Source organism: Suncus etruscus, chromosome 4 (assembly GCF_024139225.1).
Source record: "Suncus etruscus isolate mSunEtr1 chromosome 4, mSunEtr1.pri.cur, whole genome shotgun sequence".
Lineage (NCBI taxonomy): Eukaryota > Metazoa > Chordata > Mammalia > Eulipotyphla > Soricidae > Suncus > Suncus etruscus.
In genome coordinates this window covers 39,299,762-39,362,501 of record NC_064851.1, presented here as the reverse complement: position 1 = coordinate 39,362,501, position 62,740 = coordinate 39,299,762, and the positions used below count along the sequence as shown (strand labels likewise).

At 35.7% G+C, this 62,740-nt stretch overlaps 1 protein-coding gene across 1 annotated transcript; it reads right to left on the bottom strand.

Moving 5' to 3' along the window:
* Positions 1-19,402: 19,402 nt before the first annotated feature.
* On the bottom strand, positions 19,403-57,896 carry LOC126007034 (calcium-activated chloride channel regulator 4-like). Its single transcript, XM_049772553.1, is given in 15 exon segments — positions 19,403-19,818; positions 20,164-20,422; positions 21,534-21,559; positions 21,562-21,683; positions 24,356-24,624; positions 25,459-25,674; positions 26,851-26,957; positions 29,520-29,697; positions 34,832-35,059; positions 39,363-39,581; positions 39,890-40,067; positions 42,625-42,733; positions 54,161-54,308; positions 56,005-56,145; positions 57,738-57,896. Coding segments are annotated over 15 exon segments (2,775 nt in total).
* Between the last annotated feature and the right edge of the window lie 4,844 nt (positions 57,897-62,740).

Here is a 62,740-nt window from a genome sequence, read left to right as displayed (position 1 = left end):
GCAGGGCTAATAATGGAGCTGGCTTGAAAGGTTATGATAGGCCAAATATGTTGGCCAGGGCCCAAATAAAGCTGATGTCTTCTGAAACCTGACTGCTGTGGATCATTTTCTCGCTGCAATCCTGAACCCTCAGACCTGCTGGCTGGAGAGAGTTGGAGGAGCATGGCCGAGGCTGGCAGAGAAAGGCCTCTCTCCATCCATCTCACTATCATCCACTTCCATCCAGCACTCCATAATTAATATGATTTACTGCACTCCTCTTCCTCTTTTCATACTTCTTCCAACTCCTCTTATTATTCTCTGGATCTTGATCTCTGGAACTCCAAAGATTGCTATATTGTTTCTGTTGAATTTATCAAAGACTTCTATTTTCATCTGTTCACATTTTTTGAGTAGTTTATTCATTGTCTGATCATTTGCTTTAAGGTTCTTTTCCAATCTCTTCTGCTGTGTGGAGTTGTTCTACATCTCATTCTCTGGCTCTCTAACCCCAACCTCAGCTGCTGTTACTCCATTGGAGAAGCGTTTCATTGAGATTTTAATTTCATCTACTGAGTTTTTCACACCTGTTATTTCAGTTTGGAGTTATCTGAGTTCTATCACTCTGGTCTGTTCAGCTCAATCTATGCTTTCTTTGAGTTTTTTGAGCATCCTCCATATTAATACTCTAAACTCCTTATTTGAGAGGCTAATTAGGTGGTTGGTACGTTAGAGATCATCTTCATTCTCTATGCATGATGTTGTCATGCATTGTTTCCCCATTGCCACACTTGTAGATTGGATTTTACTATGTGCTGTGCTGGGGTTCGTGGGTTAGAAGATGTGCACGGCTGCAGAGCAAAGTGCTCTTCTGGCTCCACCTTATTGGATGGGGCCCTTATCTGTTTTGGGCCTGAGAGATTATGTTCGATGGCGTCTACTTGGCTGCTTTGTGCAGAAAAACAGACAAGGGAGCAAGGCAGCAGTCCTTTATAATGGCTCTCTTGTGCCCAAACACACAGCAGCAATCAGCACTCACCTTGTTGGGTGGGGTCAGTTTACCAGATTTGGGTCCTGGAGACTGTTCGATGGCATCTTCTTGGCTGTCTTGTGCAGAAAAGCCAGGATTCCAATTATTCTTATGTTTTTCTGTTGAGTTTATCAAAGACTTACGTATTTGTTTGCTCACATTTCTTGAGGATTTTTTCCGTTGTCTGATTCTTTGTTTTAAGGCACTTTTCCAACCTCTTCTGTTGTATAGAGTTGTTATGCATCTCATCTTCCAGCTCACTAATTTTGTCTTCAGCCACTGTTAGTCTGTTGGATAGGCTTTCCAGTGATGTTTTTATTTCACCTACCAAGTTTTTCAACCCTGTTATTTCAGTTTGAAGTTTTCTTATTTCTATTCTCAGATCCTCTTGATTCTTATTTGTGGCACATTTATTTTGTTACATGCTTTTTTTGAGTTCTATGAACACCCTCCATATTTATTCTCTAAAGTCGGTAACTGAGAGGCTAAATAGGTGGATGCTACTTTTAGGGCCATTGGAGCTATCATCTTCATTTTCTAAGACTGGTGGGGTCCTGATTGTTTCCCCATGTTACAGTTTAGTGTGATGTTTTCTATGCCCCAGGTTCATGTTTCACTGGCTCTTCTTGGATTCTGTTGCTCACACTGCTGATGTGGTTTCTGTATCCCAAAGCAGCAGGTTTTGCTGCTGCAGCTTCTGTTCTCTTTGATGTGGGTTCTGCAGCTCTGAGTCCCTGCCACAGATTCTGTTCCTCATCTCACTTCCTATTAACTTAATTTTTGTTTTGGACTATATCCTGCTATGCTTAGGGGTTACTCCTGACAATCAGGATAATTCCTAGTAGAGTTTGGGGGATAATATGAGATGCTAGGAATTGAAGTTGTGTTGGCCTCATGCAAGGCAAATGCCCAACCTCTGTATTATTGCCCCATACCTAATTACTGAGAATTTATTGTGTTTAATGTCCAGTTCATGAAGTAAAGAGACTGAACAGATCAATGTGTTCATGAAACTATATTCCACTATGGAAGATAAATAACAAACTCTATAGGCTTTTATTAAAATTTAGAATATATAGTTTTCTAAAAAATTATAAATGGAATTTTTAAATATATTTTATTTAAACACCTTGATTACATACATTATTGTGTTTGGGTTTCAGTCATGTAAAGAACACCACCCATCACCAGTGCAACATTCCCATCACCAATGTCCTAAATCTCCCTCCTCCCTACCCAACCCCCGCCTGTACTCTAGACAGTCTTTCTATTTCCCTCATACATTCTCATTATTAGGATAGTTCAAAATGTAGTTATTTCTCTAACTAAACTCATCCCTGTTTGTGGTGAGCTTTATGAGGTGAGCTGTAACTTTCAGCCCTTCTCTCTTTTGTGTCTTAAAATTATTATTGCAAGAATGTCTTTCATTTTTCTTAAAACCCACAGATGAGTGAGACCATTCTGTGTTTTTTTTCTCTCTCTCTGACTTATTTCACTCAGCATAATAGATTCCATGTATATACATGTATAGGAAAATTTCACGACTTCATCTCTCCTGACAGCTGCATAATATTCCATTGTGTATATGTACCACAGTTTCTTTAGCCATTTGTCTGTTGAAGGGCATCTGGGTTGTTTCCAGAGTCTTGCTATGGTAAATAGTGCTGCAATGAATATAGGTGTAAGGAAGGGATTTTTGTATTGTATTTTTGTGTTCCTAGGATATATTCCTAGGAGTGGTATAGCTGGATCGTATGGGAGCTCGATTTCCAGTTTTTGGAGGAATCTCCATATAGCTTTCCATAAAGTTTGAACTAGATGGCATTCCCACCAGCAGTGGGTAAGAGCTCCTTTTTCTCCACATTCCCGCCAACTCTGCTTGTTCTCATTCTTTGTGATGTGTGCCAATCTCTGTGGTGTGAGGTGGTACCTTATAGTTGTTTTGATTTGCATCTCCCTGATGATTAGTGATGTGGAGCATTTTTTCATGTGTCTTTTGGCCATTTGTATTTCTTCTTTATCAAAGTGTCTGTCCATTTCTTCTCCCCATTTTTGATGGGATTAGGTGTAGATTCTACCAAAAAGCTTCCAGAAACAATAGACTCATATAGCAAGGTGGCAGGCTACAAAATTAACACACAAAAATAAATGGCCTTTCTATACACCAATAGTAATAAGGAAGAAATGGACATTAAAACAACCCCATTCACAATAGTGCCACACAAACTCAAATATCTTGGAATCAACTTGACTAAAATTTTGAAGGACCTAAACAAAGTAAACTATAAAACTCTGCTCCAAGAAATAAGAGTGGACACGCAGAAATGGAAACACATACCCTGCTCATGGATTGGCAGGAATAACATCATAAAATGGCAATACTCCCCAAAGCATTGTACAGATTTAATGCGATCCCTCTAAAGATACCCGTGACATTCTTCAAAGAAGTGGATCAAGCACTTTTAAAATTCATTTGGAACAATAAAGACTCTAGAATACCTAACACACTCCTAAGAAAAGGAATATGGGGGGAATTACTTTCCCCAACTTTAAACTTTACTATGATACAATAGTTGTCAAAACAGCACGGTATTGGAATATAGACAGGCCCTCAGGAATAGGTTTGAATACTCAGAGAATGTTCTCCAGACATACAATCACCTAATTTTTGATAAAGGAGCAAGAAATCCTAAATGGAGCAAAGAAAGCCTCTTCAACAAGTGGTGTTGGCACAACTGGCTAGCCACTTGCAAAAAATTGAACTTTGACCCCCAGTTAACATCTTGTACAAAGGTAAAATCCAAATGGATTAAAGACCTCAATATCATACCCGAAACCATAAGATATATAGAACAACTCGTAGGCAAAACACTCCAGGATATTGAGAATACTGGCATCTTCAAGGAGGAAACTGTACTCTCCAACCAAGTGAAAGCAGAGATTAACAGATGGGAATATATTAAACTGAGAAGCTTCTGCACCTCAAAGGAAATAGCACCCAGGATACAAAAGCCACCCACTGAGTGGGAGAAACTATTCACCCAATACCCATTAGATAAGGGGCTAATTTCCAAAAAAAGCTATACATGGAATTTTATAAAATTTTTATTTTATTTCTTTTAAAATTCTTTTTTAAATTATTTATTTATTTTAATTATGAGAACAATGATGCAAAGAAAGAGGACAAGGTAAAGTTACCATGAAAGGACAATCACCAATAAACAGAGTTCTCAGAAGAAATCCCCTTGCTGACACCTTAATCTTGAACATAAAGTCAAGGATCATTAAGAAGAAATAAAACAAAACCATGTACAATTACTTTGTCCCTCAAGTCTCCAGATATACATTATTACATTTCTTAGTGGTACACAAAGCAATTTAAAGCCATGATATTTGTGTAACTCCTGAAACATTGAAGGCATAGTATTTTTTACATTTCCATGCATATGCATATTAGTTTATGTTAATCTCAAAAGCTTAAGTATTTTTTTTTAATTTAAGGTTTAGAGTCAAAGGAGCAAAGTAAAAACAGTGTTAGAGTGGCAATTATTGTTTGCATAGGCCCACCAAAATATGGGTGACATGGAAAGGAAAAGCCTTGGCATAAATACAAGGAGACCCTACCCCTGAAGTTTTCTGGTATAAAACCAGCTCTAGGTTCCGGCAGAATAGTTTGTCTAATCCAAGTCCTTGTCTGTAGTGCCAATACAGTTTTATTTTTCAAACAGTCTCTGTTGTTGGCAAAAGATCCTGGAATCTGCATATCCTACATTGAAGTCAGGCTGGTGTCGAGCATCCTCTAGTTTCACCTCACAATTAAAGGGCAATGCAGAGAGCCCTTTCCAGTAAGCAAGACATTATTGTTGTTAAGTCTTCTCAGTGTTAAGGGAAGTCTCTTTTGAGTAGGTCGACGTCAGAGCAGCAGTAGGGTCTTCCCTGGTAGAGGATTGCTTCCAGGTGATGTTATAGACAATGTTGGATGTTTCATAGGTGGCTTCCCTAGTTCAGGGGTGAATGGACAATGCCCATTCTTCTGAGGCCTGTGCCAGGTCATTATGTCAATGTTCAGGGTGTAAGGTCCAATTGCACTACAAGTTTTGTGTGTTCCCATCTCTATTAGATAAGAACTTATTTGTATGTATAGAATGTCACCATTTTAATGTGCTTATGCAAACAAGGAATAATGCCATGTGGCATTATTGGTACATATAGGGGCTGTAAGAACAAGTCCTACAATCCCTGTGACTTGCTTCATACATAAGCGATAAACTGAGGGAATCTTCCACCAAATTCCTTATTGATCAGTTCACAAAGAGAAGAAAAGATAAAAAATAGGGTAAATCATCACTATATAAGAGAATATTAAGAGATATAGCTGTCAAAGAAAATAGATATAAAAATTCAAAGGGCATATTTACTGTTTTATGCTTTTGAAATAGTTGGGTGGGTGTTAAATCCAGTGCACCATGTTAGTCTGTGATTTTGGATGGTGCAGTGCTGAAGTTAAAAAGGGTAAATGTGGAGTAATGATAGTTTGGGGTGAGAGAGTTAAAGAGTAAAAATGAGTTTTGTAGGGGTGTGATAAAGAGCAGAAAACAAAATGGACATTCTGCATACATAAAAACATATCTTAAGGATATGGAGTACTATTAATATATATTGTGCATGTAGACTGGTATGAAATTACCAGTGACTGCCTGAGTACAGCCGAGCAACTATCTGCCACCCCCAGTTAAGCTCCTCCACGTGTAAAAAAGGCTGAAACCCATGCTGGCCGAGACTTCCGGCTCCCAGGAAGGAAGGAGATTCTTCCCGAGCCGGAAGGCTGAAGTTCAAAGCCTGCACCCTAAGCTACCCTCTGGAGCCGGCTTGGGAGTGGGGAAAACCTAGGGTACCCCATTAGCTCCTCCCAGGAACCCACCTTACTGGCTTGACCAGGCATATGGCTCAGGGAAAGCCCTGGAGCTCTGGAGGAAAGAGATAGAGGGGTGCTGGGTGAAATTTTATAAATTTTAAAGAGAGTTACAATGGTCACTGAATTTCTGTTACCCACTTTAAAAAGGAGACCCACTTAAAGAGATATTTAAATGGAAATATAAAAAGAGTCAGAAATTATTAATTGCATAGAGGAACAACATCTTAGGACACACATGACTTAAGGCTTTGAATTCAGCTGGGTAGATTAGTGTTGCTGCTTATTGTGGACTATAAAAAATGTACACGATAACAATAAAATAAAGCAGGGCTTCATTTCTCAAATGTGAAATGTTTTTTGTTACGTTTGAATGAACCTGGCCATTATATATTTGAAACTGCTTTAAAGGACAAAAGTAACATTCTGAGTCAGTAAAAACAAAGTGATAGAAAGAACTGAGATTAGAAGAATATGATAAAGGTCAGGAGAGATAGTACAGTGGGTAAGGTGCTTGCTTTGCACATGTCTCAGGTTTGAACCCTGGCACTGCATTACTGATCTCTGAACCCTTCCAGGAATATTTACTGGGAACAAACTGGTGTATCTTAAACCATGCCCCTGCCAAGATTAAGCTACTGGTTGGAGAGATAGAACATTAAGCTGTGTATATTCATGTTGGAGGCTTTTGTTGTGTTACATCCCTGGTACAACATGGTACTCTGAACCATTTTAGGAGAGCCCCCAAGCACAACTTGATGTGGCTCAAATAAAATGAATTAATAAAATAAATAAAAAAGAATTTCATGAATAAATAAATGAATATAAAATCTGAAGCAACCTAAATAAGTGTTTTAGGCTAGTTGAGAAGTTAACTAAGAGGAAGTATTAAGTTACAATTTGTTATTACAATAACAATAAGATAATTTAAGGTATCTTTCTTCATTCTATTTCCTTATTCCATTCAGACAGTCTTTCTGTAAGTTAAGTGCATGCAATAAGTTTATTACCTTTATTTATGGTGTTTTTACTTCTGGAATTGATTGATTATAGCTGATAATCTGGGGAAGACAGAGTTCATGCTTTCATTTAACAATCATTTATTTATTGAGGATGGTGATAAGCATTGGATATAAAATGATCAAAAGAGATTGTTTCCTGGCCTAAAAAAATGGCTTACATGGAGGAAAATTGTGATAAGTTTATCAAACACAAAAGGTTAAGTTATTCAAGAGTAAGAATGAGGTGGGTATAGAATGAGATGATGTGAGAGTAACAATCTTCAAGTGTAGATAACTATTCTGAGATCCACGGATCCATGTGACAGCAGATTTGGAAGACGAAAGGTGTCACAAAGGTTTACTGGAGAGTGAAAAGCACCTCACAGCCTGGGAATAACTGGAAAAATTGAAGGACTGTGAATGGAGCCCAGAATATGTAGCATATGAGAAGATGTGAAAGCTGAGATATCTGGGAATGTCAGAACATGAAAGGTATTATCAATCTTACCATGATGTTTTTACTTTACACTGAGTACAAAGGAGAGTCAAGGATTTAAATAGGATAGTTACGAGATCATATTTGTACTTCAGAAGAAATACCAGCTACAGGCTAAAGAATGGTTGGAAGTGGTGCTGTATTGCTAGCACTCACGTATGACTTGTATGAATTGCAAAAACAACTTGTGGCTGAGAACACTCAGCAGACAAGTAATCAGAAGGTGTCCTTTAGTTATGATTTGGTGTGAATTTAGACTATTTTTCTCCTTTACTTCCCTTAGATGATTGAGAGCTTTTGGGTGGATACAATTTGCACAATACTTCACAAAAGCTCTGTTTAGGAAAGGATTATGTAGGAATTCAGGTGAGAGCAATGCTGAGGACATGAACTTATGACAGAGACCGATGTAGCATTTTTTAATGTATTCAGAGTTGGAAAAAACTTGGTTATTTACTAGATATAGAGTAGAAAAGAGAATGGAGTTTTTGTATTTGAATACAAAATGAAGGAAAGAAAAGTTAAAGAGGTGTTGAACTTATTGACTACTTGACTATAAAGGATGAGGTATTTGAAAATCAAGGGATAGCCCCTTAGTTTCTCATTTGAATAACTGGCTGGTCTTGTCTACACTTCTTTTTTTTTTTTTTGTCTACACTTCTTAAGTTAGTTCAACTTGTGTATAAATGCATGTGTGAACATGTGAATGAAATATTTATGTGATGGAGTGGGGAGTGGAGGTAGCATAGATACTCAATAGTCATATTTTCTCAAATAGTGTTTGTCTCTGGCATTAGACTAGAATACGAGAGCTCTGATTGCATATAGGAATGAAATATAATTAAGATTTTAATACATTGAGTGATTGTGCCTGGAGAAAAGTGGAGGATTTTGACAGAATTTTCTAAGTCTAGTCAGATCTTCAATTTATAAAGTAAGTGATTGGGCTCCCACTTTTAAATATTTTCTATATATTCCTACTCAATTTCATGTAAAATACACTTATTTGTGAAAAACCATGTGATAACAGATAGCAGAACACGTAACTGTAGTATTTTGCTTTTTTATTGTCCTCATAATTTACATCCATAAAGAAGGAAGACCTAGGGAAATGGAGCCAACCTAGCAAAGAAGCTATTCTGGGATACTGGACACAGAGAATGATGATAGGAGGGACAAGAATGGAGATAACTGGACTTAAGCTGGAAAGAGAGAATGAATGAAAGATGGGGAAGTGAACAAAAGTATTCTCTACAGAGGGAAGGAAATATAAGGAAAATGGGAGTTTGGTGTTTAGGGAGTAGACCTGTTTGAATGGGCTTGGCATCATATATTTATGCAGTGGTAGTGTTACATGTGACTGCTATAAAATTTATTTATTCAGTACCATTAACTAATTGTGATAAAGGTATAAAATTTACAGAAGCTTTAGTGAACTAAGTTCTATGAAATTTTCCTGTTTTTGTTTTTAGATAGTATTTTTTATTACTGTTGTAAAATTTGGGTATGAAAACTATTTTGGTTTAATTGAGAAGGCTCATCATATTCATTTTAAATTTTATGTTTTTCACTTAAGCTGAAATACTCCCTTTACTGGTAGTTTTAGTTTAAATAGTGAGAAAGAGAAATAGTGAAGATCTTTGTTTCCTAAGTCTCTTTTGCTGTGGCATGGTTTCAAATATCATGTGAGTAGCAAGTATTCAAAAATTAGGTGTTTTTTTTTTATATATAGGTTCTAGGATTGGTTTCTGAGGGTTCACCCCTGAAATTTTTTGGGGGGTTGGCCCCACCTGGTGACACTCAGGTGTGTTACTCCTGGCTTGCATTCCAAAATTTCTGGGGGACTATATGCAACGTCAGAGATTGAACCCAGGTTGTCCTGGGTCAGCTGCGTGTAAGGCAAACACCCTACTGCTGTGCTATTGCTCTGGTCCCTCTTCAGTGTCTTGAAATGAATGTAATTAATTTGCCTTTTACAGTCATTCAGAAAGAAACTGAACACTGCATAATTTCTCAAACACACAGAAAATCTTAGCATCTGAAGATTAATCCACAGGAAAATCTATTTTTCATACCTTCTATTTCCTGCCCATTTTTTCAGTCTCAGCAGCATCAAGATCTCTGTTCATCCAATGGTTCAATTATGTTGGTATGAGAGTTATTCTCCCAATTTTGTCATTTTCAAAGTTTAATTTATTTGGAAAGGTACTTTTAGAACATTGCACCACATGTTCAAGCCTACTGTTTTCTTCTGTTCATTTTCTAATATTAATAGGTAGTTAGGGTCATAGGATTGGTGGATGGTAGCAGAACAGCTTTGATTGACGTCCCATTTATAGTATGGGGATGCAACTGGCAGTATTCTAAGCTTGGAAAGCTGGACTACATAGTGTCTTTGTTCTCAGATTTTGGACTTCACAATTTATTTTGGAAAAGATGGAATCCTGAAGTACTAAATTTTGTTTTGTATCAATAGCAAAGTCCCCAGGTTGAAGGTAAAATTGTATCTTTCTGGGAATTCTGACTGGAAAGTCGTTGTGTATATACAATGATGATTCTCATTCAGTAATAAAGACCACTTAAAATTGTGATTATGCATATTTATGATTAGCTCAATACTTGTATATTCTGCTAGATCATGAACTACATGAGGATTGAGAATGTTATTTTTTTTATTTAAACACATTGATTACATACATGATTGTGTTTGGGTTTCAGTCATGTAAAGAACACCACCCATCACCAGTGCAACATTCCCATCACCAATGTCCCAAGTCTCCCTCCTCCCCACCCGACCCCCGCCTGTACTCTAAACAGGCTCTCCATTTCCCTTATACATTCTCATTATTAGGAAAGTTCAAAATGTAGTTATTTCTCTAATTAAACTCATCACTCTTTGTGGTGAGCTTCCTGTGGTGAGCTGGAACTTCCAGCTCTTTTCTCTTTTGTGTCTGAAAATTATTATTGCAAGAATGTCTTTCATTTTTCTTAAAACCCATAGATGAGTGAGACCATTCTGCGTTTTTTCTCTCTCTCTCTGGCTTATTTCACTCAGTATAATAGATTCCATGTACATCCATGTATAGGAAAATTTCATGACTTCATCTCTCCTGACAGCTGCATAATATTCCATTGTGTATATGTACCACAGTTTCTTTAGCCATTCATCTGTTGAAGGGCATCTTGGTTGTTTCCAGAGTCTTGCTATGGTAAATAGTGCTGCAATGAATATAGGTGTAAGGAAGGGGTTTTTGTACTGTATTTTTGTGTTCCTAGGGTATATTCCTAGGAGTGGTATAGCTGGATCATATGGGAGCTCGATTTCAAGTTTTTGGAGGAATCTCCATATCGCTTTCCATAAAGGTTGAACTAGACGGCATTCCCACCAGCAGTGGGTAAGAGAATGTTATTTTAATTCACTGCTTTTTTTTTTTTTTTTTTTTGCTTTGTTTTGTTTTCATTTTGAGTCACACTCAGCCATGCTCAGGGATGATTTCTGATTCAGCACTCAGAAATCACTCCTGATGGGCTCATGGCATTCTGGGGCTCTCATGGAATTCTAGGACTCTCATGGGATTCTGAGGCTCAAACTTGGGTCAGCCTTTTGATGGTAAGTTCCCTACCTGTTGCATTGTTTTATTTCTCTGATAATTAATTTTTTTTACAGGTCCTAATTACAAAGTGATGGAAAACAGTAGGAGATAAATTAATTCCCTGGTTGACTGTGGTCCCTAACTGCCTGATCTGGTAGTCTCTAATATTAAAGTCCTTGAATTCAGTACAAATCTGCTGCCTTATTTTTGGAAGGGGTTGGAGTCTCTCTTGGGTACTTGGGAAATCCTGAGATGCCAGGAGTCATACCCAGGCTTCCTGAATGCAAAATTTTAAATGGTGTAATGAGCTATCTCTACAGTTCAGAAGCAGAAAAATATTTTATTTGAGATTAACCATAAATTGAATAATATATGTAGGAATTGGACTACTAAATTGCTGTTATCTATTGGTATATGATTTTTAGAGGCAGGCAGTGTTTTTACAGAGAAATTTAATGCTGTCATTCAATTGGTACCAAAGTCTATCTCCTGATACTTAAAGAAAATAACAGAATGTAAAAAAAAAAGGAAAGAAAATTAAAGGGTCTGAAAAAACATTACCAGGTGTTTGTTTCTATGGCGGCTACCAAGCATCTCTGGTACCTCTAGTGTTCTGAGATTCATTGAGCTTCAGAACTACATCATAAGACCAAACATTAATCTCTCTTGGCCAGTTGACTGCATATTGCCTTAAGTGTCCTAGGGCCTGGTGAATTTATATAATCTATGTGGATCAGTTTTATATCCATAGATTAAAATATTTATCATTTCAATGGCACAGTAAGGCTTAGTTTCTTGTTTCACAAATCAGAAGCTCCCTAACCACAGTTAGCAATTTTCAGTGCCTACTCTATTTGTTCTCTATAATCAAATATGCCAGTGCAGTTCAATGTATATGTATATATCCTCTATTTTATCACATTCCTTTCTTTGTCATAATTACTATTATCAAGGTCATTAGTAATTCTGTATTGTATTAAATTACCACCTCTAAGCTGTTGCGTTTTATATTCAGAGCTGCCAATGTAAGTCACAGGAGCATATTGCTTTCTTCTCGCTGTCTTTTAGACTTATTTATATGGAGCTTTAGAGAGTACAGGGAAAGAGCACCGTTTATGCATGTGACCAACCTGGGTTCAACCAGCAGTACCATATATTGTTTCTCAAGCACTGCCAGGGGTGATCCCTGACCACAAAACCAGAAAAAACCTTGAGCATCTCTGGATGTGGTCCACAGAACCCTCAAACTCACCCAGAATTATTTTTTATTAAAATTTGATGTATAATTATTATTTTAAGTACTTTAGTAGTAATTTTATTTATCTATGGAGTACTAATAATATATCATAGTAGTATATATAGTAATATATGTCTATATAAAGTTAATTTTTATGCATAATTTTTACCCCCCCCATAATTTCCAGTATAAACTAGCTTTAATGAGTCTGCTTGGAGGAACTAGAATTACATCTCTAAAAACTGAATATGGGTTAGTATTGATCAGAAAAGACTTTTTGTTGATATATGGAAGGGCTGAGGTGAGATGATAGGAAGCTGAAGAACTGATATGGCTTAGCATCATAGATTTTTTCCTACATATCCAGCTCTTTTTCCTGAACACTGTCATTTCTGACATATTGTGTTCTCAGACATATAAATATGCACAAAAACAACTTCACAAAGAAAATGTTTAGTTTATTTAGAGATGACAGACTTCTCTGACCTCTACAGTCAATCATAGTCCCACTTAGTTTCCAACTTCCAGCACCCAATATCCATATTATTACTTCTGGTCAGAGTGCTAGTTATTTTCATGTTTCTTTTGATTTTAGCCTCTAATTCTTTGTTTCAGAAGTTTTCTTCTTAGTTTTACTTTCTATAATAAAATTCCTACTTTATTATTTTATCTTCATACATTTACTAATATTTTTCAACTTCCATGAAATCTATTTCAGTGATGGAAATGATAGAACAATTATGTTTCCCTGTGGATTCATAACCTATACAATGATTGTCTTAATTATAAATACCTTAAAATTTAGTGGCTCACACCCACTAAGTGGGACAAATTATTCACCCATCAGATAAGAGGCTAATATCCAAAATATACAAGGCACTGGCAGAACTTTACAAGATAAAAACATCTAATTCCATCAAAAAATGCGAAGAAGAAATAAACAGACACTTCGACAAAGAAGAAATACAAATGACGAAAAGGCACATAAAAAAGACTCCATATCTCTAATCATCAGAGAGTTGCAAATCAAAACAACTATGAGGTATCATCTCACACCACAGAGATTGGTGCACATCACAAAGAATGAGAACAAGCGGTGCTGGCAGGGATGTGGAGAGAAAGTAACTCTTATCAACTGCTGGCGGGAATGCCATCTAGTCTAACCTCTATGGAAAGCGATATGGAGATTCGTCCAAAAACTGGAAATTGAGTTTCCATACAATCCAGCTGTATTACTCCTAGGGTACATCCTAGGAACACAAAAATACAATACAAAAATTCCTTTCTCACACCTATATTCATTGCAGTGCTATTTACAATAGCCAGATTCTGGAAACAACCAAGATGCCCTTAAACAGATAAATGGCTAAAGAAACTGTGGTACATATACGCAATGAAATATTATGCAGCAGTCAGGAAAGATGAAGTCATGAAATTTTCCTATACATGATGTACATGAAATCTGTTATGCTGAGTGAAATAAGTCAGAAGGATATAGATAGACACAGAATATTCTCCTTCATTTATGGGTTTTAAGAAAAATAAAAGACATTCTTGCAATAATTTTCAGAGACAAAAGAGAGGAGGGCTAGAAGTTTCAGCCCACTACATGAGTAGTACAAAGAGTGGTGAGTGCAGTTAGAGAAATAGCTACATTGAGAACTATCATAACAATGTGAATGATGAAGAAAGTAGAAAGCCTGTCTAGAGCACAGACAGGGGTGGAGTGGAGACGGGGGTGGTGTGGGTACAGGGGAGATTTGGGACATTGGTGATAGGAATGTTGCACTGGTCTGAAGGGGTTGTTCGTTACATGACTGAAACTCAACCACAATCATGTTTGTAATCAAGTTATTTAAATAAAGCTATTAAAAAATTTAGTGGCTCAAAAGCAAGTTCATTATTTCATGACTTATTTTGAGTTTATGGGCAAAGCTAGGCAGTTCTTTGTCAATCTTACTGGAAGTCTGTTGACTTTAATTGGAAACATAAATATTGATGTGGAATCAAATAGTTTCTTCCTTTTAAATTTTTTTAATTATTTATTTTTTTTAAAGAAAATATTGTTTTAATATCTAGTTTAGCTGAGAAGATTTCTGAAAAACTATAAAAAATGATAGATTTAAAAGCAATAATGAGGGGGGGGCATCATTTTTAGTACAGCAGTAAAGCATTTGCCATGAACACAGCTGAACCAGGACAGATGGTGGTTTCTTTCCTTTTTTTTTTTTTTTTCATGACTATTTATTTTATCTTAGCAGCATCAAGAACTCTGCACGTCCAGTTGCGCAGCAGTGGTGGCACAATTCTGACGTGGTTTTCTGAAATTTACACTTTGCTTGGTTACCATTGGCTACCCTTTTCAGAACAGTGCACTTAACCGGAAAGCAAATTCCATTTTTCTTTGTACATTCCTGATATTGTGAGATGACAAGGTAGTAGGATTAGTAGGTGATTGTGATAAGTTTTTGACTGACCCAGTACTTCTCACTTATGTTAAGGAGAGATGTGATTGTCAATATTCTAAGCTTAGAATCTGTGGTGCATGATACCTTTTTATTCTCTGCTGTTGATTTAAAAAAAAAAAAGTTACCGTATTTGCCAGTGTATAAGACGACTTTTGAAACAAAAAATGTCAACCGAAAATTGTGGATCATCTTATACACCGAGTATATCCCGAAAAATGTTTCAATATTCCGCTAAACAAAACAAAAAAAAATCAGGCCGCAGAGTTTCCAAATCTCTTTCTTGTAGGCTCCCAAACAGTACTCAGGAGATCTGGGGGCCACTTCTGGTAAAACCCAGCTAACCGTGTTGGTGGTTTAGTGCTAGGGTCCGAGGATGGGGTGTTGTTTGGTTCATGTAGTGGGGGAGATTAACTGACGCCACCAGGGAATTGCCAGAAAAGGTGCCTATAAGGGACCAATCACTGCAAGACTGCTCAGACTGCCTCTCTAACTCAGCCAATCCAAGCAGGTTTTTTATGCATGCAAATTAGACAATGTTCTGGATCCGAATCTACACTGTCAAAAGTCTGCTCAGATTGGCCAGAGTCAGAGAGGAAGTCTATTATAGACAGTATAACCTTTGAACCTTTGCTTGTTGTGATTGGCTCACTGTGGTATATACGGTTGCAGCACAGGAACGTTCTGTCTGATACAGCGAATATAGGCCTAAACCTATGTTTTAACTGCAAAAATTAGGGGGTCGTCTTATACGCCGGCAAATACGGTATGCATGTGAGTACTATATACTATTTTTTGTTTCTTAGCAAGACTCATATTCAGAGTAAAAGTTGTACTCTTGCTAATATGAATAGAAGGCCAATGGTTTATGAAGAGGTGAATATTTTATTTGTATATTTACTTGAAAATGTTATGAAAGATACAATAACAAAATGAAATAAGATTGCTTGAAAACATTTATTTATATGTAATTATTCTACATTTTACGAACATACTGCTTTGCATTTTGAGTTAATAATTTATAATACTACATCTAAGAATACAGTTTTAAAAATACTATCTTAAGAAAAGTTTCACACTTCTTTAAATATATGTTCCCAGAGCACTTCTACTATGAATACAACAGTAACCTTTCACAAGAAACCCTGAATTCCCTCCTCTAAAGTTGATACTGTTACCCTTCCCCCTGCTGTAACCTTCCTTCTGTGACAACAAGTCAAAATATCTTTTTGGTTTGGTTTTATAAGCTTATTTTATTTTTTAAAAAATTAATTTTTGTGCCAAACCTGTAAGTGCTTGAGGGTTACTTCTAGTGCAGTACTTAGGGATCATTCTTTGTAAACGCTTCTAGGACCACATGTGGTGCCAGAGATACATTCAACCTGAGCCCCGAGCATGCAGCAGATCTGTTTCAGTCCTTTGATTCTATTCCCTGCTCTTTAATTTTAAATAAAAGTTGTATAACATGTATAAATGTAATGAGTAATATTTCTCTTCCTTCTGAATTATTTAGATAAATATGACCTCCCTGTGTTCTATTCTTTTTGCAAATAGAAAGATTTCCCCTTTTTTCTCTAATAGTAAATGGTATTACATTGTGCACATAAAACACATTTTGATTAACCACTCTTGTTGTTAGACACTTGGGTTATTTCTTTATTTTGGTTAAATAAAAATAATTTAAAAAATGAATGTTTTGAAGAACAAAGTAGCCATATTTGTAAACTGATAATTTTTTTTACTCACTCCCACGAATAGAAATTCGTTGGCACCATAGTAGATCATAGTTACACACCCTGTGTTCCATTTTAGTGGTAAATTTGGGCTCCTTGTCAGACCTGGTCTGACCTATAATGTGAATCTACTATTTACAAAATTACATACTTTAATTAAGTCATCTTATTTATTACTAGGGCTGAAAAGCTATGCCTGTTAGTGTTAATTATTGTTTGAATGTTTTTATTTTTCTTTATCTAAAAGGTTTTCATTAAATATGTTTGGTAATGGAATAAAAAGCACACGGAGGAATGGATGTGTGTGTGTGCTTATACCCATGATATTTGAGGTAAGGACCACATATAGGTCGATCAGTTGTTAAGCTTGGTAGGTTGAGGGAAACATTTCATGCAGCTTATGGTACTGAGCGTCTCACATATGTAGGCATTTCTCTACCACTTGAACTATATTCCCACCCTATTAGGACATTTGCTTTATTTTGTTTTGGGGAAACACCTAGTTATGCTTAGGACTTACTCCTGACTCTGCATTCAGAAATAACTTCTGGCAGGGTACCATATGGGAAACCAGGAATCAAAGGCAGGTCAGCCATGTGCAAAACAAACACATTACTTTGTACTATTACTGGCTGGACTTTGTAAGGGAAACATATACATCATATGCTCTTATCTACATATTATAGTGAACTAAAATAAGCACAAACTATGTCTGTCATATGTTAACTGATTTTTTGTACCTTCCATTATACATATTGTAGTACACATTACACTATTTGTCATACATGTGGTATATAAGAAAAATTGGGTGATAATAGTAACATAAATTATGTTCTAGTTTACTAATACCAAACTTAACCTTTTTCTCAAATATTTGTTTTTGTATTTTGACTATTCAAATAAACATTTTTTCCAAGTAAAAAATTTTAACTTCTTCATGACAATTGAATTAGAATCATAATGCTTTTGATACAAAATGCTTTTGTATCATATTATAAAAATGAAAAACCAAATTGCTATTTACAGAAGATGACCTTGACAAATAAGAACTGGACAGAACCTAGCAAGGGACCAATGAGGAAGTTCGTTGACGAAGCCTCAGCTTTGGATTCGCACAAAAACCATGATCTCTAATCCTAGAGGTCTGACTTTGACAACAGCAACTGAGCAAAACATCTGGAACCATGCTGAAAGGCCTCGGCTCTGAACCTAAGATCTGAGCAAAAACCAAGTCCATTAGCTACAGAAAACTTACTACAACAATAGTGATGAAACAGAAATCCTAGAGCTTTAAAAAAAAGTACAAACAAGGGAACAAAGAAAGAAACAAACAAAAAAGCCTCTCTTCTAGCTTTTGCTCTATGGCCTACGCAAATAACAAGATCTTCAGCTACAGAGGTGGGATGTCATCGTCTACACCTGAGTGGAAAGTCTTCTGGCAACATCAGAAGATCTTGTGTGTAAAAGAATGCGTAAAAAGAGTGTAAAAGAGTGAGTACGGAGCCTGGAGTTGTTCCCATGGCAGTATTCTTCAAGGGCGGAGAAATCCAATATGTCTCAGGCCAAGGAAATTCCTGTTCTAATTTCCCCAATGTTTACTGTGCCTATGCAAAAAAAAACCCCAAACACCAAAAAACCCAACACACACACACACACACACACACACACACACACACACACACACACACACACACACACACACACACACACACACACACACACACCCCACAACCCTTTTTTAAGAAGTTGCTGGTTCGGGGTTTTTTCCCCCATCTTTTCTTATTTTTGCTCTCGTTTTGGCTTTGATTTTTTTTTTTTTGATGTTTCTTCATAGCAGATGATTTTGGTGTTTGATTTACTCTTTTTTTTTTCTTAATCTTTTTGTACTTTTTTTTTTGTTACTCCTTATTGCTTTTTTTGTTTCGTTTTGGTTTGTTTTTTGCCTTGCCTCATTTTATTTTGTTTCTTTTTTTCTTCTTTCCTCTTTCTTCTTCCAAAGGGATACTTACAGCACCTCAAAGATTCATCCTGTATCCCTTCTTATATCTCAAATAGAGCCACATTGCTGGAATCACCTTGATCAGTGTCATATTTGGTGGGAGAAAAATGAATGGTACCAAGACCAGACAGTAGTATGTCCATTTGGTGGAAATAAAAAATGTCAAACTTGAACACAAAACCCAAAGTCAACGACAACAGAAATGATACCCAATCAACATCAAGCTGTTACATGGGGGGGAAACAGCTGCACTAGCATTATGGGGGTTAGAGGAAGGGGAAGAAGGATGTATGCTGTGAACAGGAGGGGAGGGAGGACCACACGGGTGGTGGGAATGTCCCTTATTCATTACTACTATGTGCCTTAAATATTACCGTGAAAGATCTATAATTCACTTTGCCCACAATAAAAAAAAAGTTGAAAATAAAATGAGGTATCAGTATGAAAGTCATTCTTTATTCATCATTTAAACATTTTTTAAATAGCATTGTTTTACATTATTATAGACTTTCCAGGATTTGACTTGTATCTTTCTCTGTTTTTATATCAATAACTTTTTATGGTAAGTAATGAGTGTATACAATTTTAAAACTTTAATATTAATTTATAATTTTTCAAATGACTTAGATATTTTAATTTAATTAAAGTATCCTTTTATGAGGAGTTAGGTAACTATTTTATGAATACAAGTTCACACAAGATGAATTCAACAATTCATAAATGTCTTTTACTTTTATAAATGTATATTTTTTTGTTTTGTTTTTTGTTTCTTTTGGGCCACACCCATTTTGATGCTCAGGGGGTTACTCCTGGCTAAGCACTCAGAAATTGCCCCTGGCTTGGGGGGACCATATGGGACACTGGGGATAGAACCGTGGTCCTGATCCTTGGCTAGTGCTTGCAAGGCAGACACCTTACCTCTAGCGCACCTCTCGCCCGGCCCCAATAAAATATTTTTTAAAACCCTGTACTAGGTCTATTTGAACTTCTTTTCCTGCTTACGACACACACAGTAGTACTTACAATAATACTAACAATTGCCACAGATCCAACCACCATCATCACCACAGTAAAAGTATTAATTCTAAAACCAGAATGATTTTTCTCTGGCACATCGTCAGCTTGAGGAGTAAACAAAGCTACTTGTACAATGTTGGATATTTCAGATGACAGATTGCTATCATCAACACTTTGAATGGCAAAGAATAGGTAGGTTGCATTTTCTTCTGTTACATTTTCTTGTTCAAATACAAATATTTCCTTAGAGTTTGCCACTTTTGGTATCAGATTCTTAGTGCTAACTTCTTCAGCACCATCAAAATTGTCTTTTAGATCCAGGATATTTTCACTTTTTCTTATGATATACTGTTGAGCTAAAAAAATAAATTACATATAATTTAGAAAGCAGAGCATATAATACTAAATTAACTTTATCCATTCTCCTGAAGATACGCACTTAAGCAAAGCTTATTCTCCAAAGACTGATTTTTTTTGATAAAAGATGAATTTGATTTTCAATCTTTACTAGATGCTAATTCTTTATATAAAAAAATTGGGAACAGTTTAAAATGTCTTGTGTTTGAATGATTCAAACATGAGGTCATACAGTAAGTACTTAAGAAGCTACCAATTAAGAACAGTTTTTGTCTCACTCACTCTTGCACTTGTTTTTTTGATGAATATCTTCCACTTAAGCTCACATAATACTTTATCCTTACCTTTTCCAACATCAAAATCATCTCCTGGTGCTGTCCATGTTAAAGTGAAAGTATTCCCATCACGTGTGGCCTCAAGATCTGTAATTTGACTTGGTGGGAAATAGTCACTAGAGGAGGAATCAAAATATTTTGGAATATTTGAAAATACAAATGCACCTCCAGATGCTGTTCTGCTGAAATCTTCCAAGTTTGCTTTTGTATACTGATCAATTTCAGGTCTTGGTGGGTTCACTTGAATTTCTCCTGGAATAAAATGTTTCTAACATTTAATGGCCAAAATATAAGTGTATTTTCAAAACTCAACTGAATTTCTTATTAATAGCACTTTTCTTTATTCTTCAAATATACACAAATAGCTAATTTTATAGTCTGGATACAAAATCCTAAATATCTATCTATTGGTGGGAGAATCTTTAGTATCCTGGATCAGGATATTGTAGAATAAAATGAGATAATGATTTTTAAAATTATTATTGCATTAATTTAATTTAGTCTATGTTTATATTTTGTGTGTATGTTTTCTTATTATTTTATTTGGGAAAGTTGCAGCCTTTGTTTTTTCTTAGAATCACTTGTGCCAGGTTCTTCTTTCCCTCCCTGTTGCAAGTGCTAAGGAATAATACTTGGAATTTTATTCTATTGTCCTCAGAAATCCTCTAAAGCCAAAACATAAGGAACAAGAAAAAATAAAGCTATAACTGAGACTGTATTTATAATCTTTGTCAGACTTTATTTAATAGTTTTTTGTCTCTTGATTTAAAGCGCTCAAATAAATTTTTTATTTCTATATATTTATAACATAAAACTGAAGGATAAATTCTGCCACTGACTTATACTTGGGCACATATTAGCCTATTTCATTAATCTTGAACTGAAAATTAAGGAAGCTTTTGGTAATACATTGTAGTATTCTTTTTTTTTTTTCTGTTCCATGTCATATTTCTTTTTTTTTTTAAAGATTTTTTTCTTTGATTTTTGGGTCACACCTGGCAGCGCTCAGGGGTTACTCCTGGCTCCAGGCTCAGTAATCGCTCCTGGCAGGCTCAGGGGACCATATGGGATGCTGGGATTCGAACCAATGACCTTCTGCATGAAAGGCAAAAGCCTTACCTCCACGCTATCTCTCCAATCCCCCATGTCATATTCTTAAAAGTAATATAATAATGATAATGTTTATTTATTGGTTACAAGATACCGTAAATTGTACCAAAGCTTGGAAGCAAATCCCTGTATGCCCTGAAAACTTCATTCCAGGAATTGAATAAGAAATGCAATTTAACTTATAAAAAGTTTAAAGCCTTTATTAATATCAAGTTACAATTATTTAAACCAGCATAAGTTTTGAATTATTATATTACTCACCATTATACTACCCAGCCTGGTATAAAAGCAGCTGTAGTGGAAAAATGTTTTTAAGCTTCTAATTGCAAGCTGCACCTCTGTCAGCCTGTACTTTTAAATTGTATCGGCCATTTAGTGTATAGTCTGTAAAGTATCTGGAGTAGACCCCATCATCCTTGGTGAGAATCAGCACCTTGATTTTAAAAAGATGGAATAAATTACTTTAATAAAGAAAAGAAAATTTTGCATTTGAAGTTGGAGCACTTGTTTTTACATGTTTTCCCAGGCCTTTGAATGGGTTCTGAATGTGAATATATAATAGTATGTATTTAATAACATTTATTATAAAACATATACCTCTAATAATTTGTATTACATCGCAATATATGTCAGTCTTTGTCGTTCTAAATGCCTTTACTTATGGAATTATAAGATTATCATAGAAAATTTTACCATTTCTTAACCAAATGATTGGTTTGCAAACTTACTTTATTTAAATGCATAGTATTGTCTTTTCAAATTTAAAGAATCCTCACTAAAGAAGTATTTTTTGCACAGCATTTGATTACCTCTTTAGTCATCAACAGTTTATTACTTTGATTAATGCTTGACCACTAAAAAAACTTCACCTGAATCTCTGATTCATTAGCTTCCTAGTCTGACAATGCAAAACACCATCTTCTTTTATTTAGTTTGTTTGATTTTTGGGCCACACCCGGTGATGCTCAGGGGTTACTCCTGGATATGCGCTCAGAAATTTCATCTGACTCTGGGAACCATAAGGTATGCCAGGGATTGAGCCATGTGCAAAGGCAAAACGCCTTATCGCTGTGCTATTGCTCCGGCTCCAACACCATCTTCTTTAGAACCAACATTTGGGATGTCAGAACAGTATATCATTAGTATATTTCTTTGTTGTTTGCTTGTTTGTTTTGGGGACCAGACCTAGCAGTGCTCAAGGATGATGTCTGGCTTTGCACTCAGGAATCACTCCTGTCAGCACTCAAAGGAATTTATGGGGATGCTGGGGGATTTAAACCTGGATGGCTCACATGCAAGGCAAGTGCTTCTCCCTCTGTATTATTGCTCAGGCCCCCATATTATATTTCTTAAAAGTTTGATTCATTTGTTAGGTGGAAAACACATTTCACAAGATGTTGACAATAAAGACAGAGGTTTCTTAGAATGAGGTTTTTAGATATACAAATTAGAGAACTATATATCTGAAATTCAACTCTGAAGGACTTGTAGATCACATTAGTTTTGCAAAATAAATAAAGGGAGTTTTAGGGGCTAAAGCGATGGTGCACCCGGCTGAACCAGGACAGAAAGCGGTTTAATCCCCCAGCGTCCCATATGGTCCCCCAAGCCAGGAGCAATTTCTGAGCACATAGCCCAGGAGTAACCCCTAAGCGTCACTGGGCGTGGCCCCCCCCAAAAAAACCAAAAAGGGAGGGGTGAGTTTAGATCAGCAATCTTTGTGTCATGTTCTGGGTCATATATGGAATGCAAATTTCTCACACTTCTCAAGGAAGGGCCCTATAACTGAAGTCTCAAATAATTTCAGATGATTGACTTGTGTGAAAAAGTTTGAAAAGCCTTCCTCTACCATTATCGATCACTAATACCTCATAGGTAAAGCAATTCCATTTAACTTAATTGTCATTTGTTAAAAGTGCTATGAAACAAAACAAGACATAAGTAAGGTCAGCATCAGCTTGGGCCCCTTGATGCTGCCTGTCAGCTTTTCTTTTGACCTGGTTGGTCCTATTGAGTTCTAGTGGACGACAGTGCAAAAGAAAGGACCATAGATAATTTTGGAAATTAGTTTATCAATGTCAGTTTTTGGCCTCTTATAAGAAAGTAATTTTTGAAAGTAATTCAGTCTTGTAGAAGAAGTATTTAAACACTGTATATTCGTACAAAGCAGGAAACAGGATGACTGTCAACTTAGTTTTTTTTTTTTTTTTTTTTTGGTTTTTGGGCCACACCCGTTTGACGCTCAGGGGTTACTCCTGGCTATGTGCTCAGAAATCGCCCCTGGCTTGGGTGGACCATATGGGACGCCAGGGGATCGAACCGCGGTCCTTCCTTGGCTAGCGCTTGCAAGGCAGACACCTTACCTCCAGCGCCACCTACCCGGCCCCTCAACTTAGTTTTGTTTCCTGCCAGTCAGACCTGGTATCTGATGCATGAGGACACTTGAAGCAGTTCTGTTGTCCTTGGGCCTCAGCTTCCAGGATGATATTTGTAATTTGTTCCAACTGTTGAGAATCACTTTTGCTGTCCCTATCTGCTAAAAACCCAAACTTTACCTCTTAATTTCATACTACTACTTGTGCTTTATTCTTCTGGGTAGTCTTTCATAATGATACTTGAGACACTAAGAAACACTTGTTCAAAATCTTGATGCTGTCTGTCCTCAAGATCCTCAATAAGAAGAAATCTCATTAACTTGTAAGAGTTGTGTAGGTGTGTAGCTGACAAACTATGATAATTATTATGACATAAACAACATTTACTGCATGCTTACCATGAGTCAGCTCTTTGATAATCACATAAATATTTTACCTAGATTAAATTTTCTTTTGGTTTCAATATTCACCTAATACTATTTATCAGTTTTTCTGGTCCATGTCCTACTGTTCCTTAACATGAAAATATATTTTTATTCAAGAACTCATAAATTAGGAGGTGGTGGTATAGGATGCACTCTAGGTTCATTGGTGAAGGGAGATTGACACTGGTGATGGGAAAGCCCTTACTTGCTGTATATCTGAAGTTCAACTATGAAGGACTCTCTAGATCACAACTGTTTCAATACAATAAAATTAAAAATAAAAGGAAACATAAATTACCTGCACCATTATCCAAAAGTTCCAAAATTGTACTTCCAGAATTTGACTCAATGATAGCTATCACGTTGGCTCCAAGAATGGGTGTGAACCCTTGTAGAACTTCTGCATAAACAATTGTTTTGGGATAGCTGTTGCTTTCAATATTCACTTTAGCACTTACTGTGATTGGAGGCACAAAAGGATGTGCTGCTCTAGAATTTACTGTAATAGTTAGTGTTTCCTGGTTTTCTCTTGATTGAAGACTGTAAGTCCAAATGCCAGCCTAAAAATACAATGGAAATATTATAAGTATCCAAGATCAAACTCTTTTATGTATCTCTATTATCTACCTCCAAACTACACCTTACAGAGAATGAACAGGTAGTTGAGCATTTCAAGGGTTTTGCGGATAAAATAAGATGAGAAAAAACAATTTGGACTGGTTTGTTATGGGTTGTTGGATTTTTGACTGTTGTGATATATATTAAAACCTTATGGAATCTTAAGAAGATAAGAATGTTTTGAAAATGTACATTGTATTTGGCCTCAAATCCTAGTTTATAATTATGATAGTGTTTATAAATTAATTCTGGGGCTGGAAAGATAGTACAGAAATTAAGGCATTGGCCTCGCATTTGGCCAACCTTGATGTAGTCCCTAGAACCAGGTGGAGCCCTAACTATAGAGCCTAGAGAAGTCCTGAAAACCATCAAATATAGCTCAAAGCTTCCTACTTCCTCAAATAATGCATATAAAAATAATTCTGTTGTAATTCTCTTTCTATATCTTGTATTCTAAATTTTCTTAGAATATTATCTTTTTTTCATTTATAAAACTGTTACCTGTATCTAATGAGGTAATACATATTAAATTCTTTTTTTTAAAAACCCTTCACCAGTGCAGCATTCTCATCTTTTTGTTACTTGTAACATATTAGTTTTTTCTTCCATTCCTGCCACCACAATTTTCAGGACCATGTGTGTATAGAAAAATACATTTATTTATCTTAGTTTTCTTAATAAGCAATAAGTATTGACACCTATAATTATATTAATACATTATTTTCCAGCTTTTAACAAACTTCTTTTGCAAGAAAGTTTAAAAACAGAATGTGTACCTTTGCAATTCCTGGTATACGGAGGTAGTTCATTTTAGAATCTTTATCTTCGTTGAAAGCTCCCATCTCTGTTCCACTGGGATCCCGGAGAAAAATTAAGGGAGAACGTCGCTTCCATGTGACAACAAAGAATGTGTCCTTTCCCACGCTTCTATCAATGACTACAGTGTCATTTATCCAATCATTTCTGTTGAGAGTTTTCCCCCTACTTTCAAGCTATTTAAATAAAAATTTAAATTAGAGACTAGAGTAGAGATTACTTTCATTCATTTTTAAAGACTTCCCATCAGAAAACTATAAAATTGTTAGAAAATTTTGGCTGCATGGTAACAGTATGCAAAAATAACTGATTGAAAAGTGGGGTCCCATGAACTAAGATTATTGTAACATACTCCTTTTCAATCACAAACTTCTTCTAAGACCTACCCATTATTTACAGGAGTTCATAATTTTCTTTCCACTACTTATAATGGAAATATAATATAAATATAATATAAATGGAAAATGCTTTTTATTAAATGTTCTTATTAAAACAGGGTGTAAAAAGAGTTTAGTTCAGAAAATGAAAGAAGTGAAAAGTCAATGAAAAATATGAAAAAGTAAGAGAAAATTTAGGCATAAATATGTATTTAGATATAGAGATATACATATATAATGATATTTTTAGTCATTTTGCTTCAAACATAAATTTATTCCATTTCACCATTTTATTCATTTAAGAATATATTTCATAATAGTTTAGCATGGGGAAATGTTGGGAAAATGAGGTATTTTTTATACATTAATGGAAATAGTGTTATATTTTTAGACAAATTCCATTTTTTCCCTACTCTTTTTATGCTTGGTTTACACTTGGTGCTCAGTGGTTACTCCTGTCTCTTCACATATAAGACAAGCATCCTACCTTTTATTCTATCTTTTTAGCCCCCAAAGTTCAAATTTGTTTTAAAAACTTAACATGCCATTCTTTCTTTTTTCCTTTTTTTGGGTGTGAGGTCACACCCAGCAGCGCTCGAGGTTCCTCTGGGCTCTGAGCTCAGAAATCGCTCCTGGCAGGCTCATGGGACCATATGGGATGCCGGAATTCGAACCACCATCCTTCTGTATGCAAGGCAAACGCCCTACCTCCATGCTATCTCTCTGGCCCCTGTGCCATTATTTCTTAACGAGGCCCTATGGGAAAGGTGAAATAAACTATACACCTGCTGTTTCATTACTTAATTATGTACTTTTAGAGAACCTATGCACAATAATGTTGGGCTAAAGATTTAACTTCAAGTAAAATTTTATTTTGTCAAAATTAGCTAAAAAATGTAGCTCAAAACATACAACAATCAATTTTTTTTCTTGTTTAAGACTATTACCAAAGTATCAAGGCATGAGAACTCTGACCTGAAGAGATTTTTCAGAGAGAAGTGTATTTTCTGATGTAAGGACTGAGAAAGCTGCAATGAGGCCATTGTTCTCAAGAACATCTGTAGAAAAAATATGCTTTCCTCCTGTAATATAAACACAAGTTATAATGATTTCTAGAAGATATGAAACTATGAATTACATTTTAATGAGTAATAATTTAGCAAGCAAATACACTCTAATTTATTTTAATATGTGTGACTAGACCCAAATCAGTATGGGAAAAGATTAATCTGAAACATTAACTCAAAGAATTCATGACTGGGAAGTGTGAATTACTTTTGTTTTTCTCTTATAGAAGTCATTGCTGACTGAAATATACTCAATAATCATAGACTACAAGAGACTGTGCTGTAATAAAAGCTCCTAGATTTGATCCTGCCATTGTGGGAATTATTTACTTTTACTTAAGGTATAGTTCTGAAAAAAGTAGTCTTCCTGATTTTCTAGTCATTGTAGATCCAAATTAAAAACAAGGAAGGCTAAGGAGAACCTATATAAAGGTATTCTGACAGTTGCTGGGAATGAGAAGAGAAAAGTGGAAGGATGGAGACAAATTTAAAAACTACTTGATAATGGGTGTGGTAGGAGAGGATGCTTTGGAAAAAAATAACAATGACTTTGAAATGAAGGGAGTATGCACAACCAAGTATTAAAAATCAAGTATGTATTTGATATAGAAAAAAAACTTAATGTAGTAATTGACATTAATGAACAATATTTTGTACTGTGTTTGATGAACTGAAAACCTATCTATTGCACTGCATGTCTGTAGCTAATATAACAATTATCAGAAACTTATTTAGATCTATTCATTCATTTCTTCTTAAAATAAAAATTTCCCAGCCCTACCCTGAAGCACATGCCTTCATCTGGTGATTTCTCATAATGTCATTTAATATCATTGTTATTGTCATTATTATTATTATTGTTATTGCCATATTAATATCATTTTTTCTTATGCCCTGATTTGTTTTCTTTCATTACATTTTCTTCCGGCTTAGAAGTTGTTCATGACTCATCTTAGAAGTTGCATCATACCCATCAGATAAGGGGCTAATATCCAAAATATACAAGATACTGACAGAACTTTACAAGATAAAAACATCTAATCCCATCAAAAAATTCGAAGAAGAAATGGACAGACAATTTGACAAAAAATAAATACAAATGGCCAAAAGGCACATGAAAAAATGCTCCACATCACTAATCATCAGGGAGATGCAAATCAAAACAACTATGAGGTACCACCTCACTACAGAGATTGGCGAACATCACAAAGAATGAGAACAAGCAGTGCTGGCAGGGATGTGGAGAGAAAGGAACTCTTATCCACTGCTGGTTGGAATGCCATCTAGTCTAACCTCTACGGAAAGCGATATGGAGATTCCTCCAAAAACTGGTAATTGAGTTCCCATACCATCCAGCTATACCACTTCTAGGGATATACCCTAGGAACAAAAAATACAATACAAATGTCTCTTTCTTACACCTATATTCATTGCAGCACTATTTACCATAGCCAGACTCTGGAAACAACCAAGATGCCCTTCAACAGATGAATGGCTAAAGAAACTGTGGTACATATACACAATGGAATATTATGCAACAATCAGGAGAGATGAAGTAATGAAATTTTCCTATACATGGATATACATGGAATCTATTATGCTGAGTGAAATAAGTCAGAGGGAGAGAGAAAGATGCAGAATAGTCTCCCTCATTTATGGATTTTAAGAAAAATGAAAGACATTCTTGCAACAATTTTTAGAGACAAAAGAGAGGAGGGCTGGAAGTTCCAACTCACTTCATGAAGTTCACCACAAAGAGTGCTGAGTGTAGTTAGAGAAATAACTACATTGAGAACTATTTTAATAATGAGAATGAATGAAGTAGAAAGCCTGTACAGAGTACAGGCAGGGGTGGGGTGGGGAGGAGGGAGATTTGGGACATTGGGGATGGGAATGTTGCACTGTTGAAGGGGGGTGTTCTTTTTTTTTTTTTTTTTCGGTTTTTGGGCCACACCCGGCGGTGCTCAGGGGTTACTCCTGGCTGTCTGCTCAGAAATAGCTCCTGGCAGGCACAGGGGACCATATGGGACACCGGGATTCGAACCAACCACCTTTGGTCCTGGATGGGCTGCTTGCAAGGCAAACGCCGCTGTGCTATCTCTCCGGGCCCAAAGGGGGGTGTTCTTTACCTGACTGAAATCCAACCACAATCATGTTTGTTATCCAGGTGTTTAAATAAAGATATTAATTAAAAAATAAAATATGGAAAAAAATCAACTGCAAACATGTTGTAATCATGCTGCTTAAATATATTATTTTTTAAAAAGTTGCCTCATCTTTAATACCATCTTGCTTGACTTTACCTAGGAGAATGGTCTTCCTCACCCTGTCTTCTGTGGCTGGCTATGGAAATGTTAGTTGATTATGCTAACTGATAAGTACTTTTATTTGTCTATCCAGTCAGCTACTGTGAGCCTGTTGAGAACAGAGAATGGTTCTATTTTATCTGTCCCTCAGCTACTAGCATTATATACTGAGAAGTAGCTTAAAAAAAAAACAACTATTGAAACTATGGAGTTGTCTGCTTCTACTATTACATACTACTATTCTGGGTCTAAAATATAGGCCACATTTTACCTGTTAGAACACTCATTTCAGTGACACTTTTGTCTGCGTTTGGTCCCAAAGCAATTGAATGAAGGATGACTCCACTTTGTGTCACTTCTTCAGTGCAGTCAATTGGAGTGTTATTTTCTCCACTTGTTAGCAGTATTATTTCAGATCCACTTACTTGTGGATATAGTGATTTAATTTCCTGGAAATATAACCAGTGATTACTTATTATTCCTAGATCCAATAAATTTATGGGAGTTTAAGAAACATGTATGTAGAAAAATAAAGGTATACTAAAAGGAAAAGGTATCTAGATGTCTGTGAGAAAGTATAAAGAAAATTCATCTCAGAATAATAATTATATTTCATCTTCTCTAATAACCTTTATTGACACTGGATTTTGGTACAGCACTGTGAGAAATTTAGTAAAAAGAGGAAAAACATCCCCCAAATTAGTGGTTTTCATGGATTTGAAGTTGAGGTATATACATATTTAAAATGTAGAGGATTTAGAACATTAAAATTCCACAATAGCTCTAAATATAGTGCAGAAAAGCCCTCTGCATTTCTTTGTTAATTGTAGCAACTATTCAAAATATCCAGAATCTGGAAACAACCCAAGTGCCTGAGAGCAGATAAGTGGATAAAGAAACGGTGATACAACTACACAATGGAATATTATGCAGCTGTTAAAATGAAGTCATGAAATTTGTTTAAACATGGATGGATATGGAGAGTATTATGCTGAGACAAATGAGTCAGGGAGAGAAGGATAGATATAGCAATTATTTGTGGATTGTTAAAATCACTAGGTTATAATGTACAGAGACATTAGAGATGCAGGCCAGGAGGTCTGGTTCATGGTAATAAGCTTGCCATAAATAGTGGATGATAGCAGTTAGGGCAGAAAAGAAACTATAATGACATGATAGTTAGATATGATCATTCTGGACAAGAACTTGGAGCTAAAAGGAAATGAAGTAGTATGCATGATATCCTTTCAACAACAATATTGCAAACTACATTGTCCAAAAAGAAATAAAAGGAAAATAGAGAAAGAAGAAAATATGTGCCTCAGAGGCAGGCCAGGGAGAGGATGGGAGGGAAACTAGGGACATTGGTAGTGGTAAATGTGCACTAGTGAAGAGTTTTGTACACTGTATGACTGAAACTCAAGCATGATTAACTTTGTAACTGTGAATAAACCCAACTGTATGATGAATAACCTTGTAAACCATTGTGTTAAATAAAGTATTTTTAAAATAAAAATAGAACATCAAAACTCATAATAAAGCTGGTTTTTTGGAAAAAGTGATCAAAATCATTTTCAAGTTTTCCAAGTTTTAGGTAAGTAATAACTATTCTATAAACTTATTATTAATTTAGTTTTGGGGCTACCCCTAGCAATGTTCAGGGATTATTCCTAGTTCTGCACTCAGAAATTACTCTTGTAAATTCTAAGAGATGCTGGGGATTGAATCCTGCTCAGCCATGGTTAATGCAAGCTTTTACCTGCTGTACTATCACTCTGGCTCCTATTTTATAAATGTTAAAACATGTGAGATACTTATGTATATTAAAATCAAATTGGAAAACAGTATGTACTTTTATACATTTTTTTAGCATTTATAACATATCCTCCCTCCCCCATCATGTTCTACAGGAGTTCAAAATTAAGATAGATACAAAGATGAAGTAGATTTCTTTCTCCACTCCCCTTCCTTCCTTTCTCTCCCCTCTTCTATGTTCCACTTGTACTCCCATTTCCTCCCCTCCTGCCACTTTCGGTTTTGTGACAAACTCAATAATGCCCAGGGCTTACTCCTGGCACTGCTAAGGGTACTGAGGATTGAATCCTGGTCAGCCACATGCAAGACAAGAACCCTGCCAACTGTACTATCTTTTCAGCCCCTCCTTTCCTTTCCTTGTACTGATTTGTGTAGATTAGAGCCAGTGAATTACACACTATTTTGACTTCTGTGACTACATTTCCTACAATTTGCTTTATTTAGGGAGTTATTTTCTTAACACATAATTATATGTTGTTGTGCTTAAATTGCAAATCATTTATATTTTTAAGTTTTGAAATACTTAACCATTTATTTTTCAAAACACATTTTATCATTTGCAGAACTTCAAAGACAACTAGCTTCTGCCATTTCTTGAATAATATTGTTCTTTTTCATCTCTTTCCCAAAGAATATTGCATATGCTTTCTGCCTTTCACTGACTTCTCATCCTCAAATCTTACCTGAAACATTGCCCTCCAATGGCCTCTCTACCTCAAGTTTGCTGTGCTTCTCCTTTCTTAATTACTCTATTACATCACCCTGTTTGTTTTTTTCACAAAATAATGTCCACCATATATATTATTTTATGTATGTGTTATCTTATATCCAATTAAACAACATGCTTTATTTGCTGGACACATAAATATATTAAATTATATCACTATACGCTTATTCCACACTCCCTGTAACACGTGTTGATTAAATTAAAACATAAAAAATGCTATGCTTGTTTATTATAGTATTTAATTGCATATATTTGAAGACTAGGGAATCTAAGAAACATACTGAGCTATGAAGTGAATAAATCATAACTGGAGATTGAGCCTAGAAATTCATACTAGAAACTACATTACAATAAGGTTGGTATAGTAGGAAAAGTCACAATAAAGAAAAGAAGACTTTAAATAATTGGTAGAGTAAAGCTTGCAAAGATAGAAGAGGGAAAGTGGAAGAATTTCTTTTTTTTTTTTTTGGTTATTGGGCCACACCCGTTTGACACTCAGGGGTTACTCCTGGCTATGTGCTCAGAAATCGCCCCTGGCTTGGGGGGACCATATGGGACGCCGGGGGATCGAACCGCGGTCCGTTCCTTGGCTAGCGCTTGTAAGGCAGACACCTTACCTCTAGCGTCACCTTCCCGGCCCCGGAAGAATTTCTTAGGGAGAGACATGTAGGTCGTTTTATATGATGGGCTTGGAGAAACAAACATGCACAATAAACTAGCTGGAGCATAGGTTATTAAGTGAGAACTGAATAAATAAGTTATAATCCAGCAATTCCACTTTTGGGTGTCTATTCCCAGGATAGAAAAACATTCATCCAAAAGGATGTATGCACACCGCTATTAATCGCAACACTCAGTAAATAGCTAAAAGTTGGAATCAATGTAGATATCCAACAACAGAAAAGTGTAACATGATGATGTGGTACATATGAAATACCACATAGCCTTAAGGAATGATCCGATTATGCAATTCACTGTAATGTGGATAGAACTGGGAGATATTATATTAAATGAAGCAAGTCAGCAGAAGGAAAAAATAAGATAATATCACTTCTATGTGGTATTTAGAATAACTTCATGAAGAAATGCAATGGTTTAAGTGGGTATTTTCAAGAACAATCTAGGCCTCACAGTATAGTGAGGAGAAGGAAACTGAATGGAGGAAGAGTAATACAAATATAAAAGGATGGGGCCAGGGGCCAAGGGGTCTCACAGGTGCATTGATGGTGTTGAGGAAAAAACTAAATATCCAAACCAGAGTCAACAACAAAGAGATCATGAGACCCAAACTTTAATAAAAAATTAACAACAAAAATGAAAAATGAACTTACTATAAATAGGCTGGAGGTGGTGTTGTGGTAGTATGGGATGAACTCTAGGAATATTGGTGGAAGAAAGTTGACACTGGTGCTGGGATTGGTATTAAAACATTTATGTACCCAGCAAATTTATCATGCATGTTTGTTACAAAGTTATTAATAACTTTATAAATCATAATGGTTTAACTAAATTGTTTTAAAGTTGTAAAGACTGGTATAAGTGCAGTTTTATTACAGTAAAAAGAATCAGATTATTTGATAAACTATAAGGAGGCAGGAAAGTGTTCTAAGCAGGAAAATGATATAACTGATATTAATTTTGAGTTTAAGATGACAATGTGAAAAAATAAGATTAATATTAATTAATGAATATTTACTATGTAAAATAATACATATTGCTCTAAGTCTATAAAATTATTGGTTCACTTTAAGTTCATACTTATTCTATGAGGAGAGAATTCTCATTTATATTTTTTATAAATATGTCACAGATTTCTAAGAAATTGCAAAGTTTCCTATGCCACAGTGAGTAATCTATAGAGCTACTTTTTTGATATAAAGTTCATATTATGACTAGTAATCCTTATGGTAATATGACTGAACCCCTACTATATCTGCTTAAATATATAAACATCAGTTTTCCTTAGGTAAATGTCATAGTAATGGAAATGGCTCAGATATAAACATGAGAGAATTTTTGTCATTGCCTTAAAAATTGCAACTCTTGATACAGGTGGTGTATAGTAAATTGAGACAACCTTGTCTGGAAGATAATATAAAGATTTATAATAAATATGACAATAAATATTTGAGGTCCTGGGTTTAGTCTTGGGCACTACAAAAATAAGCACATAAAAATGAAAAGATGGAGGTATAATACAAATACAGTAATCATCCCTGACCATATATCTGAGTGACAGGTAAACACTAATGTACATCTTTATATTCATAGAAACATTATTCAGATAGTCAAGATATAGAGTTTTGACTAAATGCTCTGTGGCAAAATAACTGCATAAAGAAATTGTGGTTTGTGCTCAATGTAATACTATTGTACAACTAGAAAGGTAAGTCCATGCCTTTTGAGACACATTATAGAGAATTTAATTTGATTATGATAAGCTAAATAGTTAAGGGAGTAAACAGCAAATATAGGATCTTTTCATTTATGCATGAAATGTAAAGTAAATGATTTAGCAATAAAGAACAAATTGATTCTTAGAGTTGGTAAAAACTGAGATGTTTATTGGAAGGAAAGAAGTTGAAAGAAATGAGTAGAGAGATAGAATAGTATTTTGGCAGTGAATTTGGTGAGTTGTGTATTGATCAGCTATACCCATGAAATTCTCTCATTGTAAACCTGCACTCTTTAATTTCCTATCTGTGAACCAATGCTGGTTGGCTAGTATAGAAAGTTTAAAAACCATTGGTCTTCTCCATTGGTTATAATTGCTGACCCATGGACCAGTATGCAGGTGTAGTTCATAGATGCTTAAAGCTTGGACAACAATATTTTAAACTAATAATAAATTAATGAAAACAATAAACACAATTCTAAAATTATCAGGTAAGTTCTCTCTATTGCTTAGTTAGATACTTTTTAGGATTAAGACATAGGCGCTATATCAAAATTATGGACTGGCTATGTGAAGCAGCAGTTAACCTTAAAACGTCATCATAAAATAAAAAAAAGAAAAACTATATTTGCCACTAATTTTTCACCTGTAAAGCCTTTCTAATCCCCGAGCAAATGGAAATTCCTCCTTGAGTAAACGTAGGCAACTTTGTCACGAGTGTATCTCTATCACTTTGATTTATTATTTGTTTTAGTTTGCTTCGGATTTCAGCAGTACTATCGTAAACAATTATCCCCACCCAGGATCTATTTTCAACGACTTGCCACAGGAAATGTTTTACTGCTTGATTCATTCGAATTAGACGATCATTAGTCTGGAAAAAACAACAACAACAACAAATCATCAAATAACATTCAACTGGAAAACAACAATACATTCATAAAATGAGTAAACAACATTTGTTTAGAATTTTCTATCACGAGTTGTAGATATTGTGACATTTTTGAATAGATAAAAATAGTTATGTATATTATGGAATGCACATGACCTGGCAAAAAGTTATCGAGGGCTGATTATTGGTTGGAGAAATTGGAAGGGCTGGAGAAATAGTACAGCAGTAGGGCATTTGCCTTGCATTCAGCATACCTGGGAGGGACCCAGTTTGATTCCCGGCATCCCTTATGGTCCCCCAGCCTTCCAGGGGCGATTTCTGAGTGTAGAGCCAGGAGTAATCCCTGAGTGCCTCTGAGTGTGTCTCAAAAACCAATAAATAAATAAAGTTTAAAAAATATCCTTGATATATTATTGTGTTTCATTTGTGTCAATATTAAAACAGTATCCAAGTTCCACTTATGAAAATAGAGGATTAGTATTCATCAAAGAGTAATATTTCCCCATCCATAAAAATGAGATTACTTCTAAAATGAAACTTTTCCTGCTGAGACCCAGGTGATTGCTTCCCTCATTTTATCTTCTACGTCTAACTTCTAACCTCTCCCCATCAAGTTTCAAGTATCGGCTTAATCAAAATTGTGCAATGTTTTCTTTCTTTTCTTTTCTTTCTTTCTTTCTTTTTTTTTTTTTTTTGCAGGGAGTGGGTCGGTAGCCCATTAAGACTCACATTTTTCTTTCCCTTGTTCTAAATCTCTTTCTTTATTATTCTCCAGTTTATTAACAAAAACTAACCTTGGTGCATTTCCCCAATATATGCCCACATTTCTTTCTGAACTCTCTAGAACTAAATAACAATAAGAAATTCCTCCTATATCGGGCCCGGAGAGATAGCACAGCGGCGTTTGCCTTGCAAGCAGCCGATCCAGGACCAAAGGTGGTTGGTTCGAATCCCGGTGTCCCATATGGTCCCCCGTGCCTGCCAGGAGTTATTTCTGAGCAGACAGCCAGGAGTAACCCCTGAGCACCGCTGGGTGTGGCCCAAAAACCAAAAAAAAAAAAAAAAATTCCTCCTATATCAACTTATAGCAACTTTGTTTTGTTTTCAATTTGGCTCTGCCTGCATCCTATCAAGGGAAATATGCTCATCTTCTTTCAGTACAAAATCTCATTGTTCCTCGATGTCACAACCCAGAACTCTTTTTTTGTTGGTGTCTAGCCCTTTTTTGGATCTCTATGTTGTGATGGATGGTTTCACTGAGCAATACCATTCTCTGCCTTTTAAGTAATTACCTTCCTTCTATTAAAGACAATATTCTTAGGAGGCATTACTTTCCCCAATTTTAAACTGTATTACAAACTAATAGTTATCTAAACAGCATGGTATTGATATAAAGACAGACCCTCAGATCAGCGGAATAGATGAGTATTAAGAGAATATTCCCCAGACATATAATCAACTAATCTTTGATAAAAGGGCAAGATATCCAAAATGGAGCAAGGAACGCCTCTTCAATATGTGGCATTGGTACAACTGGTTAGCCACTTGCAAAAAAGCGAACTCAGCTCACACCATGCACAAAGATCAAATCCAAGTGGATTAAAGACATTGATATCAGAGCTGAAACTATAAGGTAAATAGAACAACACGTAGGTAAAATACTATATGACATTGAGACTGAAGGCATCTTCAAGGAGGAAACAGCACTCTCCAAACAAATGGAAGCAGAGATAAACAGATGGGACTATATTAAGCTGAGAAGCTTCTGCACCTCAAAGAAAATAGTGCCTAAGATACAAAAGCCATCTACAGAATAGAAGAAACTATTTACCCAATACCCATTAGACAAGGTGCTAATCTCCAAAATATACAAGGTACTGACAGAAATTAATAAGAAAAAACATTTAACTCCATCAAAAGTTGGGGAGAAGAAATGAACAGACACTTTCTCAAAGAAGAAATATAAATGGCCAAAAGACACATGAAAAATGATCCACATCACTAATCATCAGGGAGATGCAAATCAAAACTACAATGAAGTACCATCTCAAGCCACAGAAACTGGCACACATCACAAAGAACAAGAACAATCAGTGCTGACAGGGATGTGGAAAGAAAGAAACTCTTATCCACTGCTGATGGGAATGTCATCTAGTCCAACCTTTATGGAAAACAATATGGAGATTCCTCAAAAAAAATGGAAATTGAACTCCCATATGATCCAGCTATACTAGTCCTAGGGATATACCGTAGGAACACAAAACTACAATTCAAATATCCCTTCCTCATGCCTATATTCATTGACGCACTATTTACAATAGCTAGACTCTAGAAATAACCAAGATGCCCTTCAACAGATGAACGGCTAAAGAAACTGTGGTACATATACACAATGGAATATTATGCAGCCGTCAGGAAAGATGAAGTCATGAAATTTTTCTATATGTGGATGTACATGGAATCTATTATGTTGAGTGAAATAAGTCATAGGGAGAGAAATAGATACAGAATAATCTCACTCATCTTTGAGTTTTAAGAAAAATTAAAGATGTTACTGTAATAAGGCACAAAGACAGTAGAGTTAAGGGCTGGAAGCCCTGGAAGTACCAGATCACAATTTGAAGCTCACCACAAAGAGTGGTAAACACTGTTAGGGAAATAACTACACTAACAACTAGCATGACAAATGTTAAAGAATGAGAGAAGTAGAATGCCTGTTATGAATATAGGCAGGGGTGGGGACAGAGGGGGAGCATTGGTGGTGGGAATGTTGTATTGGTGAAGGGGGTATTCTGTTTATGACTGAAACCCAACTACAAACATGCTTATAATCATGGTGCTTAAATAAAAATTTTTATTAAAAAAAGACAATATTCCTAATCTTTAGAATGCTTTGTTAGACCTTAAATGTGCTATCTTGCCAAGTGATTTATGATATTATGAACGCACATTTGTGGCTCGTTTATTTCAACAATTATTTTTTCAGTGCTCTTATGCCATAATCTCTGTTTTAGAGAAAGGGATATAAAGATGAATAAGATGTTTCAAGTATAATTATGATTTCTAGTGGATCTCCCAGACTATATGTGATAAATATATGTGTTTAATACAGCATCTTGTAGTAGAGATTTGCATAGATACATTTGGGAGCCCATAAAAAGGATTTTATCTTAGTCCAGTCTGGAAGACAAACTCTCTCCTGAATGATGTGGATGCCTGCACTTAAGTCTGAAGAATGAACAGGAGTCAACCAGATAAGGGGAAAATGAGAGACTTCTTTTCTCTATTAATTCTTTTGGGAAAAATGTCTCTATTTCAAGAACTTCTTTCAATGAGTACTCTTCACTGAATGTTGAAAGAATAAATGATGAAAGAAAAAGTGACTGGATCTAAGTCATGACTTTTTATAGTATTTTAAAATTTTTGGTTTGGGAACCACAGCCAATTATTCAAGTATTACTTTTGGGTATTGATTGAGAAGTCACCTCCTGTGCACTGGAGTCAAATCCAGAGATCCAAAATACAATACATATTGGGGCCAGAGAGGTGGCACAGTGGTAAGGCTTTTGCCTTCCATGTGTCTGACGTAGGATGGATCTCGGTTCGCTCCCCTGGCGTCCCATATGGTCTCTCAAGCCAAGATGGATTTCTGAGCGCATAGCCAGGAGTAAGCCCTGAGCATCACTGGGTGTACCCTTCTCCCAAAAAACAAACCCCAAAACATACAATACATGCACAGTCCATTGAGCTATACCTCCAAACCAGTTGTTGCTTTTATCTATGTCTTTGAATACAAGGAATTCATTTGATAAGTGATTCTAATAAAATAAAGTCCTGTTAAATATTCTCTTGTTGATCTTGTCCCCTGCCTTTGAACAAATCTATAGATTCACTTTCTTATGTCTAAATATTTCCAGTAATAAAGTAGATAACATATTTAGTAAATAGAGTATATAGGATTAGGAAATATTTCCATATTTCAACATGTAGTTATAACCTAATAAAATATTACTAAAAGATTAAAGAATTTTCTCAATGGACTCCATTTTCTAAAAAGTGAAGACACTCGTAGGTCAGGTCGTGATTTTTCAACTTGACTGCCAACTACCAACATTTTTTTTTATTACAATACTCACTGCTCTTCTTAAGATCATGATTACAGAATTGATTTAGTTTATGCCACCATTAGTCTTTGGACAAAGCAGGCACAGGTTGCATTTTAATTCTCTAGGACATTGATACCCCTCTGTCTCTACATCCAGCAAATGTGGGTCCATATACTTACTTTCATGCTTGAAGACCTGTCAAGAACTAAACACACAATTCTTTCACCAACCCTCAATAATGAGAACACAGGTGGAGGAGGTGGTGTCATCATAGACATTGTGTTTTTAATATCTTCAGAAATGCGGATCACTTCCCATGTGCTTTTGGAGTTACACTTTTTATTTTGTGGGGTTGGCGCTTCTCGGTTATGAGTTTTTTCATTACAGAATTCAATGACCTATAAGTTTAGGAAAATGAAAAAATATCCAATTCATTTAAAATGCAACTAATATGAATTTTATTATTTATTTTATTCACAAGTGTGAAAAATTAAAAACGTTTTCTGTTGCCTAATGAAATGTAGGCTTTCAATATTAAGGCAAATTTTCAGTAATAAGAAAAAGTTGAATGCTGACTCTGTATCAATCATTGTTCAAAGAATTCTGTATTAATGCATATAATCCCCAGGTTATCTTCATGGATGTTTTATAAACATGATAAAATATCATTTGATTATAAATCTACTGTAACAATTAGTATACTTACAGAATCTATCGCTTGCATATACATTATTGATGTTTTTGCAGTTTGCTCTTTATCAGGGAAGAACTGACAGTCTTTTTCATATAGCTTTGTAGTAGAATTAAATCTGCATGGTCTGAGTACACTGTTGCCTCCTTGATCCTTATAAACTCCATTTTTACCCTTGATATCTTTGGAACACCTGAAAAGATTGACATTGGTCTTTGAATCAACCCAATGAACTATTAGTGCTTTACCATTTCTCGAGTGTTTTTATTCACAATGATTATTATATCTTTACATATCTTTTACTTTTTATAACTTCTTTATTGATGAGTAAAATGGTTATAATAGTGCTTATATTCATGCTATGTTATACAAAGTTACTATTTTTCCACCATTACCAGACTGCCAAGTTCCTCCATTGGGTTTTAGTTCATTTTTGCTTATTAATTTATCCTGTTCAGCAGCAAAGTTGAAGGATTTCTACCAGAGAAGTTATTTTCTTCAGGAAATTGCAGTAGGAAATTTTGTTTTATTTTTTTATTTCGGAGGGAGTATTAAGGCTACACTAACTAGTGCTCAGGGGCTCCTCCTGGTTTTGTGCTCAGGTATCATCCCTAGTGGTACTTTAATGGAAACATAGTGCTGCAAATTTAACCAGGTTTCCCCTGTACTCTAGCTCAGATTCCAAGAGAGGAAATTTTAAATGGTATCACCAGTCTATACAAAAGTCTAGTTTGCTTAAGCCATTAACGTGCTGCTGACTTGTTTATATTAATGGCTATATGTTTGCTTTTCCAAAACAATTTCTAGTAGTGGTAGCTGAAGTAAGTTATGAGACCATTTATTCTTGGAATTACTTTAGTTTAAAGTTCTTTGTATATTTATTTTCAAAGATAATATTTCCAAAGAATGGGGTATAATATGGTGGCAAATGTTTTCATTATTTAAGGAGGAAATTTTTATCCAGAGTAAACTGTGACTTGAAGTAAATCTTGAGGTACTGCTCAAGATGATAAAAAAAATGAGAAGTTAGAAATAGATTTTATAATGTGAGATAGGTCTATAGTTATAATAAATTGTTGGAATTATAAATAGATCCCAGGTTTATAGGGTATTTCTAGTTCAAATAAGTAATTCAGGAAGCAATTACTTCTAGACCTGGATTCTATTCATGGTGTCACATGGTCCGAAGCCACTTCTGGTAGGGGTTCTTTCATTGAACCTCAGGTTTTGTAGACAGAGAATCACTTTTGTGGCCACTAGATCTGAGCACCACTTGGAAGGCCCTTCAGTCTCCTGCCTCAGAAGAAAAATAACTTGATTTCACTTAGTCATTTAGGAAGTAAGGCTCCTAGATCCATATGTACTTCTACTGCCTCCAATAATGATTTTATTTATATTAACATCCAGATAAATTTTATGTAGCAGACTGGAGAAAAGTATTTTATAAAAGTAAAATTATTTTAATATACTCTAAACAAGTGCGCTCAGATAATGAAGTTTTCATTATAATTCTGTACCTTTTGTTTGTATGATTTTGCAAAATACTGAGTCTTAGAAGTGCATCTGAGATTGAGTAAATTGATGGTACCTGGCTTTGAATTGTTTCCCTAACATGGTCTCTTTTTCTTAGAACCTGGAGGACTGTCTATTATTAACTGATGTTACATACATAATTTTAATTTCTTAATATTTTAAAATGGCATCTGACTGTATTAGTGTACTGAACATAAATGTTTACTACTAAAATGAATGTTTTTACTAAGGACATCCTAAGTGTCTTAAATGGGATTTTTTCCTCAAAACAGAATCTAATAATTGTAATATTTGTTTACTTGTTTTTGTTGTTCAAGTTGGGGCTCTCAAGCATTACTCAGGAGTCCTTAGGGCCCTAGTTAAACCCAACCCAGCAGTTCAGTGCATAGGCCTGAGAATACAGTGCTGCTTGAATCCTGCAGTGCTATGAACACTGGGGACAACAGGATGATCCTGCGAACCTCTAGGGCTGTATCTGGAGATGGTTGGGGACCATCTTCAGCTGGTACTCAAACTGGGTCTATTCCTAATTTAACCACTGAACTCTCCCTGTGTCCAAATGTTTAATATTTAGATATGTAATTAAAATAAACTTAGAAATACAGAGAAATATCATTTGGTTCATAAGGCTATTAATGCTTTACTCAACCTATAGTTAGCAATACTTGCTAGTTCTTCTTGATTTTTTTTATCTTCTAGCATATAGTACATATGTACCATATACGTACTATATATATGTGACTGACCAAGCACAAATTTAAATGAGTCTTCCAGCTACAGTAGAAAACCACAAATATCAACTAGCCTACCAAATATCACAAAAGTCAACTACCTACAAAATGTTCTTGAAGTTATGTGCATTTTAAGTGAACTACCAGCACCTTTAAATACATTTAAAAAGCTAAAATAAAATCAGTTTTGTGATATAGCATATATGATATATGTTGGATGATATAATAATTATAATTAAAAAATAGAACTAAAGGGAATAAGTAGCAACCTAAACTAATTTAAGAAAATTTAAGTTTTGGGAGGGTCACACCTGGCAGCGCTCAGGGATTACTCCTGGCTCTATGCTCAGAAACTGCTCCTGGCAAGCTCAGGGGACCATACAGGATGCTGGAATTCAAACCACCAACCTTCTGCATGCAAGGCAAACGTCTTACCTCCATGCTATTTCTCCAGCCCCTAATTTAAGAAAACTTAAGTCGTCCTACCTTGTTGCTTCAATTTTTTTGTTTGCAGCAGCATAAAATGGCTCGTGCTCATTGTACTCATCAAATACTCCCCAGCGGAGATGAGCCCATTCATGGACAAGCAGTCGGCCTGTGAGAAAATATATTAAATCCAGGGTCAGCATTCAAGTGACAGAAATGGTCCATCAAATACTTTAAAATTTTCAATAAAATATCGATTTTATGGTTTTTTAAAAACCTAAATGGTTTTATTTATAAAAACATTACACTACAAGATATTTACATTAGAAAGGATATTATATTCTTCTTATTAAATGTGAACTCAATGAAATATTTATTACATTTATGCTAAGACCATATAGACTGCATTTTGGATTTGATTCTTGGAGATAAAAAGTATGTTAGATATTAGAATAGTTTTTGACTCTACGAAGTTTTCTCCAATCAACAAAATAAGCAGTATGCAATACATTAGTATAACTAAAATTCTGTCACTACAATTAAATGTTAAAAATGGTTTATATAATTTTCTTAAGGGCAAAAAAAAAGAATTAGAAAACATAGTCATAGACTGTATAATAATTAAGTGTCTAAATGAAGTAATTAATAGCACTAAACATATACAATAACTAATAAATTAAAATAATTCATGTATATGCTTAGCATGATATTTTAGCACTAGGGAATTGAAAACAAGTAATAAACATAATGTTCTTAATTTTTCTTAAAATATGGTAATAATCCACAGAAACAATAGAGATGAGGGCCGGAAGGACTGGCTTACAATATGAAGCTCACCACAGAGTCGTGAGTGCAGTTAGGAAAATAACTACACTAACAACTATCATGACAATTTTAATGAGTGAGAGATGTAGAATGCCTGTCTCAAATACAGGCAGAGGTTGTGGGAGGAGGGAGATATGGGGCATTGGTGGTGGGAATGTTGCACCGGTGAAGAGGGGGTGTTCTTTTGTGACTTAAATCCAACTATAGTCATGTTAGTAATCATGGTGTTTAAATAAAGATATTATTTTAAAAAAGTAATAATAGGTCTTGACAGGTAGAAACTTAGAGGAATTAAGAATAAAATTTTTTCCCAAAAAGTTATTTTAGGGTAATTGGTAGAATTAAGATAAGTATGTAGCTTGAAGAAAGAAAAAACAAGTTAGGAAAAGTTCAAAGGAAATAGAATTGGAGAAGTTGTTATCTATAGTATATATTTCTCTAACTCATGAGCATTTAAAACAGGAGGGTGAAGGTCAATAATATTATACTAAAGTCATGGTTCTTCTTTTAAATCCATGAATATTCAGAAAGTGATCCTTGGACTAGTAGCATTATCATCAACTGGAAGTTCCCAAGAATTACAGAAATTTGAGACCACCCATTGAATAATAATTCATATATTAACAAGTTTCTAAATAAGTTCTCTTTATGTCAAATCTCTTTATGTTAAAATCACTGGTTTAAATTCCTAGTTCAATAAGTATAGTATGTTAGAATTTTAGGCGCAAGAAAATAAAAAACCTTATATCAACTACTGAATAGAAATGCATTGAATTTTAAGAAAATTTGAATCATTTGAAAATGATTACTTTGTGCTTTTTTTTTTTTTCTTTTTCTCCCTGCATAGGCACAGTAACTATTGGGGATATTATAGAGGGAATTCCCTTGGCCTAGGAGATACAGGTTTTCTCCACCCCTGGACTAATATAGTCCACTCTCAAATTTGCTTCCTTCTCAGCTCTTGATAGACTGCCCTGGCTTCCACTCACACCTGCATTTTACTTAAAGGGTATATATTAAGGTGAGTGTGGCAAGAAATGAATAATGTATTTGAGAGTAATAATCACCTCAAAACATAACACATATCAAATCAACAGGATGTATATCTCAATATGTAAAATTTTTATTTAAAAACTCAGTCTTAGGGCCATAGCAATAACACAGTGGTAGGTTGTTGTCTTGCATGCAGCCAATATAGGATGGACCGCTGTTCGAATCCTGACATTCCATACAGTCCCCCGCGTCTGCCAGGAGTAATTTCTGAGCGCAGAGCCAAGAGTAACCCCTGAACACCCTCGGGTGTGACCCTTCCTCCAAAAAACATTTTTACTTATTTATGTATTTATTTTTTAATTTTTATTTTGATTATATTGGCTTACATATCTTTCACAGTAGTATTTTAGGGACATATTAACATTGAATCAGGGAAATACCCATCACCAAATTTGTCCTCCCCTCATCCCTGTTCCCTTCCTGCAACCATATCCCCCACCATCACCCCCTGGGCTTCTAGAGTAGGTGGTCCCCTCTTTGTCTAGCTTACTATTAGTGATCATATATCTGTTTGGTCCTGGTACCCTCCCTTGTTTCCCCCTCTATTTGAGAGGCGGAGCTAGATAATTCGAGTTTTGTGGTATTGTTTGAAGGAAAGAAAAGCAATAGAATGGAGTAAAAAATAAGAAAAAATAAAAATAAATAAAATAAATAAATTAAGCTGAAAATGGTGGAGTCCTTGTAGTGATCCTCAAACTATGGCCTGCGAGCCACATATTGTATTTGTATCTGTTTTGTTTCTTCATTGCAAAATAAGATGTATGCAGTGTGCATAAGAATTTGTTCATAAGTTTTGTTTTTACTATAGTCAGATCCTCCAATGGTCTGAGGGACAGTGAACTTGCCCCCTGTTTAAAAAGTTTGAGGACCCCTGTGAGGCTTTCAACCTCAGTTTGAGCGAGGACATGAAAAAGGTAATTGAAACACCACATCAAAACAGAAAGAAATATCAAATTAAATATCTAGTGAGCACTACAGCAATAAAGACAAGCACCACACAATAGTATTGGTTCTGAAATCAAACCATGCCGGAGTACAAAAAGAAAGATAAAGATAAAATAAAATAAAATAAAATTGGAGACATCAACTTCAATATCTATACCAAAATAAAGACACCAATAAAAATTGATCAATCAATAAATTTATATGTGGAAAAATGATTACTTTGTGCTTTTTTTTCTTTTTCTCCCTGCATAGGCACAGTAATGATTGGGGATATTATAGAGGGAATCCCCTTGGCCTAGGAGATACAGGGTTTCTCCACCCCTGAAGTATTACTGTCATGGGATTAACTATAGACTCCTTGCATGATCATTTACTCTCCCCTCGGTGCTTTTTTGGTATATAGAAGACTTCTGCTTCGTCATGGATGGTTAAATCGGACCTCTGCATCTAGAGATCTTGGTGTCTGTACAGCTCAAGGAATGGAGCTTATGTGGTTCTTTCTGTGTGGTTCTAGCAGTTCTGCTTCTTCGGTGTCATTTTAATCCATCTTCTGTAGTGGGTGGTCTTGGTCATTACATTCCTCTTATGATGGAGCCTGGAGTCTTTTGTTATGCTTCTGGAAGACCCATTCAGTTGAGATTGTCTCAGTCAGACCTCTGGAATTGGAGATCTTGTTTGATGAACAGATCGTAGACCAAAATCTAGGCTAGAGATTTTTGTTGCTATTGTTGTTGTTGTTGTTGTTGGTCCCTGGATACATACTGTTCAGTCCTGGTTGTAACAACCAGTCATCTGAATATAGCGATCTTCGCTTTTGCACAGATCAAAGAGTGACATGTCTTCTGATTTTGTCTTATCGTTGGCTGGTGAGGAAGGACAACTTGCTCTTGGATCAAGTTGTTCCCATTTCTTTGTTATCAGGTTATCAATTTAGAACTGGCGCATGTTGGAGTCAGAGCAGCATTATGGATGCCCTGGAGGGGATTTGGGTTCCTGGAGCTGTTGTGGAGAACTCTGTCGTTTCTGTGTCTGGGATCCAGGAGTCAGGGCTGGACGGTAAGTGCTTAATTCCCTGGGGTCTAAGTTGGTTCCACATGACATAAGTTCAGAGTGGGAGATGCCCTTGTGTTGTAAAAAAGTATAAGTTCTTATCCCTAGTAGATAAGAGCTTGTTTTTACACGTAAAATTTCCCCTTTTTTTAATATGCCTTTGCAGGAAGAAGTGGTGTTACATTATATTGCTGGTGGATTTGGGGGTGGAGAGAGAAGAAAACAAACACAGGACAAAAACTAAAAATATATATGCTCGCACATATCTAAAGAAAAAAATTACTTTTTAAAAAAATGATTAAATAAAAGATGTAATTAAAGGAATAAAGTAGGGCCGGGAGAGATAGCATGGAGGCAAGGCGTCTGTCCTTCCTGCAGAAGGACGGTGGCTCAAATCCCAGCATCCCACATGGTCCCCCGTGCCCACCAGGGGTGATCTCCGAGCATAGAGCCAGGAGTCTCCCTCAGTCTCCTTCCTCATCTTACTACTGATTCAGAGCTCTCATCTGTTTCCTGCCCCATTTCAGCTGTGTATGCTGAGAGGGACTCTTTGACCCCTCATATCAACCCTTCTCTTTCCAACCCGCATAGGTGCTAATGTCCACGTGAAGACATTTAAATTTATGTCAAATATTTCCAGGCAAATTGGACATAGAACTTCTTTATCTTAGAAAAAAAAGTAACCTCAAAACTCAGTCAAACAAACCAGTGAATTAGTTGGCAATATTGCTCTCATACTTAGAAAACCTCACATATCTAGGAAAATAACCTCTAAAGCAGATATACCTCTAGCCAACTTTTATACAACCAATACAATATATTACTTTCTTTTTTTTTTTTTTGGTTTTTGGGCCACACCCATTTGATGCTCAGGGGTTACTCCTGGCTATGCGCTCAGAAGTCGCTCCTGGCTTGGGGGACCATATGGGACGCCAGGGGATCGAACCGCGGTCCGTCCTAGGCTAGCGCAGGCAAGGCAGGCACCTTACCTCTAGCGCCACCGCCCGGCCCCATATTACTTTCTTAAAGAACCTGAAACTTCATCATTCCAACCCAGTAAATGCAAAGGACAATGGGCAAACTAAGGAAGACAACTGCAGTGGGGATGTGAAGAAAAACTCAGGCAAATTTCCAAGCCCATCAAAATGCCTGAACCTTAGAGATAACCTAAAAACAACACTTAATGTTTTTTAACAACAGGAATCAAGGAGTCACTAGCCTGCAAAAATCAAACAATCTATAGATGAACAACCAACACAAAGAACTCTTTCAGAGTATGAGAGAATTCATACAAACAGAACTGAAGAAACTAAAAAATGTCAGAAAGCCATAGTAGCAGAATTACACGTGTGGAAAACTGCAGTTTTCAAATTCAAACGCAATTTGAAGACAAATTACAATCCAGCATTAATAGAGAAGTCAAAAAGGAAAGGAGAGAGAAAATATGGAAGAAAGTGTAAGGTATATAATGAACAAAAACATGAGGAGTAATCTGAATTATAGGTATACCAGAAGGGGAGGAAAAAAGGAAAGAGGAAGAATAAGCAGTGAGGGAAATAATATTCTCTTTGGAAGGAAGCTGGTGTAAAACAAACAAAATAGACCTGAACTGAACAACACCAAGACATATATAGTAATATGTAAATATAGTAAATACTTTAAATATTGTATATTTATAGTAAATAGTTCCAAACAAAATAGACCCTAACAGAACAACACCAAGACATATAGTAATCCAATGACAATAAACTGAGAGATGGACTCTTTAGAGTACTAAGGAAGATGAAAAATATTAAGTATAAAGGAAAGAACATAAAAATCAAACCAGACCTCCCATTTGAAACAATCTAGGGAAGAAAACAGTGGAGTAACATACTCAAATTACTGAATAAAAGAAACGTTCAAACTAGAACCTACTACCCAGCAAACCTCTCATTTATATGGGAGAAAGGGAATAAAAAAAAATTCTCAGACAATAAAAGAACTTGCAACATTTGTACTAACCAGATTGACTATAAATGAGCTAATCAAAGAGCAATTATATAAACTAAATGCCCAATTGTAACAAAAACAACTCTACACAATATAATGGCACAACAGCTCTTTCTGTCAATAGTTTTCTTAAATGTCAATGAACTAAATTCTCCCATGAAAAGGCACAGAGTAGTCAGTTGGACCCGGAAACATAACCTAGCCATCTGCTGCTTGCAGGAAACACACTTAAAATCTCAGGACAGACACAGGCTCAGAGTAAAAGAATGGAAAACAATTATGCAAGGTACTGGAAAACAAACAAACAAACAAACTGAAAGCTATGACAGCCATACTTATATCAGACTAAATTGCATTCAACAAGGAAAGACACTACTTATTGATCAGGGAAAGAATCTACTAAAAGTACAAACATGATCTGCATATATGCACTAAATGTAGAGAAAGCAAAGTTGTAAAGCTTTTTCTCACAAACCTAGAGAAAAATATGGATGGAAACATGATAGTAGTGGGAGATTTCAATACGCCACTATTGCCATTGAACAACAGATCCACTAGGCAGAACATAAGCAAAGACCTGAGTCCTAAATAAGAAACTAGAAGAGTTTGGACTAATGGATCTAGAAAGGGTCTTTTATCCTTTAAAAGTGAAATACACATTCTTCTCAAGTGCACAGGAAACATTCTCTAGGATAAATCATATTTATGACACAAGTCTAACTTACATAAATTCACAAATATAAGAATTATATCTAACACCATATCAGATCACAATGCCATAGAGATCAATATTGATTGTATAAAGAAGATATGGAGAAAATCTAATACCTGGAGACTAAACAATATGCTTCTCAAAAACAGCTGGATCAAAGAGGAAATAATGGAAGAAATAAAGATATTACTTGAGAATAATAATAAAGAAACAAATTACCAAAATCTATGGAACATAACAAAAGCAGTAATTAGGGGGAAATTCATAGCACTATAGACCTTCATAAGAAAAGAAAAAAAAAGACAAAATAGACAGCCTAAATGCACATCTTAAATATCTAGAAAACCAACAAAAAGGAAACGCAAGCACAAGCAGAAGAAAAGAAGTAATAAAAACCAGAGCAAAAATCAACAGTATAGAAACAAGGAAAATAATACAAAGAAATGATGAATCCAGGAGTTGATTTTTGGGGTGGTGGTGAAATAAACAAGATAGAAAAGCCATTCAAAAGACTCACAGGAAAAAAAAGACAAAATGCTCAAATGATTCAGATCAAAAATGAAAAGGGAGAGATTACAACAGAAACCCCAGAAATCCAAGTCATCATGAGAGTTTATTATGAACAATTGTAGTCTGTTAAGATAGAGAACACAGAAGAAATTAAAACTGAATGAGAAGGAAGTAGAAAGCCTAAAAAGGCCAATAACAGGTAAGGAAATTGAAACATAATTAAGAAACTGCAAGAATAAAAGTTCAGGAACAGAGTTTTATCAAACGTTTAGAAAAGAACTACTAGTATTGATCCTTAGACTCTTCCAAAATATCAGAGATAGGAATCCTTCCTAATACCTTCTATGAAGCTAACATCACACTCATTCCCAAAGCTGACAAACTACCTAGAAAGAAAACTACAGACCAATCTCACCGATGAACATTGATGCAAAAATATTTAACAAAAACTTAGCAAACCAAATCTAACATCATATCAAAAAGATTATACATCATGAGCAAATGGGTTTTTATCCTAGGGATACAACGATGGTTCAATATATGCAAACCAATAAACATCATGTACCACATGACAAAAAGGAATAATAAAACAGCACGATCATATCAATTGATGCAGAGAAAGTATATAATGAAATTAAATACCCGTTAATGATGAAAACCATCAGCAAAATATGTGTGGAAGGAACCTTCCTCCATATAATAACAGCTATTTATAAAAAAAAATATCCCACAGCCAAACGTTATTCTAAAAACTGAAAGCATGGGGCCAAAGTGGTGGCACAAACGGTAGGGAGTTTGCCTTGTACGCAGCTGACCTAGGACAGACTTCAGTTCGATCCCCAGCATCCTATATGGTTCTCCTAGTCAGGAGCGATTTCTGAGAGCATATCCAGGAGTAACCCCTGAGCTTCACTTGGTGTGGTCTTTAAAAAAAAAAAAAAAACCAAAAAAAACTGCCTTGCCGAAGCTAGCTTAGGACGAACCATGGTTCGATCCCCTGGAGTCCCATATGGTCCCCCAAGCCAGGAGAGAATTCTGAGTGAATAACCAGAAGTAACCCTTGAGCGTCAATGGGTGTGACTCAACCCCCCCCCCCCAAGCTGAAACCAAACAAAACAAAACAAACTGAAAGCATTTCCATGTTCAAAAACAGTTGCATCCCTTTATACAAATAATGACTCAGAGGAGAAAGAGATCAAAAGTCTATCCCATTTAAAATAGTGTCCAAACTATCAAGTACCTAGGACTCAACCTACCAAGAGAGGTTAAAGACCTATACCACAAAAGTTTAAAAACACATAAGAAATTAAAGATCATCTAAGCATAAAAACATTCCATGCTCGTAGATTAGAAGAATCAATATTATGAAAATGACCATCTTACCTAAACTACTACATAAATCAAAGCAATCCCTTTTCAAATTCAGACAACATTCTTCATGGACTTAGAACAATCAATTACAAAATTTGTGTGGAACCATAAAAGACCTAGTATAGCCAAATCCATATTGAAAAACAAGAAAGTGGGAAGCATCTGATTACCTAACTTGAAGGTCTACTTCAAAGCCATAGTGATCAAAACATTATGGTATTAGAAGACCAATGAGTCTGAATAGAATATCCAGTGACAACCTCCCCAAGTGCAAGGGCAACTAATCTTTCACAAAAGAAAAAATCTTGAAATGGAGTAAGACAGTCTCTTCAACAAATGGTGTTGGAACAATTGGATATTGTGAGACTATGATCAATCCATATCTCACACTTTACACAAAAGTCAATTCAAAGTTGATTAAAGACCTTGACATTTGATATGAATCCACAAAATTCAACAAGGAAAACATAGACACAACACTTAGACTTCGACCTCAGAGGTCTTTGATGATAGAAAGCTAATGGCAAGGGCTATAACATCAAACCTGAATAAACGGAACTAAATCAAACTAAAAAGTTACCCTGTGTTAAAAGAAACAAGGAATAAAATTAGAAGACAGCTAACTAAATGGGAGAAAAATTTTGCATGCAACACATCAAGTAAAAGTCTATATATAGGATATATAAAGTAATCACAAAGTTTAACTCCACAAAATTGAAAAATCCTATCCAAAAATAGGGAGTGGAAATAAATAAACACTTCTTGAGAAAAACCAACAGATGACTAACAGATACCTGAAAAATGCTTACCATCACTTATCATTAGGGAAATACAAATCAATACAACAATGAGATATCATCTTACATCAGTACATATCAAAAATAATGGGAAAAATCTCTGTTGGTGGGGATGTAGTGAGAAAGGAACTCCCATTTACTGCTGGTGGGAATGCTGTATGATTTAACACTTATGGATAACAGTATGAGGGGTTCTCAGTAAATTGAGCTGCCACATGACCCAGCAATTCCTCTTTTGGATATTTATTCCCAGGACAGAAAAACATTCATCTAAAAGGATGTATGCACACCACTATTAATTGCAGCACTCAGTACAATAGCTAAGACTTGGAAAGACATAGCTAAGATATCTAATCAAACTATATGTCCAATAATAGATGAGTGGATTCATGAAGCTGTGGAACATATATACAATGAAATATTACATAGCTGTAAAAATGATGTTATTATGCAATTTGCAGCAATATGGATGGAACTGGAAGATACTATGTTAAATGAAGTAATCCAGAAGAAGGATAAATACAAAATGATAACACTTATATGATTTATTAGAGTAATACATGAAAAAATGCAATGGTCAAAATGCAAGTTGTCTCAAACACTCTTAGTTCCAGAGTATAGCAAGGAGAAGGAAAGAAACTGAGTGGAGGAGAACCACAAATATGATAGTATGAAGGCCAGGGACCAAGTAGCCTCGGATGCATTGGTTTTGATTAAAAAGAAAAAGACAGAACGAAATATCCAAGTCAAAATAAAAAATAATGAAATCAAGAGATCCAAACTCTAACAATGTAAACTGTAAAGGGGCCTGATATATTGGCATGCTAGGGTCAAAGGGTGGTGGTTGAGGTACATCTGGGAACATGATGGAGGAAGGTTGACAGTGGCATTGAATTGACCCTGATACATTGTATGCCTGAAAGCCAAAATATGAAGAACTTTGTAAATAATAATAGTTTCTATATAAAAATAAATAAATAAATAAATAAATTACAAACTCAGACCTTCTTAGAATTCAACACCTATCTACTTAACTCACTTTTCAGTTTCCTGATCTTATTTAAACCAGCATTTTACTCTGTGTATATTATTCTAATATCTGCTTTGGTAGCAGTCTCAAAATGTTGCATGGATGGTCCAGTGATCTTTAATATTTAGCGTGATAATTATTCTTAGTACAAATTATATAAATTTTGAGGACTCTTATTAATATTATTTATCCAAAAATTATATTTCAATATTGGAATAATATCCACAGAAGCCAAAGAAAACTGGCTGGATTTTAGCATTAGGGATTTGGAAAATGGAATAAAACAAAGATATTAGTAGTGAAGGAGTTTAGTTTTTTATACTTATAGTTGAAATGATTGACTTTGCCTGGTATGCCAGGTAGGAACAAAGTATAGCTGGAAGTGTTCAAAAAGATGCTGATGACAGAAGAACATATAGGATCATGCTAAGGTATAGGGAGACAAGAAGCTGGGATTTGAAGAAGGAACTTTTAAGAGTTGGGTGAGGCACAATTCTGAATAATTTTGAGGACCAAGACTAGGTGATGTTCAACAGAGACAAGAGACTTAATGAAATCTCATGGAAGGAACAAAATGAATCTGGGGTATGTGAATTGAGAAAGGTTTTCTTGAGTTAGATCCTATTTGCACAACATCTTGAATTTTCATAATAAAAATAGTAAAGCATTAGTCCATTTGAACCATTTTATCTTCTAAGTTACAGTAGATAAAATGACCTTTTGAATAGGTAGAATTACTTTCAGACATACAATGTATCAGGGTCAATCCAATACCATTGTCAACCTTCCTCCATCCTGTTCCCAGATGTATCCCAACCACCACCCTTTGACCCTAGCATTAGAATCATTTACTAAAAGTTCACCTGGTTCAACCACAAATGTTAAATGATAATATCAGTTACTAAAAGCACCTGAGCATTTTATCTTGTCCAGAAATATGGACCTTGGCACTTTTCAGCTTACCACATGCTGCCTTTTGTGGAGGCAGTAGACGACTGATTGCTGTGCGTTTGTGGCTCACCGCATTAGTCAAGTCAAAGAATGCCTCAAGAAATACATTTATCACTTGCTATCTTGTGTCCAAATTTCTGTAAACACTGTACTGAATAAAATTGCATGTATTATCAACTATATATGTTTTAAAATGCATAACTCCTTTATTCATGACTTTATAAGAAATAAGTACAGAGAGGCTTATGCTACTTGCCCAAGGATACACATAACTGGTTATTACATGAATTATTATTTAAACATTGTACAAAACAGCCTGTTGAAACATTGAAAATTATGTGCTTTGAAAAGAATTCATACCTGATGATCCATATTCATTTTGTTTGTTTCCAAGTAGAAAATCAGGGGTCAAATGAATGAATTCGCCACTTTCTCCACATTGTTTAAAGTGTCTGGTATATGGTTCATCTCTACCTGGCAATGCAGGTGGTGCAACTATCACATTAGCCTGGAAATGTTTAAAATCATTTTTAAAATACTATTAATAAAAATTATACTTATTATTAATATTACATATAATTATTATAATATTACCAGTAATATCATAATATATCAAAATTATAATTAATCATTAATTATAATGTATCATACTCTATATTAATAATAATAAAATAATTATTAGAAATAATAATTGAAATACTCTGAAATAATCAATTTGCAATAAAGTTGAAGAACAGCGGAAATATGTAATTTTGCTGGGTGCAGTATTCTAGGCAAAGCATTTATTTCATTGAGTTTTGTCACTATGTCCCACCACTGCTTTCTGGCCTTGAGTGTTTCTTGTGACAGGTCTGCTGTAAATCTCAAGGATGCTTCCTTGAATGTAATTTCCCTTTTTGATCTTACTGCTTTTAGAATTCTGTCTCTATCTGTGGGATTTGTCATTGTGACTAGGATGTATCTTGGGTTGTTTTTCCTGGGGTCTCTTTTAGTTGGTACTCTTTGGGCATGCAGGATTTTATCATATGTATTCTTTAGCTCTGGTAGTTTTTCTTTAATACTGTTCTTAACCGTTGATTCTTCCTGGAGACTTTCTTTCTGGGTCTCTGGGACTCCAATAATTCTTAAGTTATTTCTGTTGAGCTTATCATAGACTTCTATTTTCATCTGTTCCCATTCTTTGACTAATTTTTCCATTGTTCATTTGCTTTAAGGCTTTTTTCCAATCTCTTCTGCTGTATAGAGTTGCTATATATCTCATCTTCCAGAGCACTAATTTTATCCTCAGCTTCTGTTACCCTGATGAAGAGGTTATCCATTTTGTCATTCAATTTGTTTACTGAGTTTTTCAGACCTGTTATTTGACCTGTTATTTCAGTTTGGAATTTTCTGATTTCTGTCTTCATATTTTCTTGGTTTTTTTTTTAATTTTTATTTATTTATTTATTTATTTATTTATTTTGGTTTTTCGGGCCACACCCTTTTGATGCTCAGGGGTTCTTATTAGTATTCTGTTCAACTCGATCCATGCTTTCTTTGTTCTGTGAGCATCCTCCATATTTCTTCTCTAAACACCATATCTGAGAGACTGACTAGTTGGTTAGCCATTTTCCGGTCATCAGAGTTGCCATTTTCATTCTCTATGCCTGGTGCTGGCTTGTGTTGTTTCCTCATTGTCACACTTGTATTGTGGGTTTTGCTACGTGTTGTGGTGGTATTCATTGGCGAAATGATGTGCGCGGCCACGCTCCTCTGGCTCCACCCTTTCTGGGCAGGTTGACTGGCCTCCAAGGAAGGGGAGCCCTCCGTGGATGAAGCCACACACAGGATCATATCTTAGGTCTGAGCATGCAGCAGAGAAGAGATATGCTGGGCTTCAGAGATCCAGCACAGTTCTTAGTGTGATTTTTTCTGCGTGTTGCAGGGGCATTCTTTTGTTAGAAAGAGTTCACGGTCGCGAAGCGAAGAGGAGTGGCCGTGCTCTTCTGGAGCCTCTATGAGAGTGATTTTGCTGAGTCCTTTTTGGCTCACTCACGAGAGGTTCAGGAGACAGGATAGTAGAAAAACACATACAGGCAATACTCACAGTCTCTTGCAATTGAGAACCACTGGGGAGGCTCAGATTTTCTCAGCCTGACGTCACAGACAGGGGACCTACCTATCTCGAAAATATGTGATTTTAATAGAAGTTTTTTGGGCCTTACATGTGCGTAGCTTTCATGTCTTGGTCTCCCATATTGAGGTTTTTCTTCCCAGGTGCCAGGAATTAATATATTTACATTTTTGAAAAAAATTTTGTTTTCTGTGGCTTTAAACAGGTAAGTAGAAGCTTCAGTCATCATATCCTATTATCAAGGGAAAAAAGTGAGAATGATCAAATGAGATGGACAAGAGGAGCAGGGATTCATCAGACATTTAGCAATTAAAAAGCAGTTAGAAAAGCAAATGTTTATCTCAGAATTTATACTCTGCCATTTATATTTTGCTACAAAAATTATAGCTTGATTTTGCATAGGTTTAAACTAATAGGTTGAGAGCCTTGTACATGACCAAACCTGGTTCAATCCTCACTTCTATTATATGGTACTACCAGGAGTGACACCTGACCATAGGTAGCATCAGGAGCAGCTCTTAAGTATTGCTAGATGTGGCCCAATCTCCATTCTCTTGCACTTTAAAGCATTCAGTGTCCCATAATGCTTCTGTTTGGTGTTCAGAAAAATGTATGATATGGTAAAGGCATAGATTTAGAGTCATCTCCTTGGTTCCAATAGTATAATTAGTACTTTTTGGGTATAGATCTTAACCAATTTATGTCACGATAAATCTCCATTTTCTCATATCTTGGACAGATAATATATCTTCTATATAATATATATATATATAAGGCAAGTGTACTGCAGCTGAATTAGACATCAACCCTTATTATTTAAGGGTAATATAAGAATGGCATGAGTTATTTTCATTCTTGCCCTCTAATTTCAAACCTGAGATTATCAATAGGGGGATAATGGGGAGATGAAGAGGGAAATCTAGGAATGACAGAGACATTGGTAGAGGATCTTAGGAACCTGGGTGGTAGTGAGTGTACAGTAACTTTATTCATAAAAAGCTTGCATACTCAAAGTGAAGATTTGGTATCTCTCCTCTGTCCTTGTACTATCTGAACTACCATTTTCCCACAGAATGAGTAGAGGGGTGTTTTTGGTTGTGGGATGGTACTAGACCTTTGGTGGTGGTTGTGACAAACTCTAGATGCTTACAAAATTCGTCCTAGAAATGCTGTAGTATAGCAAATAAAGGCAAAATAATAAAGAGGAAGAATGTCAGATGAGAATGTGGGGTTCTACTCAGAAGCAGGAAATATAGTCTTTGGTAATCTGTGCCTTAATAGAGAAATATTTGCATCTGATTCTCCTGTAAACTGGTTAGATCTGGAAGAGTTGTATCAAGACATTATGGATATGTAAATATTGGTTCCTAATTAAACATTTTTATACATTTTATACATATTTTATACATACTTTATATTTATATTTATACATATTTTATACATATGCAAGCTAACACTGTTGTAAGCATTTTACCAAAACAATAAAAACAAATGCATACATGTGGAATGAAAGATAAAGTGCTCTAAACATATGCAATCATAAAGATGGTCGTTATAATTACTCTTACTAGCAAATTACAAAAACTTTATAGGGAACAGCCTAGTTGATGTAAATGTAATAATCTCTTGGATAAGAGAGATTTGCTCATTATAATCTCACCCTCCAGGAAAGTTTGGTTGGTAGAGAGACAATGGAAAATGTCATAGGAAAGGTAGAGATTTTTATCATAAGCTTAAGATAGTATTGTCTTATGTTCTTCAATATAATGCACGAACGTTTCCTTTTTCTTAATTCAAGTCAAATAAATCCCATTTATTTCTTACCTGTATTTCTTTAATTATTGTTTCATTTTCTGGCACAATGGGGTGTATAGCAATGATAATACCTTCATAACCATTTTCTTTTAGTTGAACCAGGGAAGAATTGCAGCCCTGTAGCAGGTGTAGAACAAAGAAGAAGACAAAACTTCTCAATAATTCCATTCTCCCTCTTTAGTTCCTTCTGTTCCCGCTTTTCTTTTACCTTGGTTCCCTCACCTATATATATTCCTAAACATTACGAGCATTGACTGATTGTGAGAGGTGTGGAGCATACAAAGTTCAACATGACAGATATGGGGAAATACTTTTACCTTACAATCCGTTTCCTTATATATATATATATATATATATATATGTACACACACACACATATATATAGGAATATTATTATATAAAATTGAGTAGAAACAGGAAACACATCTTTTAATAAAATTACTTTATGTTTCTTAAGAAATTATTTTTTTAACTTTCTAATTTGGGTTTATTTTCAAAATAAAGGCATATACTTTGTGTATTCTGTCAAGGCATATCTCATAATGTCAAGACATATTTCAAATGGCATATTTTTGTCAAGTAATATTCCATAATGGAGTGAATAGAAACAATAATGCTAATGTCTTTACTACCTCTAAAAATGAATGCATTTCAAAGTAATTTTAACTGCTTTTGGTTATAATTGTTAGTGGTGCTCATTATTTCATTATCTTCTTAAATTATTGTTTTCATTATATTTATGTTTATAGTGTTCTTTTTCTAGTTTCTCAATTTGATTGATAGCTATTTTATTTTTTTGTCTTGTTTAAGTTCATAGCTTAGTAATATATTCTAAAATAAGTTCAAATTCATAAACAGTAATAATAAATGTTAAAACAAGTGTTTGTTCTAGAATAATTTTGCTATTTTCACAGTTTTAATATGTGTGTTATAATATGCAGTGCATTTGTTTCACAGATGTATTTGACATTTATTTATTCTTAGTATATCATTTGGGGGCTGCACCCAGTGTCACTCAGGGGTTACGGTTGGCTCTGCACTCAGAAATCATTCCTGGAAGGCTTAGGGGACCATATGGGATGCTGGGATTGAACATGGGTCCACCCTGGGTCGGCCATGTGCAAGGCAAACACCCTACTGCAGTGCTATCACTTTGTTCCAGTATATCATTTTAAACTTAATTTTAACTCCTCTTTAATTATGTATCAGATTGGGGATATTTTGAATATTTAGCATTTAATTTTATTTATTAATACTATTTAATTTTATTTATTAATAATATTCATTGTTAATTAAACATTAATATCATTTATTGTCAATTAATTGTTAATTGTGGGTGTACCTATTTGAGACCCTAAGACCCACCCATTTCTGGGAGGGGTCTTGGAAAGGATAGTAGGTGTAACCTTACCTGCGAGACTCTCCCATTCCTGGGAGGGGTCTTGGAAAAGTTAGATAAGGCTTGGACCAAGAAAATTTGGGCCTTTTGGCTCTTTGCCCTTTCTGCGCTGCTGTGTGCTCTGGCTTCTGGGTTTCTGTGTTCTGGTCTTTGACCAGCATGGAGCCCAAAGGGAAGATGGCTAACAGGAAATAAGATGCAGGGCTAGCAAAATATTGCTGTCTTGAAAGGTTATGAATAGGCCACACACATGTGGTGGCTAGGGCTTGAATAAAGTTGTTGCTTCCTGACGCCTGACTGTGATTGAGTGATTTCACCTGGGCCTGGGACTCGCCGGCTGCATGAAGGTTGCAGAGCCACGTGGACTGGGATGGCACGGAGAGAAATCCACTGCCATCCAGCCCCATCGTTAATTATTTAATGCAACATCTTGGCGCCCGAACAGGGACATGAATCCTGGACCCAAGAAAACAGCGAATATGGTGAGATTTCTGCTCTTCTGTTTGATTTTCGCTCTGTTCACATGCAGTAAGCCCAAAGTGTATGGCCACGTGAAGCCATGTTCAAAGATGGCCGGACCCCTTCTAGGGGCAAAAGGGCAACTGAAAGAAGGAAGATGAAAGCTTGGATCACCTCCAGCCTAGGCTCAGGCCCAAAACTGAGACTTTGTTACAAGAAACAAAAACCTCGCCTGTACAAAAACTAATTAAAAGCTTAAATTGGAAATGGAGGAGAAAAAAGACTGTATTTAAAGTGGACTGATTTTCTAAAAATGACCTGCGGCTTGAATTTGGATTTCAACTTTGGAAATTTCGAACTGAACTTTTAGTTTAAATCACTTGGAACTCTAAACATCCAAAAGCGCCCTGTAAAGAGGTGGGCCATAAACTGCTTCCAAAGTGCGCCCGGAGGGAAGAAGCGGCAAAAAGCTCGGCTCGGCTCGGCTCGGCTCGGCTCAGCTTGGCCCGGAAAAGCGGAAAGCCTGAAGTCCACCCTCCAAATCACAGAAATAAAACTGCATAATCCGGCTGCGGAACCTGAAACCACATGGTCAACAACAGCACGAGCGAAACCGGCCTGCACAAAGTTTACACAAGCCACGTGGTGAGATCAGCGTGGGACAAATTAATCATTTGAACTATGATTTTAGGTGTAGGGACTAAGCGGATAGTCATATATTTCACTCATAGTTGGTGATGGGATAAGTTTTAGTTAGTTAGTGGTTAAAAAATAAAAAAAGGGAGGTAATACAGTTTAACATCTAATTTCTAACCACCTGCATCTTTGTCTTAGTCATTTTCTTTATGATTTAAATGTGTTTTGTTGTCTTTCAAAGTTAATATTTTCAATTGCAAAATGTTTTACTGTGTATTTTAATGTACTTAGCCTGTTTTTAAAATGTATGTTATGCATGTATGCTGCAGTACTTGTGTATAGAATAGGTATAGGAACAATGAAGTTCCCCCAATATAGTTTAAAAGTATAGAAACATAAAAGTTCCAAAATAGTGCTTGGTAAAAAAGCATTAATAGAGTTTTAGGTTACAGGTGTAAAGTATATTTTGCAAAAATATGTTTTTGAAAAGGGCTGGTATATTAATTTTCACTCTATTATGTTGGTGCATAAAAATATTAAGAAAAGGAGGAAATGTGGGTGTACCTATTTGAGACCCTAAGACCCACCCATTTCTGGGAGGGGTCTTGGAAACCGGATAGTAGGTGTAACCTTACCTGCGAGACCCTCCCATTCCTGGGAGGGGTCTTGGAAAAGTTAGATAAGGCTTGGACCAAGAAAATTTGGGCCTTTTGGCTCTTTGCCCTTTCTGCGCTGCTGTGCGCTCTGGCTTCTGGGTTTCTGTGTTCTGGTCTTTGACCAGCATGGAGCCCAAAGGGAAGATGGCTAACAGGAAATAAGATGCAGGGCTAGCAAAATATTGCTGTGCTTGAAAGGTTATGAATAGGCCACACACATGTGGTGGCTAGGGCTTGAATAAAGTTGTTGCTTCCTGACGCCTGACTGTGATTGAGTGATTTCACCTGGGCCTGGGACTCGCCGGCTGCATGAAGGTTGCAGAGCCACATGGACTGGGATGGCACGGAGAGAAATCCACCGCCATCCAGCCCCACCATTAATTATTTAATGCAACAGTTAATAATATTTATTAATATTTAATAGACCATTTTCTTAAACCTTAAAATGCTTTCAGGGGTCTCAAACTCAATTTACCTGTGGGCCGCAGGAGGAAAAGTCGGGGTGATCCTTGAGTGCAAAGTCAGTAAGCCTTGAACATTGGGGGTGTGACCCAAACAACTAAAACAAAACAAAACAAAACAAAGAAGGATTCCTCTATGGCAGGGCCAGAAAATGTTGTATGAAGGGCCGTTTGCAGCCCGCGGGCTGCGAGTTTGAGACCCCTGGTTATATATTATATAATATTTTAATAATTTTTTAAAATTATGTGGCCACACACAGGCCTCATTCCTGGCTCTGTTCATTAAGAGACTAAATGGGATTCCAGGAATCAAACCTAGGTTGTCTGTGACCAAAACAAGCAGCTTACCCCACTATACTAATTCTGTGGCTCCTGGTTGTAATAATTTTGGGAGGGTTGTATTAAATTTTTTATTTAAAATTATTTATTTAAATGCTATGGTTTCTCCCACTCAGTGGGTGGCTCTTGTATTCCGGGCACTATTTCCTTTGAGGTGCAGAAGCTTCTCAGCTTAATATAGTCCCATCTATTTATTTCTGCTTTCACTTGTTTTGGAGAGTACTGTTTCCTCTTTAAAGATACCTTTAATCTCAATGTCATGAGTGTTTGACCTACATGTTGTTCTATATACTTTATGGTTTCAGGTCTGATATCTAGGTCCTTAATCCATTTGGATTTTACCTTTGTACATGATGTTAACTGGAGGTCTAAGTTCGCTTTTTTTTTTTTTACAAGTGGCTAGCCAGTTGTGCCAGCACCACTTATTGAAGAGGCCTTCCTGTTCTATTTAGGATTTTTATGCACCCTTTATCAAAAAATAAGGTGACATTCTCTGGGGAACATTCTCTGAGTACTCAAGGCCTGTTCCACCTGATCTGGAGGGTCTGTTTCTTTATTCCAATACCATGCTGTTTTGATAAGTAATGCTTTGTAATACAGTTTAAAGTTGGGGTAAAGTATATACCTCCATATTCTTTTTCCAAGTATTGCTTTAGCTATTCGTGGGTGTTTATTGTTCCAAACAAAATGTCAGAAAGTGGTTTGATCCACTTCTTTGAAAAATGTCATGGGTATCTGAGGAATCGCATTAAATCAGTACAAAGCTTTGGGGAGTATTTCATTTGAATGATATTAATCCTGCCAATCCAAGAGCAGGGTATGGATATTCCATTTTAGTGTGTCTTCTCTTATTTCTTGTAGCAGGGTTTGGTATAGTTTTCTTTGTATAGGTCCTTCACATCTTTCACATTGGTGTGTGAAACTATTCACTCATTACCCATCAGATAAGGGGTTAATATCCAAAAATATACAAGCACCTGACAGAACTTTACAAGAAAAAAAAATCTAACCCCATCAAAAAAATGTGGAGAGAAATGAACAGGACACTTTGACAAAGAAAAA